This window comes from Seriola dumerili, unplaced genomic scaffold (assembly GCF_002260705.1).
Source record: "Seriola dumerili isolate Sdu_G_001 unplaced genomic scaffold, Sdu_1.0 BDQW01000301.1, whole genome shotgun sequence".
In the NCBI taxonomy this organism is placed as follows: domain Eukaryota; kingdom Metazoa; phylum Chordata; class Actinopteri; order Carangiformes; family Carangidae; genus Seriola; species Seriola dumerili.
Genome location: NW_019174556.1, coordinates 2,606,115 through 2,677,433, shown reverse-complemented (window position 1 = coordinate 2,677,433; position 71,319 = coordinate 2,606,115). Strand labels below are relative to the sequence as shown.

The 71,319-nt window shown below is 38.2% G+C and overlaps 4 protein-coding genes across 6 annotated transcripts; 3 read left to right on the top strand and 1 right to left on the bottom strand.

Moving 5' to 3' along the window:
* The first annotated feature begins 10,674 nt into the window (after positions 1-10,674).
* bdh2 (3-hydroxybutyrate dehydrogenase 2) lies at positions 10,675-18,759 on the top strand. 2 transcript variants are annotated; one of them, XM_022758489.1, is made up of 10 exons: positions 10,675-10,747; positions 13,136-13,223; positions 14,409-14,487; positions 16,230-16,326; positions 16,748-16,856; positions 17,208-17,268; positions 17,446-17,559; positions 17,836-17,894; positions 18,057-18,149; positions 18,336-18,759. In XM_022758489.1, the coding sequence occupies exons 2-10, from the start codon at positions 13,152-13,154 to the stop codon at positions 18,387-18,389; spliced, it is 738 nt and encodes a 245-aa protein (XP_022614210.1). In that variant the 5' UTR covers positions 10,675-10,747; positions 13,136-13,151; the 3' UTR covers positions 18,390-18,759. The 2 variants fall into 2 exon arrangements, with proteins under 2 accessions (XP_022614210.1, XP_022614209.1); XM_022758488.1 differs by having other exon boundaries at positions 10,687-10,747; positions 13,131-13,223.
* Positions 18,760-18,881: 122 nt separating this feature from the next.
* LOC111231409 (sodium/hydrogen exchanger 9B2-like) lies at positions 18,882-31,286 on the top strand. Of its 2 annotated transcripts, none has more exons than XM_022758486.1 (13): positions 18,882-18,964; positions 20,278-20,513; positions 21,483-21,684; positions 22,270-22,440; positions 24,096-24,238; positions 24,617-24,744; positions 26,014-26,189; positions 26,577-26,683; positions 27,074-27,223; positions 27,458-27,566; positions 28,224-28,360; positions 28,620-28,803; positions 29,240-31,286. In XM_022758486.1, exons 2-13 carry the CDS (start codon positions 20,409-20,411, stop codon positions 29,299-29,301), a joined length of 1,674 nt encoding a protein of 557 aa, XP_022614207.1. In that variant the 5' UTR covers positions 18,882-18,964; positions 20,278-20,408; the 3' UTR covers positions 29,302-31,286. The 2 variants fall into 2 exon arrangements, with proteins under 2 accessions (XP_022614207.1, XP_022614206.1); XM_022758485.1 differs by having other exon boundaries at positions 28,620-28,842.
* cisd2 (CDGSH iron sulfur domain 2) lies at positions 29,238-34,690 on the bottom strand. The gene is made up of 3 exons (XM_022758487.1): positions 34,503-34,690; positions 32,067-32,281; positions 29,238-31,921 (listed from the first exon to the last, which is right to left on the bottom strand). Exons 1-3 carry the CDS (start codon positions 34,603-34,605, stop codon positions 31,832-31,834), a joined length of 408 nt encoding a protein of 135 aa, XP_022614208.1. The 5' UTR covers positions 34,606-34,690; the 3' UTR covers positions 29,238-31,831.
* A 1,718-nt stretch (positions 34,691-36,408) lies between these two features.
* On the top strand, positions 36,409-56,895 carry suclg1 (succinate-CoA ligase alpha subunit). The gene is made up of 9 exons (XM_022758520.1): positions 36,409-36,493; positions 38,917-39,017; positions 41,815-41,931; positions 42,180-42,392; positions 42,948-43,005; positions 43,583-43,666; positions 46,395-46,546; positions 51,570-51,758; positions 56,473-56,895. Exons 1-9 carry the CDS (start codon positions 36,460-36,462, stop codon positions 56,497-56,499), a joined length of 975 nt encoding a protein of 324 aa, XP_022614241.1. The 5' UTR covers positions 36,409-36,459; the 3' UTR covers positions 56,500-56,895.
* Positions 56,896-71,319: the final 14,424 nt, after the last annotated feature.

Sequence of the window (71,319 nt, the reverse complement as noted above, 5' to 3'; positions counted from 1 at the left end):
AATGCTTGTTCTATGAGATCCCCATCACAAATATTTTTTCCCCTGAGAGGGCTCGTACTGCAAAACCAAAGGAAAGGGAGGTTTCAAGCGTACCCTCGAGACAATCACTATGTTGGTACTCAAGAACAAAGCCTCTTGTAGAAATTAAGGAAATGTTGTAGTGTGGTATGGGACCTTTTGACATGATTCCCAGGTTGCTAAAATGTTGCTGGCATGGCTTGTTTAAAGCTTAATGCTTCTATCCACAGTTACAGTTCAGCGGTCTTGCAGGAATAATTGTCACTGCTGACATGGAAACAGAGGCCGCATCTGTATTTGACATCAAACTGCCCAGCGCTTCTGAGCACTGAGTGGGGAGCTGGATGGGTGACTGCATTCACTCTATTTATATGTTCTACATCGTTCCCATCTGTCCATTTTATGTCAGATGTTTCCTCCACTGTTTTAAGTTCATCCACAGAAGCATTTAAATAGGAGAGCTGCTGACATGGTATACATGCTGTGTGTTTGCAGTGCTTTGGAGTTTGACAATCTATTTTTAAGCACAGTTCAACTTTAGTGCGAAGCCACACTCAGATTCAGACTCAATATCTCAATAATTACATTAACTGAAATTTCTGGCTCATTACTCCTTTTAATCTTTTTTTGTCTTGGTAAGATTAAATTGCTGAGTCAACATCTACAATGTATTCCAATTGTCTGCTTTTCAATCACAGGTTTATGTAAAGAAAAAAAATGCTCTTGTGCATGATTTCATTTAAACTACATTACGGAGCTCATAGAGCAAATTCAGGCGGGAATGTGAGGTCAGGAAGCAGACACACAAATATTAAGTGGCTGCTGAGCACTCCACTGAGCATCAAGCAACTTTAATACAGTATTATTCTCTGTATGATATGCATAATATTTTTCTCAGCAGTTGGTGAAGACCCAGCCACAGCTAAAGAAAGAGTGAAGATTAGATTTACATTCATCAGGCGGTAGTCTGCTGGATTTATACTGTAAGTAGGGAACTGTTCGCTAACATAATAAACTGGTGACAGTTTGAAATATCAGCTTTGTTTTAAGTTTTGCTGCCTCCTAGTGGTCATTGAACCCATGAATGCAGGTTCCAAACACACTATTACAATATTATCAAAGGATATGCTGAAATATATGCATAGATTTTTTTTTTTTCAATACTTTGTTTATTAGCATTTGTTCATTTCAAATTAACAGAGTAAAAAGAACAAACATACATAAAGACCCTCCCTGGTGCATAGATAGTACTGAACGCTGGGTACTTTATTCTCATTAGCAGGGTTTACCTTTGCCCTGCCTGATTTGAAATGGATTTCTGAAGAGAAAAGAAAGCTGCTTTGAACTGAGGCTTTGTGCTAAGGCCAGTTGTTTTCTGGCATAATAAACTATGCCGATAGCATTTCTGAGTTGCAAACTGTATGCATTTTTCATGAAACTGGTTCTCGTTGGTTTGGTGGCCTTGCAATCAATTCAAAGAAGTGTCAGCTCTAGCATGCCACTCTGTCAGCTTATGTTCCTGGAACCAAAGGGAATAGGAAGTCTGTCAGCTCTGCATCACTATGCAGGAAGATTTCCAAATATGGACTACTGTTCCTCCCTGGGTGCTGCCTTTAATGTGTGATTGTCAAGTTCATTCATTAGCTAGTTAGACATGTAATAATGCAGACTTGCCTATAGCGTTAGTAATACGAGTGTTGGCAGTACAAGGACAGGAGGAGAAGCCTTTCTGTACACAGTGACTGTAATATTTCATATAGAAAATGCAATTCTTTTATCACATCAAAGGATATTTATCAGCAGTGCACAGGACTAAATGGGCTAAGCTGGTTACTCTTTCTAATATGCATTCAGTGTTGCCAATAAATTATCAATATTTCAACATAGACATTTTTATCACTGAGTCAAATATTAAGCTGAGTGATAGGTCTGTTTGGGATCTGAATCAGGTCAAGTCAAGTTTCAGCTTTTTGACTTTTTAAACATGACACTTGTACTTGTACTAGATGAGCGGTGTATGTAGTTAGCCACTGGTATTCTCTTGCTCAGTCAAGGAAAACTATTTTTTAATGCTATGAAGCAATGTTAACTATTTGTCCTTGAGTTAGAGGACAGTTACTAATTATACTGGGTTCTGCTTGGCTGCGGGTGTGAAGGATTTTCAGAGAACGGCACAGCTTTGCTCAGCTCCTCTGACTGGAACATATAGTATATGGATGTGAAATTCTGCTACATGCACCATAGTGCAGAATGGCCGCAACCACAAATGTGTGCCTGTTCTTTGATGATGCTGACAGCACTTACATGGCCAGCCTGGTTTAACATGCAAATAAAATCAACACTAAAATAAAATAATTTTAACATGCTTTTCTGATAAGGTGGATAACGCTCATATTCACTGACAGCGAGTGTTCAGGATATTAGGCATCCTGTCCTCCATCAGACTTTGTTTGTCCACTGAAGGATGAAAGAGCTCCTTGGATTTTCATCCTGCTGTTTGTCCCCAGCTTAAAATAAAGATGAGACAGGACAAGTCAGTTCAACAACAATAAGCAACACCGTTAGAGAAAACCCTTTTCCCGATAAGATTCTCAAGGTTCTGAATACAAAACCTGTGGTTTGCGTTATAAAACATCAAGCACATCCCAAAAACCTCTTGTCAGAGAGGTTTATCAAGAAATCTACATTTCTGGAAAAGGTAACAGATAAATTATAAATACAATATATACTAAGACATTCAGGTGCTGCATGAGGCAACACTTTTTCATTAATTATTTAAAAAAGTTATCTTGTTACTTTTGTGATATAATGTTTTTATGTTACTGCCCCCAAAATTGTTTGCAGCATCCTCCACCTCACGATCACAATCATTTGCTTGTCCTGTGAACGTTCAGTGTTGCCAGGCTGCATTAGTGGTCAATGTACTTTTCATTTTCTTAGTCACATTAAACTTCAGTCTCTCCACCTGAGAAGACTAATACTTGACTGCTGTTTTGTATTGGAAATCAGAGAGGACAAGAATGAAGTCAGAGGAAAATGAAGTTAAGATATTTTTGGATCATAATTCTTCACCATGGCCACCTTCAAGTCATCAGTTCAGTTTTTATTTATATGGCCCCAAACCACAAATCTACAAGAGCACATACTTAGATACCATCTACTGCAGCTTGTTTTCTTCCACATTCATGATATCCACCGATGCCAGGGGTATTAGGTCTGTGGGTGACTTGGTAACAGATGACATTGTGATGTCCTTTGATTTGCTTAGAGAGAAATGCAATCTTCCTCAGAATACTAACATTATTAAGTTGCATCGCAATGGTTCTTCTCTCTGGGCTGTGGAGGGGTGCAACTGTTCTGGGCTACATGACTGTATTTGTTTTGACCTCTCTCTGCTTCCCTCCTTTTAGGTTCCTCCTGATCGCCTGTCCCTTTCCAATCTCTTTGCAGTGTTGGCTTCACTTGTTTGGAGCCCATACAAGCTGGGTGCTCTGTCTCTCTCCCTCGTGGAAGGCTGGTGCCGTTCAGGGTTTGGTTTGTGTTTAGTTAAGGCCTGACATTACAGGAAGTTTAGGTTAGCACCATTTTTCTTCGCACCCAACACCCACACTTCACTACTGATTGACCTACTTTGTTCTGCTCATGTTGAGTTATCCTTAATACATTTCTTGTTGACTTATGTTTCGCATCAGGTCTCTTTGAAAAGTTGACTTTGGAAAGACTATCCTGGATGAGGTGTGGGACAGTGTTTGGCCAACCCCTTCAGGTTGTTTATTTAAAAGACCAGGGAGCTGCTATTTAAGGTTATACACAAGCTTCAGATTACTCCAGTGAAACAATAAAAGGATTTTTTTTTTGACTTGTGTGGAGAATGTTTCCTGTGTTGAGGTTAAGTTGGAAAAGAAGGCACATATGTTATTTTTGTCATGTTCCTTCATTCTTAATTGTTTGACCCTTGGAAATCAATAAAAATAATTCTTAAAACTTTTCGAGTGAGCTATTCTTACGTGTACTTCTGAAACTGCACCCAGAGATTGTGTTTTCACTCTTGCCCTCTATATGACACCCAAAGAAACTTTTGATCCTGATTGTCGGCAAAATGTGCATTATTTTCAGATAAACTGTTCTCAGATAAATACCGTTAGCAGCCTAGTGTCTCATGGCATGAAGATACTGACGTGTTAAAGCTCCTTGTTGCCCCTTAAGAATCTGGGTAAGTCCCTGTTCTGTTCAAAAACAACAGGAAAGTATCAGTGGAAAACACACAACGCCAAACTCTGAGACCACTACATAGAATTTTAATTTTCTGTTTCTGTTGATTTTCTGTTTACTCGATTTCCCTCAGCATCCATTTTGAAGAGACTGGACTATGCTCCAAGGGCAATGATTTTATTTTGGAATCCATTCACTGTGTTCAAAGCTGCACATTTGTTTTGATTTATACAGCTTTATCTCTCCCTTTTTTGAAAATTCAATTAACGTTGTCACAGTGAAATTTGTGTGCCACATATTTATGAGAGAAAAATAAGAATTATATTCAATTGAGAGAAACGTGGCTTAAATGTTTGGCAGCTTACCATTATAACCCTTTATCTTAAGTTAATGCAGTTTTTTATTGCAGTGCAAGATACTGCCTGATCAACAGTGACAAATAAAGCACAGGCTCTTTGTCTGATTTCTCACATTTGGAGCAGCGTATGGTACGACAGAAACATTAATCACAACAGTTTTTCGAAGTGATTACAATCAGTATGATAAATAGACCTCTGAGAAGGAGGCATTGATTTTTTACATAGATGTCTCAGAGGCAGGGGAGAAGTTATGTCAGGGGTAAGTTTGCCAACTCTGTATAGAAGATGAACCGAGGGGAAAAATCGTCCCTGTTATTTTGGAAGTTTTCCACTTACTGTATTTTTAGTGAGGGTGCACACATCCTTCAACAATGGTGCTTTTTGCTTTCACTTCAAATCTAACTTTGTCAAGCTTGAGTGATTCGAACACAAATGTTATTGTTAAAAGACACACAACTCATCATGTGCCAAACCTTCTCCCCTGGAGCTGCCTCGACTGTTTTGGCCTGTTCCCCAAAGCCCTCTAGAAAAAGTTATGGATAGAGATCCTGACAGCCAAATGTCTCACAGAGCAAATTTAACTACAGTTTAAAATTGTGAAAGGGCAATATACATAAATGTGTATAGGTGGTTCTTTGCCAGAAACATATATTCATATCTAAACGCTACCATATATACAGCCACAGTCTTCCTTCCCCCATTGTGGCAGTTGGAGATTAAAAGGAAGAGTTACACGTTTTCAGAAATGCTCATATTTTCCTTTTTACCCAGAGTAGATGAGATGATTGACACCAAAGGAAAAAGCAGACAGAACAGGAAAAAGGCATGAGCGTGTGGGAGCTAGTGCAGCTAGTGGCCTACAATAGCGTCCCACACAAGTCGAATATTGCAACTGGCTATTGTTTGCCAAAAAATATTTACAGCACGGAACTCCCCTTAAAAACACAAATTGTTGTTTTAAAACATTTATTTGTGAATGGATTAAACAAAGAAGCAGTATATATATATAAATACTGTATATATATATATATTTTTTTTTTTTACTGTGGACAGTTCTCTTGCTTCCCTGTGTTTTCAGTCTTTATGCTGTGATAAGATAATCACATCCCAGCTCTAGCGCCACACTTAACACCCTGACAAGAGAGTAGTATTGTTCATTTCATCTAACTTGCATCATGAATGCAAAATAGCGCATTTCCCAAATTGTGAAACAATGCCTTTAAGTACATTACACCTAAAGTACTTCAGCGGTTGTAGACTGTAGCAAGGTTTTATTTATTTGTCCCAACTCACCACTTATAGCATTTAAACCATGTCCAGCGACAAGCCTGCTTCACTGACATCTGGCTCACCCCTGTCCATAATCCCATCTCTCAGTGTTCACAGCACTGAAGCAGATATGAGTATTAGTATGAAAACAGCTTGTCAGATGCCAGTGTGAGGAAAATAGCAAAGAAATGAAGGCCTCAGTAGAACAGATGGGGTTATTTATTAAAGCTGGTGATATATTTCTGCTTTGGAATCAAGTGACATTTGAAGCCGGAAATCTAAATTTCTCACGCTCCAAATGGCCACACACTGCTTGAAATAAGCCTGTGTAAAGGGTAGCTGTGTGACTCTTGGGTGGTAATTTTGATGTAACAGGAGAAATACAAACAATCAATCTTTACTCAGTCTTCTCATATTCCTCCACTGATAGAATCCAACTCTGGCAGATTGGAAATTGTTGATGGGAAAGCTGGAGTTGATGGATCCAGCAAATCTATAGCAATCAATGTCAGTTCTCTGTCCAAGGTTGCTGCCGGATGCCTTTGCAAGACACTGAGCCTCTTACATAACCTGTCCTCTCTGAAACCTTTTAACAGTTGAGGTCATCTAAAATGGAAAGTCTCATGCCTTTATAAGTGAAACAGACAAAAATGAAAATAATAAAAGCTCAAACTCATTATGTCAACATGTGTTTCAGTACGCACAATATAATTCATAGTTCACATGCAAATTATTGCATACATCAAATAGGAAACAACATTGTAGCTTAATTAACCAGATATTTACCATCTTCCAACACAACATGTATATCTTTTGGCATTGAGTTGCCTTTAAGTTAAGCACTATGACGCTCAAGGGTCAACATACTGTATATGAAAATGTGCTGGAAGTAGCTTCAAAGCTGCTTGAATCAATATTTTTACAGTAACAATGGGTCAGAGAATTATTCATCATTTAATAGGCAATTAATTAGGGATGCTAACACATTCACCAACAAGAATATAAGGTGGTTATGTCAGGGGTTGTTTTTCCAGCTTGTTGTGATTCAGCAGGATTAAGCTAATTATTATTACTACAGTACATTACATTTAGACATGTATGTCTAAAAATAGCCCAAAATAATGAATAATTAATCATTTCTTTGGTGTCTCATTGGTATTATTTATGAGGCTTAAGTCAACAATTCTTTTTCAAGATGACAAATAAAATTGGTTTAAGATTAGATTGCATGTCATATTGCCAAAAGACTAATCCCACTTGAGTAAAGAAAGAATCCACCCTGGGATAATGTAAGTGCACAACTCAAAAATATCTGACCAAACGGAACGGTTTGGTCAGACTTCCTCTGCTCATGGCACCCAGCGCCACCTATAGGAAAGGAAAGTAATGGCAGGAAGTCAAACCTTCAGGGGCAAGCATGTCAAGTTGCCTTTCACAGCCAGAAAAGCCCTGGCTGGTAGCTGAAATTTTAACCCCTGAACCACCTGCAGGCAATCATTTTTATAGCTGCTTTTTATACCTTTCTGTCGTACCATTCAAACATTTCAGGTATGTATAATGCTTAAAGTATATAAAACACTCAAACATACTTAAAGATCCTATATCTATTTCCCACGTAGGCTATGAACCTCTCACATCCTCACTTTATGCTCTCAGGAACAAATGGGTCAGGGATACACTAAATTACCTTTGCTCCATTGTTTAGATTAATAAAATGAAGAGCTCTCTTGAGACAAAGACTGTACTTTAAACACTGTGTATATACTGGAATGGCTTTACATTGTCTCATTTGGTTCAAACACATCATGTAAATCTTGCACAGGGGCTTGACAGATTTGTATTAAATGGATATATAGCCTTAAGGAGGAAAGTGCTTTAATTTTACACTCCAACTAAATCAATAAGTCATTAGGGGTTTGTTACAAGTCACTTATAAAGCAGTTCTGTACTAATGCATAGATCTTGAAGGGGTACTTTCGTTTTGCATGTCCATAAGATACACAAAGAATATTCAAAATCAGTATTCAGTCAAGATATCCTGACTCTTAGCCAATAGCATGGTCCTGTCCTACACTAAATTTCCTTTAGTCCGACCATGGCATGAGCATAAAAGTTAATTAAACAAGACAAAAAAAAAAATTGACCTGAAGGATCAGCCTGTGCATATTCTCATTTGACCTGAAGGATCACTTGTTAGGTTTTCCCAGAACTTTCAACTGGATCTCATGGTATTTGTCTGTGGATGGAGTTTGAAGATTGTAAGAGGCAATTTAAGGCCCTGGAAAAAGCTAGTAACTGAACCTTGAGGCTTTTGGCTATCTTCACAGATTCCAAGGTCATCCTTGATGACATCATACATCTGAGTCCAAAAATGTGATTGTCCAGAGGTGATGGCTGCTAACCCCATTTGTTTGATTCCTTATATCTCTTCCTTCTCCAGTGTATAGCAGACTATTAACCTGCCTTTGAGTGTGGCAATTTGGAACAGGTATGGAAACTTTTGCCTTTGGTTTAGTGTTAGGGTTAAATAGTTTGTTTCAAGCATGTTATGTCATAGATGACAAAGCTCCCCCTGATATGTAAAGTTATATTTATGTGAAAAATCAGTGGAGTGCTCAAAATTACATAAACAAAAATGGTACTTTATAAAATATGAATAATGTGTAACACATTAGGATACACCTCAGAATAGACAACACAGCTTTTGGTATAATAATGTACCATATCAATAAGTGACTAGTGTCAGAGACTGCCATGCTGTAATAGGTCAGGCACTCTATCTTTGCATGTTACTGTCTACTGATTGAAGTGTATCCCTCAGGTGTGGAGCATCATAGCACTCAGTCCACTTATGAAGATAATAATGGTGACCTCACTCCCCCTAGGCCTCCTTCAAGAACAAATGCTGGGCTGGTTTAGCCTGTGGCAAAGGTAAAACTGTTCATGCATATTTTATCATTCAACAGCCACGTACAGTCCTTCAACAGGTCCATATATTTCAGTCATGATTTGCTGAATGTTTACCTTTACTGTAAAAAGAAAGTGATGTCAAGAGCTATAGCTACACCCATAAACTTTCACTTATCTCTAGTCATTGTGGCCATGGTCTGGTAGATCTGGTTCCATGCACCTGTTATGTTAAATGATTTTATTTATATGATGATAAATTTGTATTGTAAATAAAAAAAAAAAATCTAAGCTGCTTATTTAAAATAGCACTTTATATAGAAGAGGTGATGGAAGTCAGTAAATATTCTTATGCAGTGTGAATAGGGCTCTTTGATGTCATATTAGCCTAAATATTTGCACTCAGTTGGCAGTTTATTAGATGCACCTCACTAAAACTAATGCAGTCTAGTATGCCTGCAACAAAACCTCAGCAATTAGTATAAGTTAAATCAAGACCTCTCTAAAACAGTTTCAACACAAACTATACATGAATAAGGATTTATTGCAGGAGGACTGTATAATAAACCTTAACCAGCATCCCCCATCATTATACCAAGAAACTAAAGATGGCACAGAACAGTGACAGATGTGTTCAGTTTAGAGCCATGCATCTCACATAATACATAGTATAGACCATAATATACATATATACATAATATGACCACAGAGTAGTGTCTTTGAAGAGCAAAAATACTTAATACTAAAACACTTGATACTTGAAGGACAAAACTGGAAAATAATGGGTAGTGAGACTTAAAAATTGCAGCGGACCTGCTGAATCACCAGGAGCAATGACATTTTGATTTAAATTTATAATGTGGTTCACTTGTGTTGAGAATGAAAAACAGAGAAAGATTTTCACTCTTGACCTTTTAAACAGCAGAGGATAAAAAAAGTCTAATCTCATGGTCCATATAAGTGCTGCTCTGGAGCTTCTGATTATGACACATGATCTTCATCAACAGTTTTTTTCTTTCTTTCTTTTATGCATTCTTGATCTGCTGAGTTCATTTCAAGCTCAACAATGAAGTTCATTTTTTTCCTTGCCTTTATTCATCAATTTCAAGATGGATAAGCACTTGGATGCATTACTGTCTTCAGTTTGTACATTTAAACATGTGTACATACATACATTTATATATATATATATATATATATATATATATATGCCATACATGTTGTGTGTGTACATTTATTGTGTCTATTAATTCACTCTTTTAAATAAAATTTCAGATTTCCAATTAAGTTCATTTTTCTTTTGCTGGACTTTTGTTGTATGATTGTCTGACTTGGATAAAAAGTCAGCATTCTCAAATCACAAATGGTGAATCATTTGTAGTTTACAGTGAGACAATAATTAAGCTTGTTTTTTTATTCTTTCCACAAACCATTAACCCATATGGAAAATAAAATTAGTCCCAAGCAGAACTTTGTCCAGATCTCAAAGGTCAATTCCCGAAGACAGTGCATTTCAAAATTGTTAACAAGACAGTTCACAGTTCAAAAGACTGAAAACACCAAAATGACCTGATACTTTAGTTTTAATAGCAGTCGTTGCAGAAAAGAAAAGAAAAGAAAAGAAAAGAAAAGAAAAGAAAAGAAAAGAAAAGAAAAGAAAAGAAAAGAAAGTATTAAGTGCTGCTGCTTTTAATAGATTGGAAAATGTAGCTAAAAAACTTAATACAACGCCAAATAAATAAACTATCGTGCAGAAGAATTATTTGATGGAATATAATCCAGTCTCTTAACTAAAAAGGGTCTTTTCAGCTAATAACACAGTAGTTAGTAAAATCTGTCACTGCACTCACTTGTTCTCTATTTCATCTTCTCAATATACGATCTGTTGTCACTTCCGGTTCGGGAGCCAATAGGCATATAAGCAAATCACGTGTTGGGCTCTCCTGTACTTCGACTTCCAAAGCGTCGGACCTGAACATAGGGTGAGTTTTCAAAACGAGTCTTTTTTAGTCGGTACTTAACTTTTCTGCCTATGTAGCGAATGTGTGCCAGTTCCGCAGTGTTTACCACGTTACAACGACGAGCTACAACCTGCTAAAACACTGTGGTAACTCAGCCTACTGTTGTTGTTGTCGTTTTCCCATAATCGAGCAACTCAGCATTGCGTGCATGGGGCTATCCCCACAGGCTATCCCCACATATTCCCCACAGGCTAAACACAATTTTCATGCTATTTTATCCAGCCACTGGCCTTTGTAGAACAATGATATTCTAATTCTGGGTTAATGCATGACAAAAACAGGGTACCTGAAGGTGTTAAAAAGTCTTCAAAAGCAATGAAATCAGTTCACAGAGTTCAGGCATTAGGGGGTATTAAAAAGTTCTACATTTCATTTATAAAAGTCTTCAATATTTTCTCTTGCCTGCCATAGTGAATAATGTTTCTGTCTGTGCTGTTGGGAGACATTGTACCCCTATAAACTAAAAGTTGGGTTGTTTTGACAGTCACTTTTTGCAGTGTGTCAGTCCCCATCAGTCACTGTCACTGCTTGTAGCTAGAGGAGCTAAGAAAATCATCATTTCATTTTGGACAAATGTCGATGTTAGCAGTAACTTCATAAATAAATAAGTTGTTACCTGAATATTATGACCTTCATGAAGGTAGAATTTGGTGCAGGACTGCTTTATTAGACTGCACTGGTTTCACCTATGTGTACCTAATCTTTAGTAGTAACTTTAGAAGATTTGTTTAACTCAGACTGCTGAAGCCCCATATTCACTTTGATTGGAAGCATGTTGGGAAGCAAGTAAACCCTGTTAAATTGTTCATGTGGGCACCTTGGCAGAAGGTGGCTTGCAGTCACAGATCAGGCTCTTATCAACAATATATTTGCATGTATACCTGTAAGTATATTTACACGCATGAGATGAAATGAGGTGAGAGTCCACTGGGCTGCAGGCAGTTGGGGACAGTGTTGTTAGAGAGAGTCAGTTAAATAGAAGAATCCTCTTGCTCTGCAGCAGAGAATCTTTTTCCCCATGTTCTCAGAGTCCTTTAAATGCCATTTGGCAAGCAGGCTGTCTTTTACTCAGAGTGGATTCTGTCTAGCCGCTCTACTGTAAAGGCCTGATTGATGGACTACTGCTGAGATGGTTGTTCTTCTGGCAGGTTCCTCCATCTCTGTGGGGGAGTTCTGAAGCTCTGTTAGAGTGAATGCTCATTTCTTGGTCACCTCCCAGACCCATCTTGTCTGGTTACTCAGTTTTGCTGGATAGCCAACTCTAGGAAGACTCTCTCTTCCATTTCAATATTTCTGAAGCTCTGCTCCTGGAAACACTCAGCTTCAGAAATGGTTTTACATTCTTGCCCCGATCTATACCTCACCACAAAACTTCATCACGGAGGTCTACAGAGAATTCCTGCATGAATTACACACACAGACGTGTGCTGTTCTAAACTATGTCCAGTCAGCTCAGTTTGGGGCTGGCTGGTTGCAAGGAGTTTTGTGTGGTTTAAGGTTTATTATGGAAAAGTATTACAGAATATTAGAATAATACATGGATTAGTCTATCCTTGAAGATAAAAGATAAAATGAGTGGTAAAACACATTTCCCCACAGGGCCTTTTACTGTAGGTTATATGTCAATGTGAGTGATATTGTAATAAAATGAACATGAATATTTGTAGCCTTAGACTTTCACTCAACCTTGTGTCTGTCAGTTATTATTAACTACAGTCATTATGGACAGTTGCCTTATGAATTCAGATTCAATAGATCTGTTACTATGTAATCAGCATTAGAGGTTTCATAATACATACTAATGTATGGGTGGTCACTTATGATTTTTCTGTAAAGCTGTATGGCGTCGAATGCAGCAGCCTGCTGTCAAACCATTTTGTGTCTCTGCTCAGAAATGTCTGCTGAGAAACAGCCTGTCAGTTGTTACTTCTTGGCTTAACAGAGATCGTTCTTGGATTGAGCTCATCTTTGTGGATTTTTTTTTTCTTATGGCAATAAAGTTTGACATTCAGAGGGTGGTGCTGTTCTCTTTTTATCTCTAACCACAGTGCCTTTGGGTGCTCATTCACATACAGTGCTGTGTAATATGTGATATGTGTAATATGTCATGAACTGGGTATATGTTTTAGCCCTGATATCTTATTTCCTGCTAAACATTACAACAGCCAATCAGAATTTTTAAAAATAGAATCTCATTTATTTGAATCAATGAATTGTTTGTGAAGGTGTATTTAAACATAATGAAATAATAAATGTTCACCACATTTGCAAAGATCTTTTTCATTCTTAAGAAGGAGCTTTTATCACCAAATCAATCTGTTGTTATTGTTCGTGTTTTGATCAGAGCAGCAGTGGAGGGAGCACTATGGGCCGCCTGGACGGGAAAGTGATTGTGTTGTCAGCCGCTGCGCAGGGCATTGGACGTGCTGCAGCAATAGTAATGAGCTTTGATAAGTACTTCACACTGATATCTTTCACACCAAATCACAGAGGAATATTTAAAAGCTGTTGTTTGCAGACTCAATGCAGTGTATATATTTACTTCATTACATACAGTAGTTCAATCAGTTCATGTGTATGCAAATGAAAGATTATAATGTTGCCGACATTCCATGATATCTTATATCTTCTGTACCAGCCATAGAGAAGCAAACATTTATTCTTGCAAATTACAAATCCACAAAGAAATATACAAACTCTTATTAAAAGAAAAAAAAAAGAATCATAACATTGGTTTATAGAAACAACCGTTTTCACCTTGCATGAAGATTATATATTTTTTGTTGTGTATGTTTCCAATATGCCATCACTCCACATGTTTGTGCTGTAAATAACTGTGCTGTATTAGTGATTCTTGAGATGCAAACACAGGTTCAAGACAATAATCATGCACAATTCTCTGCTGATGTTTTTGGCAAAGAGACAGAGGAGAAAACACTTGAAACACACATGACACATGCTTGTCAAGATTGGGTCATCATCACTTCTATTACCATAAGCGATGTCTTTAAGTGTGTGAAACCGAGCCTTGTGTTACAGTGATTTGTGTTGTGTGTGGTGTGGAGGAATTTTAAATATAGAGAGGTCTATTTACACTGTCTCAGATCATTTGTTACTATGTTCAAATCACATAGTATTAAAGGCTGCATATGGTGTGAAGTGTCTATTGAGCATTTTCTATTTCCAAAAGTTGCCTTTTTTGTTGATGTGGTCTGCTCAATGATACAGCCACTCTATTAGCTATTACATGACATGGAGGTAGAATGGATTGGAATTGAGAGCTGAAGGACTAGGGTTAGATATTGACATTCTGTGTCTATAGTCACTTGGTAATAAGATCTAGGTGTCAGCACTCTGTGCAGAATTATTGCCTTGGGTCAGAGGGAGGGACTTTTTGCATTCAGGCAGCAATTCAGTTTTGAGATGTAGAAAAGATTACCTGCCCCAATGTTCCCAGCCATCAGTTTATCTAATAAAATGGCTTTGATGTATTTTAGAATTTAAAGATATTTGCTTCAATCGTATCTATATTTTCCAAGCGAATACTCAGCTGCAAATGTTACAACATTATAAACAGTCATTGTGGAACGGCTTGTGACTGACTCTGGTTTTCCAACTGTAGGCATTTGCGAAGGAGGGAGCTCAGGTCACAGCCACAGACATCAATGGAGAGAAGCTGAGGGAACTGGACGGTACTCCAGGTAAGATTCATCTCTGTTGGTCTGCAGCTGCCATCTGCTGGACAACCAGTGTGATGCAGCCAAGATGGCTGAGCCAAAAATGTTTTTTCATGTTCTTTCACAACTTCATCATGATGATCATGTACTGACCGGTGTAACTTGGTAGCTATTGACAAGATACATTTGATACATTTCCATAGTTTATCCTGACAATTCTCTTTCTTGGGTAATGATTAGGTCTATAAAAAAGCTATAAAAACCGAAGGATACCACTTTACAATAAGATTACCCTTGTAAAGGATTTATGAATGGTTTATAACTAGTTTAATTAGCTTGTCAACACTTATATATATACACATATACATATACACTTATATAATAATTTATAAGCTGTTACACACATTAGATAAAAAGGGCAACAGTGACCTGGTGCTTGCCAAATAGTGAGCCCACATGTATTTGTACTGTTAAGCCTCATATCTCATTAGTTACTGAGCTGTCTTTGTTTTCTTCAGCAGCCAGCATTTGTACCTGCTGCTTCATCATGCTACATCATGTCTGATGTTTCTTCCTCTCATTTTTACAACCATTTGTTTATCAGTTACAAACATTTTATAGCTGGCAAAAAGGAGCCTTATTGTAAAGTGTAAAACGTTTCACCATCTATTAATGAGTTACTGTAAGGCTCATTTTACCATTTATAAATGGTAAGTTAGTAAGATTAATCAGTATAAAGCATTAACTTGATCTTGCCAAATAGTGAGTCTGCATCAATGTATGAAAACTGTGTTATAACTTGTTTATAATTGTTTGTTTATGATATATGAAGTGTTAACAACTGAATTAATAACCTAATCATAAACCATTAATAAATCCTTTATAAGGGTAGTCTTATTGTAAAGTGGTACCAACCGAAGATAGAAGAAACAGCAAATATCGTATTTGGCTTTTTTATGTTTGATTAATAGATTATCAAAATAGTTGATTTAATTTTCTCAGTCGACTAATCTAATTAATTGACTTGTAGTTTTATCTCTAAAATTGTATCCAAATTGATTCTTCTTTTTTTTTTTAAGTTTCAGTTTAGCAAAAATGGCCTACACATATGACAGCACTAAAGTGACATCTGACACAGTTTAATGCAATGGCTATAAAGTGCTGCTTTTGCTTGCAGTTTGGTTATACAAGTTAATTTCTGCTCACTGACCTCCACAATACATAATTAAAACTATCCTATGTATGTACATTTAGTCAGCGCACCGATCACTATTAAACCATGAAATCAAATGTTTTGGTAGACATACATACACTCACAATATTTTATTTTATGACAATAAAATGGAGGAGCAGCTTTATGGTAGAAAATTGACTCTTCTATTCCCTGCTGGAGCAGGGTTGAATAAATAGGAGGTGATCAACACTCTTCCCTCTCTCAACACCTCCTTTCAGGTGGCTCACAGGCAAAGCACTTCATCTCCAACTGATTTCTGTAGACAAGTTGAGTGGTCGGTAGATAGAGGTTGTACAAGGTAGCAGCTGTGAATGGTGTGAATGTGTGTAGTAGCTCCCCTTGTTTGTCAGTTTTAGGCAACAGACCATTTACTCAAGGCTACCGAATATAAGAAAATAATAGAAATGTTGACTGCTTCATATGAAACGCATATCTTCTGCAGTAAAATGACGTAAACAAATGAATCTCTTATTATGAAAGCAGTGCGGGCGACATCATAATTGACTGAGACCTTTTACCTCATCATCAACAGGAATCAAGACCAAAGTGGTGGATGTGACTAAGAAAGACCAAGTGGAAGCCCTGGCCAAGGAGCATGACCATGTAGATGTGCTGTTCAACGTTGCTGGGTAGGTTTTCATTCCTTTTTCAAGGAGTAATACCTAGCATACAATTTAATTCAAAGCAAAAAGAAAAATCAGTTCTTTCTGTACTGCCAACATGCTGTCTCCACATTAAGCATGTTTATCCATCTCCTGCTTAATTACATTTCCAAAATCCTTATACCATAAGGTTTAACCTCCACCTGACCTTTTAACAATCTCCTTAGCAAAGGTTTCCAAATTGGCACCTTTTAAAGCTCAGTAAAATTATCGGGGGGGGGGGGGCTTAAGCTGCATTTCAACTAGCATATATTTTTTGGGTTCAGTAATTCATTTCTCATGTGCCCTTCTATGTTTTGATTCTGACTGTCAGATGAGGTATTATGAGCCACATGTTAGGGCGTATTTTACCATTTTAGCTCTTTGTCATGTGTTGTATTATATACAGGTTTGTGCACCATGGCTCCATCTTGGACTGTGAAGAGGCCGACTGGGACTTCACAATGAATGTGAACGTCCGGAGCATGTATCTGATGTGCAAGGCTTTCCTGCCCAAGGTGACCTTTGGCCCCTTTACCTAATACTTAACACAGTTTATCCTGTTGTTGAGAGAATGAAATAGGTGCCGTTGTAAATGGAGTGACATATGCTTTTACTTTGTTCCCATCCTTTGTTCGCTGGGATTAGCTGTATTACTCCAAGCCTGTGACATGATGGGAGGTGACTGCCCAATCACTAATCCAGCTTTAGCTGCAAACTAACCAAACTGTCTCGAAGGGGAACTTTAGCTTGGATCATAGTCCTGGTTATGTAAAAATGTAAACCTAAGATTATTACATCATTTTAATTTTCATTTCACCAATTATAACATGTTTGTTTTCTAACTCTGATTTATTTTGTCGTTCTAGATGTTGGCAAAGAAGTCTGGAAACATTATTAACATGGCTTCTGTTGCATCAAGCATAAAAGGTTAACGATATTCCACAGAACTTTTCACTGTACATGTTTATAGAACAAATATTATGCCCAGCTAAAGGAGCATTAACTCATACATTGAAGTATGACCATGTACATTGTAATCCTCTTATCATAGATAATTGCTTTGCGTGTGTCTCTGTGTGATTGACATGTGTTTCTTTGACACAGGTGTTGTGAACCGGTGTGTCTATAGTACGTCCAAGGCTGCAGTGATTGGGTTCACCAAATCTATAGCGGCTGATTACATTGACCAAGGCATTCGCTGTAATTGTGTTTGTCCTGGTGAGTTTCAAAAAAACTGTGTCCTTTTATTTAAGTATTACTCAAGGTTACTAACATTTTAAGATACCAATGTCCTGTTGAGATCCTTGAGAGCAAATTAAATTGATGGTTTTAGAAAAACTGAAGGGCTTGTCATGTTTGAGGAAAGTGTATTTCAAAGATTTATAAGCCTTGAGTTTGTCTCTGCTGAGCAATTCTAAATAACAACTGTATAAAAAAGGGAGTATTAAAGCCTATTATACTAATTTATTTATATATTATTTTATATTTTCTCAGGGACTGTTGACACTCCATCACTGAGGGGTAGGATCCAGGCCCAACCTGACCCAGAACAGGTACTGTCTGCTCTGATGTACTCATTTTCTCCATTCTAATCTGACAGTAATGCCTGCATGAGTCATGTAACAGGTACATCTTATCTTGGTTTCCACTAGAAGAAATCCTGATGGCTGAGTATTGAAGATAATGAATGCTATAACTGTAACCCCTCTCTGCAGGCGTATAAGGATTTCATGGCAAGACAGAAAACTGGCAGAATGTGTACAGCTGAGGAGGTGGCGCACCTGTGTGTCTACCTGGCCTCAGATGAGGTGAGTGCTCGCAGAGTTAGCGCAAAAATGCAATGTATATATGTGGTATATTGACAGTAAATGAGAGTATGCACAGTATGCAAGCATAACCCCAATGTAACCTTTTAATACTCCAAAGATGTTACTTACATCATTATTTACAGTAGTGAAATAATCAACCTGATGTATGTCTTGTGTCCTCCACAGTCAGCCTATGTGACAGGGACAGAGCAAATCATCGATGGAGGATGGAGACTCTGAGAAACCTGTGGCAAGCTCATCATGTGGAGACAGCAAATCCCTGAACCGAAATAAAGTGTGCACTAGTTGATGATGGGTTTTTTTTTTAAAATTAATTTTGCACATTATATTTGAAGATTTTGAAGGAAGATTTTGCCATTGTCCAACTTTAATCTATGCTGCAAATGTGTCCATGTAGTGCCAAAATACTGACATTGGCAATTGTTGACATTGTGATGAATTTACTATATCACAGATACAGTATAACATACAGTACATATAATAAACATCTATTTGTAATACTTTTTAATTCAAAGCAATCTGGGTGAATCTCAATGTGATTAATTAATAATGAAATGTGTCTACACATTTATTAAAACGTTCAGCAATACACTTGAGTGATTTTTCCATTTAAGATAACCCCCCCCCCCCCCCCCCCCCCCTCCTTTTACCCAGCGCTCCTGTGCTCAGTACATACATGTTTGGCCATCACTAATCCGCCTCATTCCTACTTCCCAGCTGGTCTATCTGCTACAGCACTGCCAGAAACGCTGCCGCCTATAGTTCCCAAGAGATGACTGTGTGTACGATATGAGGTGAGCTGGGTTTTTTTTTTTTTTTTTTTTTAAATAATGTTACATGTATGTGGGAATGCCGTCAGAGGGGTCAGGAGTAACGGTCACTGAATCTAGCTAGCTACTGCGCTTTTAAATGGGAGTGGAGAGTTCACTGACAGCTGTTAGTAGAAGCACACAGGCAACTACTCAGCTACTGGTGATGGATCCAATATCGGACAACACTCAACACTTGCTAACTTTGAAGACATACCAGAAATGTGTCCGAGGAGGAAGTTAAATTGAACGTCACTGTATTTCCAGACGGCAGGCTTAACTATACCGTTGACGTTAACCTTGGTGTAACGTTAGCTTACATTACAGGGACTTCCCTCAACAATCAGGTCAACATAAAGATATTACTGCATCGTGTGCAAAGCCGACGCCATCTCACATTTGAGTAGGTTTGTGAAAGGATTGCTAGTTAAAGAACAGTCCAACTACATCGAAGAAATACGTTGTTACGAGCGTGAGTTAGTTGGCGGTAACGTTGTCCGATAATGGATCGACTGGCATGGTTTATCATGAGGGACGGATTTGCTCCTTATACAGCTAATTACTGTTACGCTAGCTATGGTTTCAGGTGTCCACTGTTCCTGCACGTGTGGGTATGGAGCCTCACTAGTGAACTGAACTAAAACGCCAAGTCAGCCCGTCCTCTAACACGAACTTTATTTAGCTGGTGAGCTGAATGGCTACCGAAGGATAGGTTAGTTGTCTGTAGTTGCTAGTTAACTCTTACCTACTGGAGCTAACGCTAGCTAGATGTGCCATATGGTCGACCTATAAGCATCGATTAGTGTGGTCTGTTCACAAGTGGATTAACGAGCGTCTGTCACTAGAGGCAACTGTCAAAACATTGTAGTAGCGTTAGGTTAGTGCACATTATTTTTCCAGCGTTTGTGTGGAATACAACTTGAACCAAAACTTAAAAAAATATATATATGAGCAGATAATGTGCTTTTCCAGTATAACACACATTAGGCAGCGTGTACTGTCACCCACATATATTCTCATTTAGGTATTAGTCATCTGGCTTGGACTAATTTTCTCTACATCATCAATACCCTATGCCCAGAGCCAGTGCAGTTTTTGTAAAATTCAATGAAAACCATGTCTTTTAAACATGGACATCTTAATGTAAAACCTGTAAGTTTGGGGAGATAGATCAGTGTGTGAGATTAAACTTACTTCATGTCATGCCAATGTCCACACCTGTACCAACATAGCTGTTCTCCATGATTAAGTAAACAATAATTTGTTTTCATACTGATAAAACCATGCTGTATGAATAGGAGCCAGAGGTTAGAACTGGACATACAGAAGCAGAAGTGAAGGAACTGCCCATCAATGGCCAACCCCACCCCTCAGCTTGATGTACTGTGACAGAGAAGTGAGTAGACCAGAAATACTGTAGCTAATTGCCATGGAGGACACTCAGCCCAAACCTGCTACCCCAGAGCCGAGCCTTGCACCCAGTCCTGCTCCTAGTCCAGCACCCAGTCCTGTGCCTGCGGCAAACCATGTTGAGGTAAGGTATTTTTCTAATGATAATCTCTTACACTACTTACTCTGGTGCAAACTTGTTGTATTCAGTTTTTACTGCCTCAACAAAACTGAAAGGTGTGCTTTTAAGCCTGATAATTGGTTTTTGGTAGATTGTCAAATTACTTTATAGGTTTTTTAATATTCACTAAATAAGAAATTTTAAGCCACATATAAATGATGTCGTGTTATGTGGTTCTAGTTCTTTGTCATCCATATTAGTCTGCTTTTTGTTGTTTTAATGCTTCAATTTTTAATGCTCCCCTCTAACCTTGTTAAATGAATTGTCTGCCTTAAATCATTTGTCCGTCATTTGTGAGAATGAATTGAAATGCAACCAGAGGCAAAGTCAAAACTTTGTGCCAATGTACCCAAGTGAGCAATATGACAAAGAGGGTGTTCTTGGAGTCACAGTTATCAGCTTCTTGGGCAAGTTCATATCTTCATTCTCTTATTTGCCAAGAAACAGTGGCTTGTAATCTGCTGGTATGACGTACCTGTGTGTCAACAATACTGACAGAGGTTTCGCAATTAGTATGCCACAGGAACATCCACCAGTTTTTTCAGTTTATCTTTTCCATAAGCACTGCATTCATATTTGTGTCAGTGTGACACCTTAGATTTGACGCTCTGTGTAAGATGCTTCATTTGTTTTGACTAGTTTGACTGCCCACTTGTGTAAGATCCAGATAATAAATGCACTGTGGAGAATTTTGGTGACAATAATAATTTAAGTAATTTGAAAGCTATTTTTGTTTTTTTCTCTTCACATTTTTTCAACAAGTGAAAAGAATACAGTTGGACAACACTCACCTCATATTTTTAAAACGTTGCTGGCAATTATTTAAAAAGCAGTTGAAGCTGTAAGCCAAAATACCTTTTTATCATGCATTGTCTTTACAGACATGGTGTTTATCACTGGCCTGTCCTTCATGTCCTGATTCTTCTTCTCTAGCACTTAAGTGTGAACCAGATCCAGGTGGTGGTACGGCGCTGCTCCAGTCCAAATGTTACAGAGGAGACGACCTATTTCATTCCTCGAAACCCTGTGGTGGATGCCGGCACAAACACAGACCCACCAGTGGTCTGCTGCCCCTTGCTCCGCAGATTTTGCCCTTGTCCACCAAGAGGCCTCCTGGCCTCTCTCATTACCAAAGGTAATAAAGCAGTGGAGGTCACCATGGCCTTTTTCCTAATATTTCTCCCAAGATTAGGAAAAACTGCAGATGACATAACTTTCCTGTATGCTCTGAAATCTAATAAATGCAACCATGTTGTAAATAAATAATTACAAGTATACGGTACAATTATAATTAATAAATATACACACATTAGTATTTATAGTATTTTACATTATTAATAGTATTAACATATTAATTCATTAATTCATCCATACATACATATATACAAATGGTAATATAGTAAGGTGTTGGACCGAGTGCTAACCCTGATTACTACTGTAGATTTATGTTCACAACAGCCTGTTAGAATGGATGGGTAGTCCATCAACGCTGAACTCTCAGTACCTTTATCTGTTCAGGGAACAGCATTGTTTTCCTATAAATGGCATCTGAGGAAGTTTTTGAGGTATACAATTGTAACACAAAAAAATGTCTGTAATAATTAATTTATCCCTCGCTCTCTTACTCCCCCACTTCTTTCTTCTTGTAATGTGTATAAGGGAATGATCATATCATTGTTGGCATTAACATACTAATGTCATTCTCCTCTGTCCCTTCCAGTCCTTTTGGCAGCTGTGCTCTTTGGAGTGGTTTGGTCTATCACAGAGGACGAATGTCTTCCAGGGGGAAACCTGTTTGGCATCATAATACTCTTCATCTGTGCACTTGTCGGTGGCAAATTGGTGGCTCTCATCCGTCTGCCTAAACTTCCACCATTCCCGCCACTCCTCGGTAAGACAGAGAATTCAGTGGTCATGTTTAATGCACTGGTGGGTTTATACAGGCGTTTATTTCATGTTAAGTTACACAGATTCCCTCACCAGGGTGATACTTAGTAACACAAGAGGGAAGGGAAATGCCTGCCAAGATTCTGTTCAGAACAGTTAGACAGATTAGAGTAATGGGTGCACTGTGGTGTCATGACGTTACCCATAGTGGTCCCAATCTCTTAGTCCAGATACCTACCTGTGTAACAGCCCTACCCTGAGTATTCAATATGTACAGTACAAAGAATTGTATTTGTTATAATTCAATAAAGTCAGTGTTAGAGCAACTTTTTAAATAACTACTTCTTAAAGAAGACTCAGACCTGACTGTAAGTTTCATGCATCACAGTGGAAGCACTTGAAATAATCTAAAACAAAGCTCAAATGTATTTGAGAAGCTGTTGATTGACATGAGTTGGCCAAACAAATATTAATGTTCACCTTTGTCATTGATGGAAAAACAAAACAAAAGGGAGTTCTGATTAACTCTACAATCATATGACTCACTTGCTCCATTCTTAGTCAAGTCCAAGGTAACTGCTGGTTTGTCTGTTTTGTTATTCTCTATTTTGCTTCTATTTTTCGTATTGTTAGCCAATACAATTATCATCTTGTTAAAATGTTTATCAGTGATCCTTGTATTTATTCAGAGATGTTAGGAGAAAAGCACAGTTTGATGTCGTCACTAATTAAGAAATTCAAGCGATGTGAGCCTTGATTAGATTCTAATTGAATAAGCCTGGTTTACCCAAGGTGAGGTACTGCCATTATTTTACATCAGCAATGCTGGCTTGTAATAAGTGAGAGCATTGATCAGAAAATAATATAAATTTCTTCTTTCCTAGCAATGGTTTAAATATAATTTATTGTGAATTCCTGGTGTCATGAATTGGGAAATGGATAAAGTCTCTAACTGCGCCCCTAACAAGATAAAAATCAAGGAAACTGGAGCCACTCCCCATTTACAATTGACATCAAAAGGTAGAGTGAAGTGCAACTTGGAGTTTATTTCTCTCTAAACTTCACTTTCCTGTTTTTCTTTTCTTTTTGGGCAAGTCCTCAAAAGAGTAGCCTAGTTTACAAGTTCAGTGTCTATTCATGTATATTGAAATATCTTTTGGCATCAACTGCCAAGAGGGTTGCTGTCATCGAAGAGTCACTCGTCTGACCTGACCGCAGTCATTAACAGTTTTAGATATCTGCTATGTACAGTATGTGTTCTTTCTCTTATTATAGTTCATAACTGTTTGACATGCACATCGGTGATGATAAATCCCTTAAATTTTGCATCATTTCACTATTCTTAATATCGTGTTCATTCTTAATAATGTAATATTCCCTCTTAAGTTGAATGTTTTTAGCAGAACAAATTAACAGTTGAATCATGAGGTTTTAGAGTAGGTTTGGATATTGCTGAAACTTGAATTGTTAGTGTTATAACGCAGTTTCCACAGTCCACACTGAGCCTCATAGTCTCAGGTGTCCAGCTTGAGCATCCAAAGTTCAAAAAGCAACAGGTGGGCTTTGCTCTCGTTCTGTAGCTGAGAGACCGTGCTAAAGAATAAACAGTATTTCATACTAGAAAGGATAATCTTTCCCCTCACACCGTGTGTTTTGTAGGTATGCTTCTGATGGGCTTCATGCTGAAGAACACCCCACAAATAAAGAAGGGGGTGAAGATTGACTTCAAGTGGTCTGCATCACTTAGGAACATCGCTCTGGCTGTCATTCTGGCCAGAGCCGGTCTCGGGTTGGATCCCACGGCACGTCTCATACTCCCCTCCTGGAGCTTAGTACCTGCACACAGAAATGTTTAGACATATAATAACTATGTTTTAGTCTTATCCCTGTGCATCGCCAATACTGAAAAATATTCCTGTCACTTCTACTGTTTAATTATTGACCCTACAAATTTTCCAAAGTAATGACAAGTCCTGAATAGAAATTCCCAGTTTCTTCAGATTGTTTAACTTATCTGACCAGCATTAAAAAAAAATCCAATGTTATAAAATGAGTAAAACCGAGTAAATCTTAGCCTTGGTGAACTAATCATTTAGAACTGCAACATCACATCACTGTATATCTGTACAGAATTAGATTAATTACATACTCATGAAATATGCATGTGTCTGTGCTGTCAGGCTCTGAAGAAACTTAAGTCTGTGTGTCTACGTGTGGCAGTTGGGCCCTGTGTGATAGAGGCTTGCACCACAGCTCTGGTCTCGCACTTCCTCATGGACTTGCCCTGGGTGTGGGGCTTCATCCTTGGGTAAATATAACACTGCTCACTTTCCTTTCTGTCCCCACTCTCCATTCTCTACTCAATTAGGAGAGACAGGCAGACACATACAGATTTGAGGAACCGTTTCCATTGTTTTGTGAATGTGTAGAAATAACGTATATTTAATATTTAAATTTCAACATTATTTTTTGACAGTAACAGCAAGAGGCCAGGAGATTCAGTTTTGCATGCAGCAAATCCAGGGAACCCTCAGGTGCTCTTGAAAATGAAAAAACAGAACAAAGGCATTCTTCAGGTATTGTAGGCAGAGCAAAGGTACAAGTAATATTAAAAGCCTTTATTTAATCTGGCATACAGATCTAGTTTGACCTCACAGGGTCTCTCTTTCTCTGTAATAGTTCTTATATCTTCCTAATAGAAAAAAATGATTTATGTGATTTTTAATTTACAACTGATTAGTATTTGCTCCATACTTCCATTATCTGCTGTGTGAGCAGCGTTTTCTTCTAGTAGATGATCGTGGAGTGAGCATGTTAAAAATTTAGAAATAAGATATGGAAGGTTGACTAACACTGTACAACTCACTGCACCTACAAGAAGCATGTTTCCATGGAGCAGAGAATGGAAACACACTGCTCCCTGAGCGTCACTAGATCACATTACACTCCCTAATCTACACACAGTTTATTGCTGAGTGATGTCTTTCAGGGTTGATGATACAACAAATTCATCTACTCTGAAAAAAGATGTGTATATGGTTGATGGACTTTTTTTTTGTCTGTGAGGCTTTGTGTTTCTTCCTTGTTCAGCATCCATGTGCCATCAAAGGTACTTGTCATATGGGGTTTTATTCACTGATGACCCGTTCCCCCTTGCCTGTTGCTTTGCTTATCAGTGGTTGGAGGGTTGAAAGGGGCCAAAACAAATATTTTTGTTCTGTGCAACTCAAATGTCCATTTTTGAGGCCAGCTTCATTTTAGAAACGAGAAAGATTACAGTGATTATAAAACATTGTAGTCATTTTTAGTAACTTTTTTCCTTTTGAGATTCATAGCAGAATTTTAATAATAAGACCATTTAGAGTTCAAAATCAAGTTTATATTTACAGCCCAGTATCTCATCTCAGATACAGTGTAAAGTATAAATACCTGTTTCACTCTGCTTCATTGTCTCCTTTTCTGTATCTCTCCAAGTGTATTCAATGGCTTTTCGGTTTTTCCAAAGGCATTTCGGTATTTGTTACATCTTTGTTGGAGTAAGTAAATTCATAAACACTCAATCTCCTCCACGTTGTAGCTTTGTGCTGGGCGCTGTGTCTCCAGCAGTGGTTGTTCCCTCCATGCTGCTGCTGCAGAAGGAGGGTTACGGCGTGGAGCAGGGCATCCCCACCTTGCTGATGGCTGCTGGCAGCTTTGATGACATTCTTGCCATCACTGGTTTCACCACATGCTTGGGCATGGCCTTTGCCACAGGTAACCTGCGTATGTATGTGTTTGCGTGTGTGGAGAAGTGAAGGGAAAAGAAAAAGTGCTGAATATATTGTTCTGTTTTTACAACACTACCTTATCTCCAGGGGAGTGGCATCCAGCGCAGTGTGTAGGTCAACACTGAGAACAAAATAAGTAACTTTCAGCCGTAGTTTGTCAGGAGCTCAGCAGAGGGTGTAAGTGAGCTCTTGTTGAAACATTTTTTGTGCCGGACCACAGTGCAGTTGTACCATAATGTAAAGTCTCTGTAGGGCTGCATTCAACTGCATGTAAAACCCTAACTAAGACCGTAAATCTTCACATATCTTTAAGACGATCAATTCAGTTAATTGTGTTGTATCAACTGTATATTTTCTCTGCTGATCCTTCTAGGCTCCACTTGGTACAACCTCCTTAGAGGGGTACTGGAAGTGGCTGGTGGGATGGTTGCTGGTATTCTTCTTGGCTTCCTCATCCAATACTTTCCTAGTGGTGACCAGGTAGGCAGCATTACCATGACATCAGCCAGTTTTACCACTGCTTAGTCATCCTTGCAGCACAGCCTGGGAAACCACAGCTGGTGTATGAAACAACCTCAGAAGAAGCGACAAAGTCAGCGAAGTGTTCTATATCTGATTAAAAAGTCTGTGGGAAAGTATACAGGGTCAAGAGTTTCCTTACGTGACAGATACGGCTGTATCATCTTAGCTCCAGAGATGTATTTTTATAACTTGTCACACTCAAGACATAGAAAAAAATCCTTGATTATTAATCAGTGTGAGATGAAGATTATATAGATGACAGAGTATATTGTGTGTGAATTTTGTATTAACAGATTTCATTATACTGAAATATTCTGTATGTAATCAGTGACTGTCTTTTTCTCCTAGAAACACTTAGTGATTAAGCGTTCCTTCTTGGTGCTGGGTCTCTCCATCTTTGCTGTGTTCGGCAGCAGTGTGGCTAGATTTCCTGGCTCTGGAGGCCTCTGCACCCTGGTGTTGGCATTTCTGGCCGGGCTTGGCTGGGGGACAGAAAAGGTAATAACACATGCATACAATATCTGTCGCACATACATTTTTTCATGCCTTGATCACAGTTGTCCATCTCTGAAAATGAATTTTGAGGTAGGCGGAAAAGTACATTGCATGATCAATTGTTAGAGTGTACCGCTCCCAACCTGTTGTTCTTCATCAGTACATTTATTCATCTGTACACTGCTGCATGTCAAAGACAACTGTACTAAACATGTTTGTGGGTTCTTTTTTCTTAAGGCACGTGTGGAGGAAGTGGTAGGGTGGGCGTGGGACGTGTTTCAGCCTTTGCTCTTTGGACTCATAGGAGCAGAAATTCAAATCTCTGAGCTGGAGGGACGCACAGTTGGTGAGACGACCACACACGCACACTTCAAAATAGCACAGTGGGATGGCTGCTGTGACTGTCAGGGATTCAAATGTGACTGTATGGATGTAAATGTATTTGCATAGCCAAAAAAGAAGCCTAGGGAGAGTTTTAATCTCTCTATCTGTAAATACTAAAACCTGAGTCTAATACTGTACTTCCATAGTTTCAGCGTGGGAGTTACTTATGAAACAGATCTTGGATTCCTTAAAGAAAAAACCTTATTCCTGCCAGAACAACACAACAATTTTATTATCATCACTACCCAGAATTCACTGACACAATTTCACAGCATCATCTTCTCTAGGAATATATTTGTAATGCTGATATACTGTATGTATTTGGAATGGTGTACAGAATATTTGTGCTTTGGGAGGAACTCTATGTGTCAAGGACAAGAACGTGCTTAAACTCTCTCTTTGGCTCATTAAAAAGGAGCAGATGTGGTGAACATTATTAAAACCTCAACGTAACTATTCAGACTTTTTGTCCTTTTGAGAAATGTGTTGATCCTGCTGCAGTCACTTTCCCAGATTGCACTATACTGTGCTCATGTTGCACCCACACTTCTAGTGATACGAAGTAGCAAAAAATCAGTTGGGGAATCTCTGTATGACTCTTGTCTGTTTGTCTGTCTAGGTCTGGGTATAGCATCCCTGCTCATTGCCCTCCTGGTTCGAATCCTGTTCACCTTTGTGTGTGTGTTGTGTGCGGGCTTTAACATGAGGGAGAAAGTGTTCATAGCCCTGGCGTGGATGCCCAAAGCCACAGTGCAGGTTTGTCAGTACTGAAATATTTGTCTGGAATTATATTTTGTGCTCAGGGTCTGAATTAAAGGAGTGTCTCTTTTCCAGTTTTTGTTGCACACATCAGCAGATGTTTTCCTCTGTGAACATCTGAATTAGAAGTACATACACTGAAATATTAAGTGTATGTTAAGTTTCAAGTGTTCCCTCATGGTGATGGTAAATGTTTGGTTTTTTTTTTTGTGAGTGAGCAGAGAGGAAACACTGCTATTGTCTTATTCCCCTTCAGGCAGCTATAGGCTCCACAGCTTTAGACATGGCCAGAACAAAGGAAGACAAGCCGCTGCAGAAGTACGGCATGGATGTGCTGACAGTAGCCGTGCTGGCCATCCTTCTCACAGCCCCTGTAGGAGCTCTTATTATAGGGCTCTCTGGACCTCTCCTGTTACAGAGACCGAAGAACTCAGCCTGTGGTGAGCGAGTCAAACCCAATTTATCAGCTTTTTTCTTAGGTAGGTAAAGTCCTACATTCAACAATTCAACTCAGCTCAACAACCCCGTCCAGTCTCGCTTCGTAGTTGTGTCCGAGTAGAAAATATCCTTTCACTGCAAAGCTTTTGCCTACCTCACCTTTGTGCTAGCTCTGTCCACTCAGACAAGGATTTGCATAGCTTTAGGTTGGCTATTTACTCTTGTCATTCAAGCCTTCGTATCTTTTACATCCACACAACAGTGGCATTGTTGCTGTTAGTGTAAGAATATTAGATTAACCACAGCGTAGAAATGCTGCTTATGAAATCAGACTTGTCTTTAGCACATTTTGTTTGTACTTCCTGTATGCATGTCTTTACGCTTTTACTGAAGCTTTTCTGTTAAATTGTCCTCCCTTGTCTCTTTCCCATCATGCAGGCACTGCAGCGGGAGGTGAAGATGATAGTGAAACTCCCATCACCTATGAAAGTACTCTCTGACACCACCTGTCTTCATCCAGCAAGCGAGGACATTTAATGAGACTTTCGGTGTGCATTCACACCTCGGATATTTGAGCTTTCTTTTAGCCACCGAGTGGCTCTCTTTGTCTCTCCATCTGCTGGTCAGCTCCTCATGCTTTGCCATGCTGCAGGAACACATGAATCATACTGTATTTATAGGCTCTGGTGGTTTCCAGGTCTCAGGCTGCAAACAAATGACCCACATCCAAGCATCTGCACTGTCATGCTGTATGTACAGTATACAACGGGTGGTTTTGGTTCTGATCCCAAATGAACGTTTATATATGCATCTATATATAATATAATATATATATCAGTGCGGGTGAGTATGGTTTACATTTTTGTTAAGGTGGCTATTGTTCCCACCTGTCATATTCATTGAATCCTATATTTGGCCATTTCCCATTTTTTATGACATCTCTTTAAACTATTCACTGTATCTGAACTTGAAAAGGTGATAATGCTGTATTTTATTATAAGCCATTTCCTTTGGAGGAGTACGTAATTGAATGTACTGACAGTAGCAGTTTTTTTTTTTTTTTTTGTATTAAATTAGACTACACATTTAACACACATTTAAGTTTTTAGTTGTTTTGCACTCAGTACATTTTTGCAGCTATGTGTTTTGTGTATTTTGCGTATTTTTTATTACAATATGTATTAGCTGTTTGTCTTGATAATGAGAAACAACTATTAGCAATTATTTGAAATTTTACAGCATTGAGTAATAGTTTTTCACCAGATATTGTTAAAACAATAAAAAAGAATACCAAGAATTGTCCACCTCTTGAATTTTATTGTGGCTATATGTAAAGTACATTTCTTCAAGTTGGTGAACCTTAATTCATCTGAGCAAGTTTAGGATTCAGTTAGTTTTTTTTTTACCTGGAAAACTCAGTGCATGCACCCACCAGTACTGATGAACTCACCAAATGGCTTCCTACAGACATCATACATTTGAAGTGTTGAATTGATTTCTTGACCACAATAGTTGAACTGACAATATTCCCATCGGTCTGTAAATAAATATGACTAAAATACTCATAACGCCTGTCCTCCAAATGTCAGGTGAAAACATGACCACCCTGGCAGAGGTAATTATTACTTGTGTTTGTTTTAGTAGGTATTGCTGTATTGTTAAATTCTTTTCACAATTTACTTAGTGACTGACTCACTTAAAGTTTATGAAATACTTAAACGAGAAAAACTAAGAGAATAACATAAAACATAATAACGAGTAAAAGTTATCCTGGAAAAAATAAGTGACAGACACATTTAGAAAGGAGTGTACTCTGTTTCCCCTTTCATTCATTTACACTTTTTTGTAGTAGGAACGGAAGTGAAGTGTTCCCCAGCTGTAACAGTGAAAGAAGGGAATGAAGCAGCGGTTGTGTTTTTGCCAAAACTGTTGAGTTAAACACCCTGACTTACCCTTTGCAAATTTTACATTTCAAATGCAGAATGAATGAATTCCAGCCGTTATCTTACAAAGGTTCATCAACACACAGTCACTCATCATGAAAATATAGATCAGACAATACAAACCATTAATGTATAAAATATTTCTGATGAATTGAAAAGGAAATGCTCCAGCAGGAAGTCAACTATATACAGCCATTCTGACAATACAGAGGCAAAAAAAATAACGGTACACAGCAAAAATATTGCTGCATAAGTTACATTGTCAAACCTCAGTAGGGTAGTGAGGTTAAAACTGTATATAACTGGATATTACTCAACTGCGCTATGATTCAAAATGTTTGAAGGCAACAGAGTTCAATAGAAAATGTAAAACTCAAAATGTTTAAAGGCTATGAAAAAAAATATACTGAAGAATACTAAGTAGCCTCCCATACACACAATAACTTATAAGAGAGTATTTCACATCCTGACAGTACGTTAATATTTGGCACACAGAAAATCTGAAGCAAGAGAAAGAGAGCTAAAAAAAAAAAAAAGACTGGCTGTTAAATAACGAAAGAATCGTCCAAACTGAAAACATACAGTGCAAAATGATGATGACAGGTTGGACAAGTATTAAGTATTTCATTTAAACAACCATTTAACTAGGAATTAATGTTTCCCCTGAAGGGTTCAAATTACTGAAAGTCAACATAACTGAGATTATGTTTCAAGTTTTCCGCTCAAAGTGGTCCCAATGCTTTGTCATTGATTCCAACTAGATTGAGACATGACCATAGTTGAATTTACAGTCATATAGAAAGGCTGTTCTGATAACCAACGAAAATGACCATAAAAAAACAAAAAGAAACCCGTCCTAACTGCACAATGCCATCAAAGAACCTGATATACAGTTTTCTCACAGTGAGACTGTGGAAATGTGTATTTTTATGTGTTAGGACCATTTCAAATAAAGACTCAAGTTCATTTTTCTGACCAACATAAACATGACACCAAGATCGAAAAAAAAATAAACAAAACTACAGACTGTTAAGAAATGAAAACTAAAGACTGGGGAGGTGAGAAGATAACTCCCATTAGCGGTTGATTATAGTATCTTCTTTTTGAGTATGAGCGGTCCCACGTTGTCTCCAGTCAGCTCATTGTGCTTTAAGTGTGACTTGTCACAAACAGGAAACTAAAACAGGAAGTAACTTAATATTAGCTGATCAGCAAGACACAGAAACATACATACATACATACATACATACATACATACATACCTTAACTCTTAAAAAAACATGAATGAATAGAAAAAGTCAGGAAATAACCTGTCAACTTACAGTTTTGGAGCGCCAGCAGCGACAGTAACACACATTTGCACTGTTCAGGTCCTCGATGTCTATCTCATTGACAACTTTGGGGTTCTCTTTCTGGATCTTCAGGTTGATCAGGCTGTCTCTCTGCTTCTTCTTCTTAGGCAGAAATGGGCGAATGGTCAGATAGCCCAGCAAAGCCAGGATACCCAGGAGTGGCAACAACCGGAGCCACTCAGACACTAAAGACATTCACATTAGCAAAAATACAAGCATTACTATGAGCACAGGCACATGTTCACTCCTGAAAACTTTGTTTCCTGCAGGCTGGAAAATAAAGTTGGGGATGGGGATGTGTGGGGCTTCATGTGCACATTGGAAACTTTTAAATCTTACACTTCAATTCAGAGCTGACACAACTGAGCAGCCGTTTTGATTTTTGAAAATAATAAAAAGATAATTTTGATCGCATCTGGGAAACAACCACAACACTGACAGTTCACCTCTTATCCTCATTTCTATTATACTGAGTGCCATCTCACACCAACAGCTACTAGAGCCCACTGAACTACACTGAGCTGAGGGAAGTGCTTTGGGAAAACCCATCATACAGGCCACCATACATGGAAAAGACAGACAAGTGAAGCACAGTGAGGATTAACCACAGTTATATAATTTTACAATTAGCTACGAGTTAGACCCCAGCTCCTGGAACTTTTGATAATACTCTTATGGCAATTAAAATACTTTCAATAAAAGGATTTTGATGCCTAATGGGACATTGCTAATCCTTAATCTCTTTAAGGAATTATATTCAGTGTATTTTACATGTAGGAGCACTTACTAAATCTGAACTAACTAAATAAGTCTAATGTCTAACTTAAGACAAAAAACAGAAATGGGATTTATCTTCAGGCAACATCTGGAAACATCGAACATCAAACTGAAGCTCTGAATGCTAGGACTTTAGCAAATCCTAATTAATTAGTACTACAATCACATTACTCTTTTATGGCCTTCTAAGAGAAGTACTACTCAGATGTTTCTAACACGTCATTTGTCACAAAAATATTTAACCAATGCATAGCTAGCTCTGCTTTTTGACTTTTTTGAGCTATTTTTAGGCTAAATTCGACACTTTCCAACGGTCTGTGTTGGCTGAAAGGTCAAGCTGAAGTGGTTGATCAGCTTCAGGATAGACTTTCACTGCAGTATCCACTCACACTCCTTTATTTAAACATTTTTATTTTGTTTACTATTTCAGTGACGTGCTGACTCCTGCTGTTGAACATTTCCAAACACATTAATGCATTAGCTTTTGCCTTTTGTGTTAATAGGTGCACAAAGCCATGTTTGGAAATGGTGTGGGACAGTAAAGGTTTATATGGAGACATGGGTCCACAAGATTTGTGAAACTTATAGGTATGCACTGATCCAACTTTTTATTTCCTAATACCTATGCTGACACCTAATCTGCAGAAAGGGTGGATCCAGTACCAGTGCTCTTTGTCCCAAATTTAAACTCTCACTGCATGAAACTCATCTGAATCATTTTAATGTCAGGTATCAAATGGCAGCAGCCTGCCATGACTGAATGAATGTAATTGATAGCAGAAACCCTGACTAGCTCTGATCATGAAATTGTATTTAATGTGGATTGGTCACATCATAGCTGCTACCCTACCCCATCCCCTACTCTAATCAGTAAGAAAACCCCAATATCTCACATTTGAGAGGGTGGAACCATTAATTTCTGGCATGTCTTGTTTGAATCATTTATGAATGTATGTAGATGAGCTGATAAAATAATCAACTTCTCTTTTACAGCGCTGTTTTAACTAACAGCTTAATTATCTGGAAATTTCCTGTTTTGTAGGAATGATGAGATCATGGGTCCAAGAATGGGGTCACATGCCTGAAAAGGTTGTCAAACAAGGATCTTGACGCAGACTGTGTTTTGAGACGACATGTACTGAACCCTCTACTCCAGGATTGTCATGCCTGTGCATCACTTGATGGTAACACAGACTGAGGTGGGTACATTTTGTACAAGAGTCACACAATCGTTAGATTTCCAATTGTTGGGATTAGCAGGACATGCTGCAACTTTTACGATGCAGACACTTAATGGTCATAACTGTGTCCACATTTAACACAGAGGCAAACTTATCTCTGCAGTGTTGCATTTTAACAGGTACTACTTTAAGGTCATTGTTGTTGCTAAACAGAACTACAAAATAAAACGAAACGAACGAAATTTACGAAGGGTTTAGCAGAAACTAAGCAGCAGTTGAGGACATAGCACAGGTTTGGTTAGACACTCAAACACACACTTAGAGCGCGTGTGTTTTCGCTTGCAGGCTAGCTAAGCTGCAGAGCTCTGTGCTGAAAAGTGTCCCCGATGAGTTCAGAAGTCATCTTTACAGGACAGTCAGAAATGCAACACAGCTGCTGCTAACTTACCTGTTAACCTTGCAAATCCACCGATCGTCTCCGGTAGCGGAAGCCTCTTGAGGTAGGCTGGAAGCTGGACTTTTATTATCTTTGAAATACTTTCTAAAACCATCTTGATTTGCTCAAATGGGCAGGTTTGCCTTGAATAGTTCCTGGGGTTCGTTTATGTCATTGCGTTCATTTCTGAGCGCATATTGTCACCGGTACGTACACCCCTCCCATGAAACTTGAAAACGACCGGAAAAAAGCGTAGACGGTTTCGTGAATACACGTAATATCGACCTATGACGGTAGATAGTGTAACCAATCAGCGTTGGAGGAGTTGGTGGCTCCTGATTGGATAACTTGAATTCGGCGTGACGGAGCCACGGAGTATGGATGGAGGTGGTTTCTACTTAAAGTGATCCCAGTAAAATTGTGTTTTTAAAGACGTATATAAAGTAACAAAGGAGAAAAAACACAATAATAAAATATTTTATCTTGTGATTAAAGCAGTTTGTGACATTGTGTGTTAATAGAAAAAATATACTTGCATGTATTTAATATTAAATGACACACGTGCGGTATGTATGCGTAATGTTATAAGCTATAAACTACTACAAACTTTGATCCTGTAATGATTAACTGTTGGGAATACATGTTCCTCATGATTAAATACATACTAATTAAAGTTACCACTCTCTAATCATTTGATCCCTATTCCATATTCCACAGTCATTGTGTCACCTCACTGGATTTTTCATCACTGGATACATTACATTTTTTTCATAACTTAACAACCCTGCTTATCACACTGTACAACATTTTCATCATGATGGAAGAATAAAAACTCACAAAACAGAAATACTCAAGGAAAGTTCCAGTACTCAAAAACTATTTACAGTAATTACAGTAAGTGAATAAATGCACTTAGCCATATCAAGCACGGACTCTTTATGATAATTGTAATTATACACACAACATACACGGTTAATTAAATTCCTGGCAAACTGTGGAGAATCCTGTTCTGTTAGCTCACCATGGTCACATTTTTATATACAGTTTATGGTCACATGTCATAACTTACAAGAGGAAGTGCCATAAAAAGTGACAGTGACTCTTCATTTAATGCCAGCCACAAAGCTGCTCAAAAACTAAAGAGCTAAACGTTCCCACAGATTAATGTGTCATATAAGATTTGGTTGTATGTATATGTAAATAAATAAATAAATAAATTATCCTTTTCCTGAAAATATGTGGTTCCTGGCTGTCCTAAAAAAATAATGTTCACTGAACTGGATTTGGGGCAGTTTGAGAAAAATCACCATTATGACATTAGGAGTAGTCAGACTTTTAATTAAGTAATTAAGCAAAGATTCCTTGACCTGATCACCCATGGCTGCATGTGAGAATTAATGGAAATGGAAAATTAAAATTTAGAATATACAGTTAAAACTCAGGAGAAGGTTTTAAGAGGACCTTTTTCCACAATTCTTTCCAAGGTCAAGAATGAATTTGAATAAATCTGAACATTATTATTATTATTATTATTATTATTATTATTATTATCATTATTATTATTAGTGTTGTTGTTGTTGTTGTTGTTGTTGGTGGTGTTGGTGTTGGTGTTAGCTAGGGGTATTCAGGGTGACATTTACTGAAATAATCCTGCTGTGCCCTCTAGTGCTGACAAAGCTTTCTTTCAAGTACTCTGTAGAGAACTTCAATACCCAGAAGTCCGTGTGAATTTATGCAGCCCACTATATTGCCTGGACTAATTTCAATGCCGATATTTGTCTTATGTACTAAATTCACAGGTCATAAAAACCAATATTCAGACAACTTTAAGTAAATCTCAAATACCCGGAGTTCGTTATGAAACAAATATATTTTAAAGCTGATTCAAAAATCCACGGGGATATTCATAGTCAGCTAAAGTACGTCTGTCAGGTCTTCAGCCTCCGGTGTCATTGGTGAATGACCGAAGATGTCTCACAGCAGGTTGTTTGCCAGGCTGCTTTGTAAGTATTTTTAACAAATCATAGTTTTAATCACCTGGAATATCCCACAGTTTAGTTTCTGTAACAGAAGTATATTCGTAGGGTCTGTGTTGTACATTAGCTGAGCTTTGCAGGGTCTCACTGTGTTGCACTGGCTAGCAAAGCTCCCCTGGGTTGGCTGTCAGTTAGCTTCAGGGCAACTTAGCCACATTAGCCTGCCGACCGAATATACTGGTAAAGCTCATTGACAGTTAGCCAGCAAGCTAACTAGCTAGCTTTGCGCTAACGTCCAACCGAAATCTAACTTTAACCCCCAGGCCAGGGCAAGTGTTGATCTTTGACCTTGCATGTCCTCGCCACAAAATGTACCGTGTCCACTCACTCTGCCCCCGATGTTTTGTCAATGTGCTTCTTGTTCAATTTTCACTCAGCAGTGACTGGAGGCAGCCAAAGTAGCGGTTGAGGCACTGTGTCTCCAGCCTGTATGCTCACAGCTCGCTGCATTACAGAGATTTGACATCTAAGCTTTTTTTTTTTTTTTAGATAGTGCTTTGACAAGAATACAGTTGGTGTAATTGGTTTATATTAAGACTCAACGTTTGTTTAGTAACAGTAATTTTTTAGGACACTGAGCTTAAGTGAACTTTACACAGTGTCATTGATAAGTTGTTACTGAGGCACAGGAAGAAGACCAAAGTTCAGTCATTCAGGGTGAATAATGTTCATGTATGTCAGCCTTGTGTTGCACTCCTGTCAGACTGCACACAATGTGAAACCAAAGTATGTCATTTAGTCAAATCGTTGCATAAAGTTGAGTCCTCTGAAAGAAGTTATTTTAGCTTTAACACCATACAGATGGTCACATAGTCATCAAACTCTTTCTTCTATGCACTTTGTTTTTAATAACTGTATGTAGCTTTTATTTAATACCTTTTTCTTGCAGGGATGAGCTCATTCACATTTAATAAAGGGCAAATCTATTTGATTAATTTAATTGGCTTAAAGTTGTTGTGCACTTGTGAATCAGACTAGTGAACTGAATAGTAGCATTCAGTGTCCCCTTTGCTTTATGTGTTTAAGGAGCAAACAGCCCCATGTGACATTTGAAAAGCTAGAACCAGCAAATGTTTGGCCTTTTTGCTTAATACATTAATCAAACAATGAATTGATCATTAAAATTTTCATTTTCCACTTTCCTGTCTGTTGATTCAAGGATCAAGTATCTATCTATCGGAATTTACTTTGTAGTTTAAATTCTGTCCCCAATATGATGCATGCACACATGTTCAAGTCACCGAAACAGTGCTGCAAAGAGAGGTGGCTTTGGTTTAAAACCTATGAAACCACATTAAAGGCTCAGATTAAACATCCGTCTAACCAGTTACTTTGTCTGTAGTATCTCATTGTGATGTTGTGAATGGTGCAGCAGCATGTTGCTAGTTGTATCTGTAATGTAAAGTTGTTATATAACACTCACTTTCACAGTAGAGTTAAAACTTGATAGAGCCTCCTCAATTGCACTTTGACCAGAATGTGTCTCGCTACTTGCTGTGTCTAAGACTGGGATTTGAAGACAGCTGTGTGACAATTCTGACAGTCTGCCATGAAGTCATTTGATACAATGTTTTAAACACTGATTACTGCAGTTCTGAAGAATGTTGAAGGGCACCATTGCACTCTAGTGAAGCAGTAATATTCCACTTCAAAAAATATTGTTTTAAATACAGTACATGCTGTTACCCAGCGATTTGCCAGTAGTGCCCTTTTTTGACATTGATAGCATTATCGTACTCAGGAATCTTGGCGAGACCTTTGCAGTGAATGATAGCACAACACTTCCAATCAGTGTAATTAGACATAATGTGTTCTCATGTCATATTTTCTTCAGCAGTTGACACTATAACAACTCCAATAAGCTGTAATAAGCAACCATCTCTAATTAAAAATTATGCGCAGCAAGAAAACCTAAGAGTGTTTGTGGTCACAGGTGCAGTAAAACTCAGCTGTCAAGTCTGAGAAAAATAAAAATTGTCACTCAGCAACAATAAATGATAGTTGCAGAAGCAAAGAAACCTTTTCCAAAACACTGCAAGGTCTACAGTAAAGGATAATTTCTTGGAAGAAAAGTGAATAGACCACTCATATTTTAACCTTACTCTATTCAATGTGAAAAGAAAGTTTCGCTTTTGTTGAAAATATAAGAGAAACTGTTTTTTGTTGAGTTTTTCCTCTTCAAAGCATATTCAATTTATATTAAAGAAAGCTTAATGTGTATTTTGCACATCTTAATGAATGGATAAAGGCTTTATATGCATGTAACAGGACAGGTATTGTCCTGCTTTTCTTTACACAAGTGGATAGGAAGATTTGATTGTTTAAGGTTTTGATGATTATTATTGATCTGTGTATTGTCACCTAAAATCAGTCTGTCTTTCTCCAATCAGTGCAGCAGAGTGGAGTCAGGCACTGTTATACAGGATCAAGAAAGAACCTCTACATCAGCAAGACTACCAAGGTCATCTGCCAAGGTTTCACAGGGAAGCAGGTTTGTACTGACAACTTATTACCATTAACATATTTTTTAATTATTGCTTCACATTGGATTAGGTAACTTTAACGTGAAATCTCACAAACACACACAATTCCTCTTTTTTTGTGTCACATTCTTTCTGTATGAAGAACAAAAGGTCCCGGAGGGCAGTTCATTGTCCTATAATTCAAAGATTTTCTCAGATTCTCAGATTTCAGATTCATGATCTGTGTAAATGCTAAAAACTTGACCTTGGATCAGTTGATAGAGTTGTGATTTACTGCAGTTCACTGTTGTGAGAGTTTTTTGTTTTTGTTGTTGTTGTTTTTTTGCTTTTAAAGGTCTCTAAATCAGATTTGTTCTTGTTTTATTTCAGTAGATTTTTTTGGGTGGAAAAAATAAACTTTCATTTTTACTTAAACTTCAGTTTTTTCCACATGACTACCCTTAGTCATTGTTTCAGTCAATAATAATAACTTTGTGTGACACTTTGTTGATCCTTCCAGTTATTTTTCAAAAGTATGAAAAAGTGCAGGTGATTCACTTTGAACCACTTCCAGTCAAGGAGAATAAAAATCTTGGCAAGTGTGTTCAACAAGCCAGAAACACGGACTTTACAGATTTATGTCCCTCCCTCTGTCCTTGTGCACATTCCATTTTTCATCTTCCATTTTCTCTTCAACATAATAAAAGGTTGTTAAATATAGTTCCAGCGAACACTCTGGGTAATTAGAAAAGGATGAGGAATGAAGCAAGTGCTATTGAGTGCACATTTTCATGTCTTTCTGGCTTGATAAGCAAACCATTTTTCAAATTTATTGTCCCAACATTTGCGATAATAATGACTGGCAAAAACAGCAAAGTTAGCAGGGTGAAGGAGTACATTACATTTGGGGAAAAATGCTGATTCATAGCTTCTAATTCCTCTTAATAGGCTAGTTATAATTTTTACATTAAGGTCATTTATTTGCACTTGTAGTTATGACCCTTGGCTACTTTATCTACATTGTTTCAGCATCTATTCAGCAATAATTAACTGACTACAGACTGATAGGGCCTATGCAGCTGAAAATCAGTTCATACCACCTTCAAACACTCATTCTGGGAAAGTACAATTGAGATAATGATTTCACCCTCCAAAATACATTCTCCTCTCTTTACTGTTATAACCGCTTTATGTTGTTTATTATCATTTCAAATGGGCCCTGGATGGGATATTTGTACCGATCACAGAACAGTATGAACTACAAGTATGAACTACAAGTACTAACACTTGGCTGATATTCCAAACACAATTATCATGTCTTTATGCATACTGTATGTGTTCTTCACATTTAGTTTCAATCCTTTGTTTTGTTTGGAAAGTTGGAAAAGTTTGGAAAATCAGCTTATTTCATGTTGTCTCACAGAATCACATATAAATTTTGTGTAGGCTTGTCCCAGCTCTTCATAGAAGCTTTATGTTGTTCAAACTGGGTGATATATTCAAACTTTAAACTGCATTTTGTCTGACATATTTGATATCTATGGGTTTTAACAAAGTCTGGCTGTAAAGCATGAGTTTGTACTGATTTACCCCCCACCCCAGCCCCGGTGGATTTGTGAGATGTAAAGGGGTAACAGTACAATTCACAATACAGGTTGACATATAGATAGATATATTGGTATCTTTCTATATGTTGTCCAACAAGTAGCAAGAAACTGTCAGACAGAGATGCCAGAATATGTTTCAGGTAATTTAGAAAATGTGTCTCCATTACACTGTTCGTCCCCAGAGGGCACTGACGAATTTATTCTTCAAATGTAAAAGCTTTCCACTCAGTACCTAGATTGCTCACAACTCTTAATTGTCTTAGCAAAAATGTTTATGTTATGAAATAAAGTTACAGTTGGCTCATATATCTTATACATGACAGCGTATCACTGATGTATCACATTTATTGGTATCAGCCGCAAAAGTCAATTATTGATGAGGTTATAGTGTTGTGTGGTAAAGAATAATCTGTTTGGAATAAAGTAAAACTACATCTTTATATCTATCCTGCACCATTATTAGCATGGATACATCATGCATTCATAGTGTCTGTGTGCTTAATCACTTCCATTGGTGCTAACTGCCACCGCCCCAGATATATTAAGGTCCTTCCTTCTCCAAAAGTACAACACAAACTCACCAGATGTGTGTTAGAAACCAAAGCTCCAAAAACATGGGCACTGTGTTAGCATGGGGACTGTCTGAGGTTTAAATATGTTTCCCCTGACAAATTAAGAAAAGCATCTGAAATGCAAAATTAATTAACAAATTAGATGTGTTTCTGATTGGGTTGATGCAAATGAATCGACTTCATGACTGTCAGGAATAAAATCCTCCGACTGTGGCAACCATTACAGGTTCCCTATAGCCTGCATGGAGGCGACAGTATGTCAGATATTTTTTTGTAAAGTATCTTTCTTTGGAGATATTTTTCAGTCACTGTTGGAGAATATCCAAAGCCGCTTTTGATTTGTTTTTTCAAATGTTCTGCAAGGAGATTAAACTAAGCTTACATCATTATTTATCTGTCAAGAGCATTTCGAGTCCCTCTCATTGAATATATTTACCCGTTGCTACATCCCTAGAAGAACCCAGCCTCACTTCTGTACCCATCCCTTTACTCAGAGACACAGGTGATTAATCCTGGATGGCAGCATATTTCCTCCTTCCTCTCTGTCTGTAATGATATCTCAAGGTTGACACTGCAGAAGTGGCTGTACCTTACTTCATTACACACTCGTACACACACTGACTTCATCTTTCCCTCTTCCCTTGTAGGGAACGTTTCACAGTCAGCAGTCTCTTGACTATGGCTCCCAGTTAGTTGGAGGTGTTTCCCCTGGCAAGGGTGGTAAGACGCACCTTGGCCTGCCAGTCTTCAACTCAGTCAAGGAGGTATGTATGGCTCCTTATCCCTCTGTGTTTGTGTCTGTTGTGTAAATATGTAAATATATTAAAAGATAAAAACTGAACTATGTGGTATGGAGCTGACAGATTTGCAGCAAATATCCTGTAAAAGACTGCAAAGCTTTTTACAGATGTTTTTTTAAAGAAACATTAGGTGGCAGTATTTCATAAGTTTAAAATTTCCTTTTTTTTTTTTTTTCAACACATCAACAATACCTTTTTATTCCTTACCTCAGGCAAAGGAGGGCACAGGGGCAGATGCCACTGTGATTTATGTACCTCCTCCATTTGCGGCAGCAGCCATCATCGAGGCCATTGACGCAGAGATACCCCTGGTGGTGTGCATCACTGAGGGCATCCCCCAGCAGGACATGGTGAGAGTCAAACATAAGCTCCTGCGCCAGGGCACCACCCGCCTCATAGGCCCCAACTGCCCAGGAGTCATCAATGTAAGCTCACACACTCTCTCTCTCTCTCTCTCGCTCTCTCTCTCTCTCACACACACACAAAGACACACACACATTGATGCACATTTTGTTTTTGTTTTTTGTTGTTGTTGTCTTGGCTGAGAGGGCCGAAAGCACAAGCTCCCTCTCAAGGGTCCAGGAGTAATTCAAATTTAATACATTAATATTCTGCTCAGTCAAACTAAAACCTTAAAGGAACATGATTTTCTTATACTGTTGCTTTTGTTTGTTTGTTTCTGTGTTGGTGGTCGCATTAATGTTATTGTTTGGATTGAATAATACTTTCTGGATTTTAGTGTATAGCAAAATTTGCATTTGGACCAAGAACAATTAAAGAAGTTATCCTTACTATACTATACTAAATTGTTCTTTTGCAAAGAGAAATATTTTGTTCAGTAAAGAAAAACAAGTTAAACAGGAGACTGAGTTTGAAGGTGAGGAGCTAGTGTTCACAGGAATAGTGAAGTTAAAAAAACAGAATCGTATGTTTGAATGTCACAATAAATGGTCTTTGATTTAAAATGTATTCATTTGCAGCCAGGAGAATGCAAGATTGGGATCATGCCAGGCCACATTCACAAGAAAGGAAGAATTGGTGAGATTTTCTAATTTGTCTGTGAAATCGCACACTATATATTCTTTGTAAGCATTTAATTTATACAGAACAATATAAGTTGCTTTTTAAACGCTAAAAGTGATATAAGAATATTTGCTGAATGACAGCTTACAGGTTCCTTAAATGCTGACTGAGGTCCAACAAAGAAAGTGTGATGGAAAAGAAAGGGGGGAAAAAAAAACGTTAATCATACTAAAATCTTCCCAAATCATTTTCTTACAGCACCGTACTTAAATCCTAGATGTAGCTTCTGCTGTTGACAGCTTGATAAGCAGTGTGTGCTGCTGCTGGCCAGTGAACCTTTACAGGAAGTCTGTTTGTATAGTAAATCGACTGCCATCATTCTCAAAGCATACGTAGAACAGCTGTTACAGAACTCTGTTATGATGGTGATCTTTTTTCTTTTTGCTGTAACATTAACAACAATTCAGGTTGGACAGAAAAAGACAGCTGGATCTTATATCATTTTATCACCCTTGATTGCAGCAGTGATTTAGTACGGTTATTACCAAAAAAATAAAAACATCAAAAAATGTTTTCTCAATCTGTCTTTCAGGCATTGTGTCTAGATCCGGTACCCTGACATATGAGGCCGTGCACCAAACTACACAAGTGGGCCTGGGACAATCTCTCTGTGTTGGTAAGATAGCAGTGATCTGTGGCATATTGAATTTAAATTTAGCACACAGTGACACAGCTTTTAGTGTTATATCCAGACATTATTAACACAAGCAATCAGCTTGAAATAAAATAACCAAGTTTGCAAGAAACTTTGTATGACTTCGTGGGTTGTAGGAAAAAAAATTAGGAGATTTAGAAGACCTAGGACCTGAGTTACAAGACATAAAAAGAGACGCTGTACCAAAAGATGGGTGCTGTAATGTCTCTATACGTTTTATCTTTAATGATTTCTCCAGAGACACAAACTTGTATAAGCATCTTCCTTGACTTCCTGGGAATTGTAGGGCGATCTACCTCATTCACCTTTCACTAAAACTCATTAGATGCTGATGCTGATGCATTTCATTTTATGTCAAAAAAGCCACTTACCAACTATCTGATCATTGCTTTGAATATCCCTCTCAGATCGGAACATTGAAGTTGTTGCTTTCTTTTTAAGGGCTCTATTGAGATTGAACAGGCACATTGAGGGGCAGATGGAAGTAGAAACTTTTTAAAATGTCTTTGTCCTCAAAATCTTGAGAAAAGTGAGTTTCGTCTCTGATTCGTGGTCAAGCTAATTTTTGGTCTCTTCACAAACCAAAGGGGGGGAAATTTGTGATTCTACATCGCGTAGTTGAAACTAGACGGTTTCAAAACTGAACGACCTTGCTACCAATAAAGTATTACGTATATGATCATCCTCAATAGATGCATCTTGCTGCCTCTTGTTTTCCAAATCATGATCCTTTTTGATGCAATTGAATGTGAATGTCACAAAGCAGCTTATTTATTTGGTGTCAATGATTCTGCAAACAAAGCCTTAACATTATGACACACTGGGAAATAGAGGTTATTTTTTAATGTTTTAAAAGCTGTTAGATTCATTCCAGGTTTTGCTGTATGATTTCCAGGTAATAGTCATTTCTGCAGCTCCCAAGTACAGATGTGGAACTTACCATTACTGCCTGTTATTACCTTGTTTTTCTTCCCCACGAGTTCTCACAGTCGTATTTCTGTAATTTACTGTCTCTGACTGTGGATTAGTAATACATCCAGCTTCATAGCACAGCTTGCAGCTGAGATATTATATGGTACAGTCTTTGTTGCTGCCTTCAAAAACAAATTTAACTAAATTATATATTCATCAATCTTATACCAGCTTGTTGTCATTCTCACCTAACTGTACCATTATACTTAACTCTCTTAGGTCTTGGCTACACAGCAAATATAAGATTAACTCTTTTTTAGAAGAGAAAATTATTTTCGCTGACTTATTTGCCACCAGAGAATCTGTATTAAAGAGCTGGTTGGACACCCGAATTAACTGAAAAACAACCTGGCTTCATTATTATTAAGACATTTTAATTACGAGTGTCCTCTAGCCAGACTTCATGCAGCCAGCGCCGCAACAGTATTAAATATTGTAGAGTTCATTAAGGGGGTTTATTAGTGGTTCTGCTAGCAACTTCTTAAATCTGAGAATGACCTAGGGGCTACAGCAAATTATACTTAGTACAATATTTAATATCACTGTCATCATTGTGGCTAGTAATGTGGTTCTCTTTTATTATTATTCATGTAATCTTTTTTTCTTTGTGTTGGCCAGGTTTTTTAATGGTTTGAATATAAATTTAGGTGACATTTTGTCTGTGAAGATTTGTCTTGCAAAGGTTTTGCCCAAGCTTTTATAGATCCTGGTGTAATTTTCTGTGGAAATTATTCTAAAAAAATATTATTGGGCTCTTCTGTTTTGGAAAAGCTTCATAAGTCATGGTCCTTGGGTATGAAAGGAAAGGCATCATTAAACTACCATGCAGAGATAAAAGTGGTTTGGCACAGTTATCCCATTAAACAAACTTTTGAAGAGACTTTGAAGTAAAATTGAAAAATGGTGTTCATTTAACCTCAGTCCGATTTAACTTCTAACAAAATGTGGATCATCTACAGTGATTTGGGAAAGTATTCCAACTCCTTCACTTTTTCACACAATACACTGATTAAATTTAAAGTGGCTACAATCAGCATTTTTATCTCAACAATAAATAACGTGATTACTTGTATGTGAACCCCACAGAAAATTATCACCTTACTCTGTAGTTCCCCTCACCCCTTTCTTTCAGCTAATTGTTTTGGTTGTGCAGGCCACAACTGTCCTGCCCCGATTCACTTTCCCAACTCTCATAGAGTCATTTCCAGATGTAGTTGTTAAACAGCAAAACCTGTTCGCCACCAAGCTGCAGACATACACCATCACAGACCGGATGGTAAACATAGTGGAGCATTTAGCAGCTGAAGAGCCTGACATTTCCCTCAGGAGTTGGTGAAGACCAAAACAGACATAAAAGGACAGTAAATGTAGGATTTGCATTTGGCAGGACACCAGAAACTGGTGATGACTTCCAATAGATCCTAATGTTGGGTAAAAGGGAATAAAAAATTAGATATGAGATACACTACAATCATTCTCAAACCAAATAAGTTTGGAAACATTTCATATGCTCATGGAACAATTGATGAGCCCAGTGAACACCTGTGAACAGTCTCAGTGCTGATCATCAGACCATATTGACATTCAACCTGCTTTTTATTCTGTTCTCAGGCTGAACAGCCATGTGCCATACTTAAATATTCACATTTATCTTTCCTTTCCTTTATCCTTTGAGAGTCTTAAGTATACAACAAGGGTTTGCTTTGTCTCCTGCAAGGTATTGGCGGCGATCCATTCAATGGAACAAACTTCATAGACTGTCTGGAGGTGTTCCTGCAGGATCCCAAGACAGAGGGCATCATCCTTATTGGAGAAATCGGGGGCAATGCAGAGGAGAATGCAGCAGAGTACCTCAAACAGCACAACTCTGTAAGGAAATAACACACTGGACACCCATTATTTCACTTCACTCTCCTTGTAATATCCTCTGCTACAGCGCATCACCTCAGCAGATATATCTGTTCGTATAAAAAATTTATCCTTTTCTGAATTAGCTCTTAGTCATGCCCTTTCAAATCTATGAGTTGCAGTGAACACTGGAATCCATCGTACAACGAGAACAAGGTGGAACTGTGAAAGTGCCCTTTCTTTTTGATCACAGCCTCAGGCTTTCCCTCTGTGCTTTTGGCGCCTGTGTGATTTGTGTGATAAAGAGTGATAGATGGGACTCAGGTATGATTCACAGGGCATGTTCTAGAAATGTGCAGTGTTTATGAGCAGTGAACCTGTTTGTGATGGCCGCATGTTATAAAGAGCAGTGTGGTGATGATTGGCTTAAGGAGCCAAGTGGCTGAGAACTTGTAACTGACATTTTTAACTTCACCAGGCCTGTACTTGGTATTTTGCTCCTTGCCGATGACTTTTAATCTGTTAATTTTTCAGTGTGTATGTGTTTGTTTCTGTATATGTGTGCGTGTGCTTATAGTGCTCCTGAGCTGAGAAATGGATTTGATTTGCCCTCGGCTGCTTTAATGCATGCAAATCTCCCGCTAGCGTCTCAAGAGAATAACTTCTCTCACTCGACAAATAAAGTACAAACACCGCCACCACACACCACCACCACTCACCCACCCAATCACCCAGAGTGTTGACAGCGAGGGGCAGTTCAAATGAAACGCATGCATGAAAAAGCCCAGCAGAGCGTGGGAGTAAGCTGCAGATCTTCTGTTGAAAGTCAATTGTGTAGAACATCGTACATAAAATAGCATGCTTGGACCAAATTTTTAATAGAGAAAGCTCAAAAGAGGACAGGAGACATTGTTTTCACTTCGTAGAAAACTTAACTTTTCTTGATTTGAATACATTTGAATTCAAGTCTCCAATACACTAACCTAGGGCAGCTCCCACATGTGAATATTGTATTAACGTGAAGCACAGTGTCACTGGAAATGAGCAGCAGGTGAGCATAATGAAATCTCCCCAAAAAAAAAAATGAACTCAAATTGATGACAGATTCTTTCTGTACTCTGACGATCAAGAAGATTTAGCTAACTCATGAGTTTCTCCATGAGTTATTCAGAGAATTGAACTGTTGTAAAGATAAACCTTACAGATAAACCGATATGTTACCTGTGATATGAATTTCTAGCCGTGAGCTGACAGAAGAAATCAGTCTGCATGTTGTACAGTCATGTATTATAAAACACTTTACTCTGGGCTGTTATGAAAACAAATTCTCACCTTGTAGTGCTTTATTGATAACAACTGCTTAAGAACAGTTGCTTAAGAATTGTTTACGAATCTTTTAAATCTTTAAAGCCCCTAAAAACTTGTCTTTAAATCCTAAATGTTTCTCTAGGACATTAGATATTCATGAATGAAGAGATGCAATGATTAGTCACCTAATTGATAAGTCGATCAACACAAAATGAACTCAACTGCAGTCGTTTAATACATCTTTTTAAGCAAAAATGGCAAAATATTTGCAGCCTCTAGCTTCTCTCGCGTTTGATGCTTTTCTTTGTCAACTGGTGGTAAAATGGATATCTTTATTTTTTCAGTGTTGGTCAGACAAAACTAGGGTTAGTCTGTTGGAAATTTTAACTGGCATTTTTCACTATTTACTGTCATTTTATAGACAAAATGATTAATCAAAAAAATAATAGGCAGATTATCAATAATGAAAATAATCGTTAGTTGTAGCCTTCAACTATACAACAATCAAAGTTTTGGGGAAACAACATTCTTAGTCATTATTTAATCAGAGTTTAATTCTCAAAAAGTGAGATAATCGGCTTCATCACGACTGTGTGGGTGTGGTGTGACCAGATTTGATTGACGGTGGCCTGGCAACATAAGCAAGCAACTCGCCAACTAACTGGTTCTAGACCTGTGAATTTCCACCCACACCTCAGATTTGTTAAGTGATTTAAATAGGTCTGGTGTTCTGCCCACTGAAGACTATTTGTGTCAGTAGAAGGGTATAACCAACCAATCAGAGTTTAGTGGGTGGGATTAAAATTGTGACACCTTCTCCCTTCATAGCTAGCTGCCTACTTGGCTACATCCACGAAACGTGTCTACAAACACAGTGGCAGCATGAGATTACAGCAGCTGCACAGGTGGTTGTTAGTTAGTTGTTGATTTAAAGAAATAACTTTAAAATCAACCTCTTTCTTTAATATTTGTTTTTAAAAAAGGGCAGCTTCCATGTTGACTGAAAAATATATCCGGTGGGCTGGATAAGTCCGTGCTAAATTTCAAGCATCATAGCAAAGGGTCTAAATACTTATGTCCATGTGATTTTTCCGTTTTTTGTCATTATGACTTATTGAGTGTAGATGTATGAGGGGAAAAAATGTTTTAATTTTATTTTAACATAAGGCTGCAACATAACAAAATGTGACAAGATTGAAGCGGTCTAAACACCCCCTTAATGCACTGTAATAAACTGCCAACTGAGTGTATGTGACATCACCTTTTTCCAACTTAAAAACAGTGAGAGGAACACAGACGCAACAGTAAAGACATTAATATCTCATGTGAAATAAACAAGACTGTTCAAACCTCGGCACAAAATTGTGTTGAAGTAGGACCACATCACTCATTGTAAGAAGTTAATTTAGAAAATAGTTTTTTTTAAGATGCTTGACGCTTCACATTAACTTGACAAATTCTGCCACACTGGACACATTTAGTATCGAATGCTCAGTGAAATTAAAGGTCCAATGTCATGATTGATTTGTGTCATGCAACATTAAATATATTGAACTCCTATTTGAGAAAGACACATTATACCAGAAAGGTGAGGAAGTATTGATTTGAGTATCCATCAATGTTACAGCTGAGTTACTGCAGACCGTTTATCTACTGACACCTTAATTCTGTAAAATTCAAGAAAACAAGCTTATATTTCCCACCAGCTTCTGCTGTCAGATTTTATGATGCAGGACATATTTCAGGGTTCAGTCTTCATCAGTGTCTGCGAGGCTTGCCAACATAATATGGTGTTAAGAAGTCACCTGTATCAAAGGTATGCCTATCATTACCAGAGCTTCACAAGCTTTCTGCAGTCAGAAATAGGTATTACACAGAAAAACCATATTATAATTTGCTTCATGCATATCAAGTAGGTCGGAGTATTTGGCACCTAAGCTACCGTGGAGGTTTACTGATTTTTTTTTTTTTTTTTTTTTTTTTTTTTTTTTTTTTCTATTTCAGCCTCTTGACTTTTAGCCCAGCCTGTCTCCACTGAGCTTAGCTAAACCCCTTGTAATTCTGTAGAAACAACACTGGAAACTAATGCAGGCTGTAGTTTGGAGGAAGCCTGAGGTAAAAAAAAAAAAAAAGTGTCAGTTGGCTCCATGTGTACGCGCACATGCCAGTTTTATTCATGCCTACCTGTCATATTTATAGGGGTGTGTAATTGTCTCACTTTGGCTTTTTAAGCTCGTGAATACAATTCCTCACCTTGGAGCAGGCTGTTTTGTGTTTATAGAACAAAGCCCTCAACCAGTCGCTCTAGCAGAGGTGGGGGAACTACCCTATTTGTCTCATAATTAAGGTAATATATCTGAACTGCTAACAGTAGAAGACAAAAGACGGGTAGAGCGAATAGTGGTATGACTCCCCTCCCTGTATGCATTGTTAGTACTTAGTATCCAGGGAGGCAGGGATTAATAGAGTAATTAAACCCCCTTTCGTTTGAGGTAGATTTAAGACTTGATTCACATGAGGGTGGTTTGTTTATTCTGAACGTGATTTGACTTCTGAATACTGAGTCGGGTTTGGTGCTAATTTGTTTTGTGCTTACATTTTTCAACGCACAGAACAGATGCTTGTCACATATTTAGAGCACTTTAAAGAGATATTCCTTCTCTCTCTCCATTTCCCTGTTAACTGTGTAAGTGTTAATGTCTCATTAGCAGTGCACTTCTAGCCAAGGTCCTCAACATTTCCCTGGCTGATATATGTCCTGCTAGTCTTAATTATCAAAAGTCATCTCCAGTTTATATTAGTGGCTGCCATCTTGTTCCTGCCAGTGTCAGGGTTGAATTCGGAGCTGAAATGGCAGGAGGAGTGGGTGTCTTTGAAGGACCTCGCTGTGTTGCTTTGGCTGTTGAGCATGCCACTCTCTGAAAGCAGTCTGCCAGATGAGCCACAGCCTTCTGTTGAAAACCCAGGACTCTCTCTGTGTGTGTGTGTGTGTGTGTGTGTGTGTGTGTGTGTGGTGTGGTACGATCGTCGTGTGTGGTGGTGTGTGTGTGTGTGTGTGTGTTGTGTGTGTGTGTGTGTGTGTGTGTGTGTGTGTGTGTGCGTGCGCACAAAGCCGTCCTCTACAATTATATTGTTATTCCTAACTATGAAATATTAGCTGCTGTACGCACACACACACACACACTGTCCGTCCCTCTCTCTGGTAATGATGTTATTGCTGAAGATGAAATATTAGCTCTCTTCACCTTGGAAATGATCTTAACTGTTGAACGTAACATCCATCAATGAGCAAGCAGCATAGACAGGCACTGAGCTAATCAGTGCCTGCATGACTAATTACCATCTCAGAAATGAGATGATATGAAATGGCAGGAGCCTGAGCCTCTATCTGGTCATACACCAGCCCATGCAATTAAATGGCCTGATTGACCCTTTGTTTTAATAATGCAGGCTGAGACTGAGATGGCTGGTTAGACAAGCCTGTTATCATGGGGGCACTGTAATAGGAGGACATGGAGTGTTTCATTTCTAATGAATGAATAAAATGCAGGTACAGAAAATGTATTCTCTCTATTTTTGTACATTCACCTCCTTTGTTTTGACTCCTTCCTCCTCCTTGTAACAACTTTGTTGTTTTGCTAACTCTACTCAAATCCTCAAACTTTCCCTTGAGCCTATCCTCCTTTTCCATTATTTTTCACCCATATTTTTCTGTCTCTCCCTCTTCTATGTCCAGGGTGCTAATTCAAAGCCTGTGGTGTCTTTCATCGCGGGGCTAACTGCTCCTCCCGGCCGTAGGATGGGCCACGCCGGCGCCATTATCGCCGGTGGAAAGGGAGGAGCCAAAGAGAAGATAGCAGCCCTCCAGTCAGCTGGAGTTGTAGTCAGCATGTCCCCAGCCCAGCTGGGCAGTACTATGTTCAAGGTGAGTCCTTTCTTCCAGCCAGACATTATCATGGACAAGGACAATAATAATAATTATGATAATGTGATAGTGTTTTGATGGGGTGTGCAAGAGGACAGGACTACATATTGAAGTTTACAGTATAGTTGTAGCGTATAATCTTTAAAAGCTTTACCTAAAAAATTTATAGCAATATTCAGTACTTCAGTTCAAAAAATGCTCATAAATGACATTTTGCAGACAGGTATTATTCCAGTCTCATTCAGAATTAAGTACTTGTTTTTAGGTCTTTGCCATTTTACAGTCATGATGTAATAAAGCACTCGGTTTACCTTGCTTAACTCCTCGGTACAGTGCAGACGTTGCTACGTTACATGAATAAGTTTCAGCGCTCTCTTCTTTTTACGCCCTGGAGGAAATGAATCTTCAGTTTTGTTTTGTTTTTGTCATCTTTAAAGATGACTTTTAGCTAAAGTTATGGTGAAATTCCCTTTCAGACAGCACCAATAATGTGTCACCTGACCTGAATACTGTGCACTGATTCACTGATTGAATATATCGGGTCATGTTCAGGAACAGCACTGGCGTTTCCATCAGCCCAACTCTAATCTGAATAAAATGGTTGCAAACATTTAGATCTATGGCTGAATGGAAAAAAAAAAAAAAAACATTGACATGTAGATAGGCCAGCAAAGTCATGCATTTCCCTGAGGGACTTTTGTTTTGAATTGTCACTAGACATAAACTTTAAAAATGCTCAACCACAAGCTAACTCTCTCAAAATAATATTTCAACTCATTCTAAACCATAATCCAGAATATATTAGATTCATAAATCGTTCTTACTCTGTCTTTTCTTGACCCTGGCTTCAGTCTTCAGTTTTTGTTGTGTTGCTGTCCAATTCAAATGTAACATAATGTTGGCTTGAGATAATTAGAAATAGAACTTGATAACAAACAAATAGCCAAATATACAATTCTTTGCTTCTTTTATATATTAAAAAAAAATTATTTACTTATGCTTTAAGAATAGTAGACAAATAAACAATTACTAAGGTCATGTTTCAGTTATACAGATGAATAAGCAAGCTAATAAAAGCTGAAAGCCAACTTACCTAATGAGGAGGTAATATAATCACATTGTAATAACACTGTAATAATATTTGTCTTTTGGCCCCACAACAAATTATCTTGTGATGCTGGTCACTGGTAGCACCATCGTTCATCATGGAACAGTTACAAATATGAGAAGGTTTACTGGGAACAGGAATTACATTTTTTTTTTCTGGGAGTAGCAAGGTCGAGATTGAACTTTTACTGTATGCCGTAAAGGAAGGCAGAAGAGAAGGGCAGAAATTAATAAATGCGTGTTGACAGTGGCTGAGTTGGCGCCACTGCCTCTTTATTTCAATTTATCTCTAGGGAAGCACTGTTAACAAGATGTATAAAAAGTGAAAGCATGTATTACACCCATTCATCATCTTATACTTTCATTACCACTGCTGGCACTACTGCACGCGAATATAGATTTACACGTGTTTTTTTTTTTTTTTTTTTTTTTTTTTCCCCCCAAAGTTCAATTCATAATCATTGTGTGTAATGATGAAAAACGTGCTACGCGGTTGCTCATTTTGCTGCACATTGTGTTCATACATCTCTGTTAATCTCATTGACCGCTGTAATAGAAGTAATAACACGTAAGAGAAGCAAGTAGACATAATGCTTTGGGTGTGGGAAACAATGACGACCCCAGTCGCAGCTGTTCAGGTCGTGGAGAGCATCTCTGCTGCTCCTGACCTCCATGAGCCTCGACATGAGTGTTGAAAAACATGAATTTGCAAAAGTGGATACATGCGTCATCATGTTAAATTAGAGCTTCATGAATTATGCATATTGCTGCAGCAGATGTTTTTATGCTAAAAACATGATAAGCTGAACAGAATTACTTGTCTAGATTTATATTCTGTCAAGTTTTTGCATCTAATGTGTATTTGGAATCAAAAAAGATGTATGCTGCATTTTGACATGTTATCAGTAAAATGAAATGGCAGTAGTAATGCTCTCACTTCCAAGTGGTACATGATCAAATGGAACAAACACAGCTGAAGACGCTTTTGTCCTCAGTTACATAAGCCCATCCTGACACATTATTCATCATAATAATAATTATAGATACACACTATCAATTCTGTGGTAGCATAAACAGGATGCAGCATGTTGGTATCATTACCACTGTCTGTTAAAATGATAACGTTTTCATTTCTAGCCATTTGACAATTTGCTGGAAGTAAAATATAGCAAGCCAAATGATGTTTAGTCTTTTCTTTATCCAAACTAAGTGCTGTCTAAAGCACATCTAGAAGACAGGTACATAGAATAATGAAAGCATGAATTAATAGTTCAATACTGAGTTTATTAGGAATATGTTTCAGTCATCCCTAGAGAACAGATAATGTATAATAAGCTGTTTTTTTTATCAACAGGAGTTTAAACAAGTTCAGATAACCAGTTCATATCTGACATCTAACACGAAAATATCTTCGTAACAGTAATACATTTAAAGTTTGCTTGTAAATATATTTTCATTTCCTATCCTTATCTATTTATTACTAATTCTGTTTTTAGATTTATATTTAATATGAATCTTGACTTGTTTCTTCTTAATCGCAGTTTACGGATGTTTTTGTTTCAATTATTGACGTTGTAGTGGTCTCCAATGTTGATTAGCTATTGCATCTTGTGGCTTTATTATAAAGATATTGCTGTATTTATATAGTGAATATGGTACTTGATGAAGGCCCATGACTGAATCATTGTATTTATAATAAGACATTGTGAAAGATTTTCAAACTATTGTTTTCTGTTTTAGCTTCACAAAATAGTTATTAGTTATTAGTTAGTTATTCTTATTTGCCTTTATAATATTAAATATTCATGACTGATCAAGTAACAGTCTAGACAGGACTTTAACTATAAGCAAATAACTCACCAACAGTCATCTTATTCTGGTTCTAATATTGCTGAACCATGGACGTCCATGGCATTATCTTTTTCCAGTTAAGCCTTACCCTCTTCAAACCAGGAAGAAAAACAAGGATACACAGATTAAATTACAGAAATATCTTAATAAAATAACCCCAACAGTGATCATGTACGTCCTCGGTATCATATCCATTGAGAAAATATGAGTTCTGGGCCTTTTTCAATTTAAAAACTGTAGGTTGAAGCAAAATTAAATATGCACTGCTTGCAGTGATATCCAAAGGAAGTTTCAGTGCCACTGGTGCAAAGACAAGATATCTGAAAACATATGTTTATCTGAGAAGGACCTAATTCATATGCAAGAAGGAATAATTATGACCTTTTACTTGTTTACAAAATATCTGGAACACATAATCACAGCAACAGATAGCATTATCCTATCCTACTCGATATTCATGCATGCACATGTTTACAGATATGTGTAGACAAACTGAGGCATTTAATCTCCAGTTTCTGTTGCTTCAATAAATTCCAAACTCCAAAAAGTTGACGGCAGCTCACAGACCATATTTACGACGCTTGCACTCCTCATACATCTGGCCTCAGGTGTGTCAAAGCTGTTGTCATTGCTAGCTTGTAAATGCCTTGCTGTTCGCTCACGTCATGTTTTCCTCTGCTTTCCTCACTTTGAATCCAGATGTATTTTCAATCGTCCCTTTTGACTGGCAACCTTTACTTTTCTCATTTTACTCCCCCGCTTCCTCTTGAGTTGTCTTGTCAAGTGTCTGAGTCTGTCTCACACAAAGTCTTTCTTTTCTCGCTCTTTCTCTGACACAAACCACTCTAGTTTTACCTTGGTGCGATCATTCCTGTATTGTACTCTTGAGTTACTGTCTGCTGCTGTGAACCAACAGCCACCTCCCTCCTCCCTTTTTTCACGCCACTCTTTCCTTCCCATTAGTCTTTCTTTGTCCTCACACTTCCTATGGCTTTGTCCCTAATTACTGATCCCTTTGCCACTCCCTCCTTTAACCCACCTCATCTGTAAAGCAAAAATCTAATAAACTAGCCACAACTCTCCAATCCACCCAACTGTCAAAATGTCTCCTCGTTTATCTCGTCCTTCCCAGAGAGTCAGGCTTAGGGAGGAGAATATTTTCTCCTCAAGGTGGCAGTAAACCTTCAGGTATCCACAAGCCAAAGGGGAATGAGCCAACATGTGCATGAGTACTTGTGTGTTCTGTAGACCTGATAAATGACATTTGCATTAAGTTACTTTCCCCCCAGTGGAATGGAAAATTCTCAGGGAACGACATATTCTATCATCCCACAATTTGTGTGATATTTCCCAAATTGAATATGTAAATAGCTACATCCTTTTTAATGGCCAACATAATGCTTCCTCATTTATAGTCACATGGTTGGACTGTGCTGATAAACAGAAACTATAACCACACATAAATCAGATTTCTGCAGATGTGTAGCGCGTATCAATCACAGGAAGTGAGCTGTTTTAATGTTGACAACTGGAACTTACTGACACTTACGCGCTGCATGATTTGCACTCTCCGGGAAAAACAACAGGCTCTCCAAAGCTTGCGCCGCCTCTGTTTCCCCCCTCAACAGCTGATCTAAAACACAGGATCAAAACAGAGCTGTGTGAATTTTACATGAATAAATCATTCACTTCTGTCTAGCTCACTTCATATCACCTTGTTTCTTTTCTTCTTCCTCTCTGTTGTCCATCTCTGTAGGAGTTCGAGAAGAGGAAGATGTTGTAAATTGTGCGAGAAGGCACCAAACCTTTTACCCCCTGCTCCAAAATTGAGATGAACAGCCTGATTCTGGAGGTGGATATGCCCTACAGGATCTGTAAACCCTGATTATTTCAACTACAACGCGCACATACAGTGTTTATATTGTAATTTCTGCCATGAACTTGTACCTTGCACATAATGAAAGAATAAAACATAGTGTCTTAATGGTATCCTAAAGAACTCATTGTACACAATGTGAAAGCTTTATAGATGTTTTTTCTTCCCCCACATAATGCCGACAGCTGAAGTATGCCATGGTAACCTTGGTGATCTGTCGTTCTGTTATACTCCTTCTGTAAGACATATTCCATCACGCATTTCACTGGCTGTCTACCTGAATAAGAAATATTTCTCATATCATTTCCTTGCCGTGTTGTGTCTATAATTTCTTCATGTGGCACTTTTGAGAAACTGGTGTGGTCTCATTATAGAGCAAGCTCCTCTTTCCCCACATTTCTACCTTTTTGAAGTAACATAAGGAGCATAAATCTCTACATGTATAAGAGAACAGACGGGGATACAAAAGATATCAAATGGGCATGATGTTTACAAGCTTTCCACCACAACCTGTTCCAGATACATATTATATGCACAGAATCAATTACCGGGTGAGGGATCAAGATGAAAGCGCTTTTAAGCTATACATCTTGAAGTTAAAGTTTTCTGAAAACTCCCTTTTCTCTGTTGTGTAGACTGACATGTAAAATCATAGTATTTAGTTTTAGTCAGGTCTCTATACTGTGAATACTGATACTGATACTATTATTAAGGAAGAGCAGAAACAATTAATATGCAATTGGTAGATTTATTTAATCTTTAATTTATTTATTGGAAAGAAATCTGAGTAGCCATTAGGTCATTTTAACACCTGGGGACACCAGCATTCAAAATGGCTGAAGTTTGCAGAGATCCTACTGAAATTAATTCAACTTTGGTGACCTTTGACATGCAAATTTGTGCAGTTGAGCACTAACAAGCTGTCTTGTTACTGCTGATCTTTGGGGGAAAGCGAAAAGCCAGAGTCCAAAATGGAGGAAGCTATTGTCGCTTATTAGCTGTGTTGCACCATTCTATTTTATTTAACCTCGTATGAACTGATCCACAAAAGTGGTATGATAATATACAAATATGGTTATATAAGCGTTTATAGAATGAAATGATGCACAATTCTGAGAGCAAAACGCCAGGGAGAAGTAAACAGCTCAGTACAGAAAATCTAGGAAGATGTTGCTAGTCTGTTCGCAGCTTTCTTGAAAGCTGGTAGTTCTGGGATGCCAGAGTATTGTTTTCCCACAGGTTATAATCCCTTATATATATACCCTAAGGGGCAAAACACAACGGTTCCTGTTTGGGATCAGACAGAACCCAAGTGAATTAAGAGTTTTTTCATTGGATGTGTTCCGGTGGGTTGGTGCTAGATTGGATCGAATGGCGGGATGCTCTAAACCAGGGCTGGTTCGTGGCATAGGGGACATTAGGGTTCCCTAGGGCGCAGAATGTCGGGGGTGTCATAAGAATTCTGACAACATAATTTTGTAAATCATGGTTACAGTAAAAACATTATCAACAAAAACAGCCTTTAAATTACATTTATAAACATACTGCTCCCCCTGAGCTGTCAGTCACAAGTTGACAACATGATGACCTCACGAGTTTTTAATCTGTCTTGCACTGCTCTTGTACTGTCTGAACTCTGCACTGAAGGTGGAGGATCATGGGTAACGTTTGATCCTCAATTGTGTGCATCACGCAGCCCAAGTCCAGGATATTCACTGACTGACTGATGGCAATTGCTAGATTGGATCAGCCAGAGGGACGCTTCAGTTATTATTAGCTCAAACTGCTTCATAATGAAATGGTCCAAGCCTTCAAGTGAACACAGACGAAAAGACGAGGAGAAAAAGCCCAATACAGAGGTATGTTATGTTGTGTTAACATTGAAATGCCATTTTCAATGACCTTTCATTTGTAGCTAGCTAGCTAATTTTGTATAAAGCTAATGCTAGATAATGATGCGAGGATAGCTGCTAGACTCAGATACAAATTGAAGGATATGAATCTAAAAGGAAAATCAGTAGTGGAAGAAGTATTCAGATCCTTTACTTAAGTAAAAGTACCAATACAACAATGTAAAAATACTTACATCACTAATCTTTGACTGTTTGACTAACATGTTTTAATTGTGTGACAAATCCTTTTTTAATAACAATTATTTTCATTTTTCGGTAGTTGTAGGAAAAAATACAGCCTGTTGCAGATTCCAGTAGTTAAGATTTATTTCCTTCGTCGTCTTTTGTGGCAAAACAAGTGATTTGATTATGTTAACTCACAATGAAAAATTGTGATGGGTCATTTTTGAGATTTTATAGACCAGTCAATTAATATAGTCAATAATGACAAATAACAATGGAAATTTGTGGAATGAAAGCTCCATGACAAAAAACGATAGGTTAAACTAACTAGCCTTATTACTGTACACAAAGTGAAAGTAGACCGAGTGGAGGAAAATGAAAGAGGAAAATAAGGTTACTGTTGGTTCTGCCCCCCACAGAATCTTTTTAAATTAACACGCTAGGAACAAAAGAGTGTAATGAAGCATATAATGCCCTACACTGGACATCTCTACAGCCAATTCTTATCTGCTCCACAGCAGTCAGCCAAGGCAGATTATTCTGTGTACACATTGTTAACAATTACTTTTTAATCTGCATTAGCGAATTAACATAATGGCTGACAGTGGAACTGAAAGCTTATTTGTTTAGAGGCTCAGAAGTTCTTTCTTGAACTGAAGTTGCCAAGCTGTTTTCTGCTTTGGTTAGTTTCATGCAAGATGTAAAAAAAACGCCAAAGTTTGCCTTCTGGTGTCATTTAATGGCTGGTTTAATGACTGTTTGTTTATTTGTTTGTTTGTTTGTTTGTTTGTTTGTTTGTTTGTTTGTTTGTTTGGTTGGTTGGTTGGTTGGTTTCATACAGCTTCATTGTAATTTGCTGATTCAAAATGAAAGTTTGACTGTGTCACCATGCTGAAAATGATCAAATAAAAAACAGTTCTCATTGTTGATTTGCATGATGGCAACACAATCAAACATGGAGGAGAGAACAGAACAGGGTTGACAGGAAAATGACTTGTGAGCGTGCTGTTGATGTACACTATTGATCCACAATGCAATGAACAAAAGACATGGAGGTTGTACTTACACCTTACATGCAAATTGTGGAATAGGGAAATGGCTTCAGGAACCCATGACAAAACAAAAATACAGTATTAAAACTTTGTGAAGTTTTATGATGGTTATTAATTCATACCATATATTCTTATTATGTACTATGAATTTGCTGCGTTCATATTGTATGAGATGGATGGAAAATAGAGACGACAAAAAATACATTGACGTTGTTGGACAACTCAAGATGCCAATCTGATAGCAGAGAGAATGTGACAGAAAAATCAATGATGAATCAGATATATTTAATTTTGTTATCACTGTAATGACATTAAAGTCACAAAACTGTTAGTGGGATTGTTTAGAATTTGTTTTTTCGGTGGTTCTTGATTAACCAAGCGGCCATAGGAAGGATGGCATCAATGTTGGTAATTTGTAGGGTAAGGTTGGATCAAGCTTTACCACTTTAAAAAGATAAGTGTACTTCAGTGGAAACCTATCACCAAACACTTTAGTAGTAAAAAAGGATAGAGTTCTTGCTTTTGATGAAATACTTCTGAGTGTTTGGAATTAAATTGGTCTAGAGCTCAAGTGTACTCCACTACTTCACTACTGGCCACTCCTCTCCACTATTCCACTTTACTCCAAGACAACATTTTTCTTATTAAAGTCTTAGTAAGTTCACCTTTTGTTATCCTTGGAAGTTGCTTTTTGGAACAAAATTCACAGAACCAATTTCAGCTTTCTACTTGACAAACAAATTAGTAATGATGACAGGTGTATTCAATTTTGATGTCATCCTTTTATCCAGAGGAGATAGCAATTTATTCTCCCAGAACAGAGAGTTAGCTGTATTCATAAAACCATGAATGGCTAACTCAGACCCACCCACAGACCTACAGCAAAGGCCTCATTACCAAGAGAGCGTAGACCTCTGCCGAGTCAGTCGCATGAATTGAAGAAACGAGAATATTCCTCGGAGCAGACGGTAGTCCTAATGAACTCAACAGGGTACCCTGCAAGTGCCCTCGCACATACAGCAACACCTTATTACTAATGTATGTGAGGCGAAGTTGAACAGTGCCAAAGTGCCCAGCATGTAAATCAGTCATTTAATTAAACAATTGTTAATGAAACAGACAAGATAAATCTTGTGTTTAGAGGTAAGAGCTCTTTTTTTTTCTAAATTTCCACACTGGCTTCAGGGATGAGTAGAAGCTGACACGGTGCATACAGCGGGTCATTAATGTTGCCATTGAAATGTAACAATAGCACGGGCTGATACCTGCCAATTAGGATAATTATGTTTCTGTACCAAAAAGTTGTGTGATCTGGAAGCTGTTCAGGTATAGGTTAGATTTGTTGCTCCTGTTTGTAATTACCTGGTTTGTTGGCAGCATCCCTCAATGAAGTGCTCATCCATTCAGAGTCACATATTGCTCTTTTTACCCTGAAAGTGCTGGTGATGATTGTCAGATTGTTTTATTGATATCATTGATCCTACCTGATGCTGCAAAGTCTGGCTGGCACAATTTCCATTAAAGCATTTGAGAGCAGCAGTAAGGACGAGAAATAAAACCAAGGGGCTTGACAGTAGCAATTTGCATGAGGCAGTATTGTTTTAATAGAACCACTGACTTGAGATTGCTTTGGGAATTGAGGGCAAGAATGAGGACAGAGGAGCGGATGTAAAGGGATCTTGGAACAGAGCCCCATTCTTTTTTCAAGTCAGCTGTGGATTGGCTTTTTCTTCAGACAGAGGAAAGGTTTTATTTGTCTGGCTTATGATGATACAAAGGCACAAGACAATGTTTCATACAGAGAGTAAGCTGCTCCCTTTTCATAATTTATGTTTTGATGAAATCATTCATATTATTGGCATCTGTTCGATGAGACTGGCCTTGTTTTTAGTTTTATAATAATTTTAAAAAGGTGTCCATGGGTTTCGAAGCTGTTACCAAATTTGTATTAATGGTTAATAAATCAGTGCCTAATATGTTATAAATCTGCTATAAGCCAATTCTTAAAGGAATAGCTGGACAATTTTAGAAACATTATCATGCAAAGATTTGGTGAAAAGATCAATACAATTGTCAGAGCTGTACTCTTAAATATAAGGCTACAGCCAGCAGCTAGTTAGCTTAGCTTAGCACAAGGACTGGAAACAGGAAGAAACTTGCTTTCGTCTTCAGGGTAAAAAAAATCTCCTCTAACATCAGCTAACTTACTGTTACTGATACTATGAATGTGTTCAGCAAATGTTACTATCGCTAGTTGCCTTACAGCCAGTATTGCTGTGGAGCATGTCACGGTAATGCTAGCTTGAGCTTATGGTTGTAGCTGGATTGTTTTGGGTGTTTTTTTTGTTGGCGGTTGTGTCTTAAGGGGAACTTCTTATTGTTTATTGGCTGCTTGCACTGGGCTTCTTGACACCTTGCTGACTGAAGTGAAGGGAGGACTGAAGGTGTGGCTGATGAAACATTTGTTTTGGTCTGAGATGCTGGTGGTCTAGTGTGATGTCTAGTGGCAGTGACGATCATCTACAGAACTTTTAACAGTAAGAAAATCTGCTAATCTTTTTCATCATGACTGCAGTGGTGTGATCTGATCGGATTTGACTGAGGGTGAACAAACAATCCACCAACTGTCAACAGATTCAGATGTTGCTAAATCCTGATTGGTGCACACAAGTACATGACATCACATTTTAACAACTCAGCCCTGCCAACCTTAAACCAGTGAGAAGTGGGAATGCCTATTTATGTCTTATGCAAAGTACTTTGGATTTCCTTGTTGCTGAAAGTGCTATAGGAATAAACTTCAAAATTGGTTAGTTATGGTTCTTTGTAAAGAGCATCTTATTAGAAAATGATGCCGTGCTTGTACCTTGCAGTAGAGAAAAGGTGTGGATTTGGAAAAAGTAGGAATGAGTTTACACGTGTCCCCGTTGGTGGCCGAATAATGACTGTAATGGTGAGCTCACATGCTGGGTTATCATGTCCAACCAGTCGATGCTGTGGCTCCTCATCAGGATTCCTCCCAGTGGGAATGGCAGCAGTGTGGGCTAATCCCAAGGAGAGATGGGTTTTGATGTGCAGGGGTACATTTTGTGATACGAACACAGGTGGCCTTTACTTGGGTTGTCAGCCACAAATGGTGTTTGCAAAAATAGGAACAGGACTGACAAGAATATGAAATCTAAAAGGCAGTATTAGGCCTTGACAGGACCATTACAATTCTTATCATGTGTGCCTCAGTATCATTTCATGAACCATCTGCCCCCAACATTACCCTGTTCCATCATCTTTATTAATGCCAACATTTATTCATTTTTTTTCCAACTCGCTGAAAAACACACAAGCATAAGACACAGGCCTCCTCATACTCATGCTTTAATGCATTTAGCTGGGGTTACAGAGGGGTGTATAATGAATATAAGCACCTCTGATCCTGTCATGTTTATTAAAGTTTCAGTTTAGGCATTGGTTTGTCTGCAGCCGCAGGATGAATGTATTTCTACACGTCATGATTAATAGTTCCGGGCAATGCCTGAGGATGTGAGATGCTGTAGAACATGAAGCACCATATAAAGTGCAATAATCCCTCAACTTTAAAGAGATAAACAAAATAGCTTTACCCTCAAAAGGATCTGTAGAACTTCTGTGCAAACGCTTTTCGACTGTGTCACGGTTTTATTGATCCCCTTGTTGCTGTTTTGTGGACATTTATAGTCAAGCTCGGCCCTTTCACCTGCTGTCCTCTTCAAAGCCCCTCTGGGCCTTCATAAACACAGTCCCACTGATGATAAAGATATCGTAACTTCTATTTCACCAAAAGGATGACTGAAGAGGATGATTACCGGCAAGAGCTGCCACAAACCGAGAATGTCTCTGATTGATGTATTGATCGCAGCCGTGGAGTCCCTCAGAGCACAAGGGTAAGTTTACTTGTGCTATTGATAAGAGGAAGATTGAAGAACATCGCATTTTGCCGCAGAACGGCTTCCTAACAGCTCAGAGTCTCATCAGAGAGTCAGTGATCTCCTCCCGTAGCTCATTCAGTCCCTTATAGCAGACTGCTGTAGAGTACCTCCTCGCTGCTGCCTATCCATCATACCTGGAGTGTACACAACAGATCCAGTAATGTTACACTTAACACAATTTAAGCTTTTCTCTATGTTGTGGCTTTATTAAATTTAAGGGCAGTGTAGGTACGGTAGGGAGTCTCTATGGGCACGTTGATAGGTAGACAAAAGTCCAAAGAGGAAACAGCTCCTGTATAACAACACTTTTGAAAAAGGCTGAGGGAGAATCTCCTGCGATTTAAAGGTCACAGGTTTGATGCCTGCAAAAGAAGAAAATGGGAGCATTTTCACTGGCCTTAAATCCAATAGGGAGTCTTATAATATCCCAGCCTACTGGTGAGGTATACCTGAGCAATAACTGACGCAGCAGTCTGGTAAAATACAGTCTGCTCATGAGTGTTGTGTGTGTATCTCAGGGTATCGCAAAAAAACATTATACAGTAGTTTGTTGCTCCTAAACTTCACACACATAATCAAAAACATTCTCACTTATGTGCAGCAACTAACTTGATCTTGAATCTAGTTTTCAAAGAGTATTAAAACATTGGGTTAATTTACTTTCTTTCAAAGAGTTAAATGGATGAATTAATATAGGAAGGTAGAGGGGTGTGTTATGATGGGGCATGTGATAGACCATAGGTGAACATTGCACGCCAATTCCCCCGCTTGGTGATGGCCGCGATGCTTCTGAGCTTTACAGGTGCTGCTGGGTGTATTTTTGAACATTAAAGCCAGGATAGCTGGTTAACCCTGCAGTTAGGACTGGTAGGGGCCGTATCAGAAAGTAAGGTTAACATTAGTTTTGGATCACCACAACAATGGCGGAAAGATTTGTAAAGAAACTCATCACTCACAGTTTGTTACATACCAACGATGATGTTGCAGCTGCTATTTTTCTCTGCCTTGATCTCAGCATCGACACTTTTGTAACCTCCTCGAGTGTCGCCAGGGTTTCTGTTTACATTTTTTGTGTTGGTAAAGAGCAGTGACCTAATTCTCAGAAAGAAACTGAATAAGCACAGTTCCCAAAATGTTAAACAATTTCTTTTAGACCTTCATTATTTCAGCTCAAATTGTGCTTTCATCATAAAAATTCCTAAATTGATTATTATTATTAATTACCACACTGAAAACTTGGGCTATGTAATATTCCAGGAATGTATCCTGATAATGAAACTGAATTAACTTTAATTGATAAAGGAATATTTGTCACTCCAAAGACATTTTCATTTGACTCTATAGGCTGTGATGTGTGGTTGCCAAGGGCAGTTAACAGTTTTGACTCATGAAATAACATTTACAGCTGTATCAATGTCAGCAGTTCACAGTTTCTAAAAACCAGGGAAACAGCCTTGAATGGGCACATTTGAATCTGAAAGGTAGGTGCTGTGTCAAAGGTGTGGAACCAGAGATGGCTCAGAAAGTTATTGTTGCCCTAGTGACCCGTCCATTATAACAACAGATCAGCAGTGTCACACTTGATTCTTGTTGTATAAATGTACTTGCTGCAGCTGCATAAAACAAGTAAATTGATTTAAGCCTATGCACCAGCTAAATCTCTTTGAATTCCTCCATAACCCCACACTTCTTTATATTATGGTGCTAGTGGCCTCAGCACTGGAATCAAACACTAGACAACAGTCACATTGCTTTTTATTTGCAAGAGTTCTCATTTCAGAACAGACAAGTCACCACCTTCTCATTTAACTTCTGTTTTTATTGCTCTTAATCTTTGTCTGTATATTCTGACTGGTTTTGTAAGGTGTAGCCTTTAACTCACAGCTCACTGTGCCGAAAAGTGGCATACCATTAAAATACACAGCTTTGGATTTTCTCTTTTTTACTTATTTTTCTTGGGAAAGTCAGCTGAGCATGCTTACTCTTTTCCAGATATGCCCTGCTTAACATTCACGGTACAGTTGCACACATTCACGCCTGGGAGCTGCTCAGCACTGCTGCAGTCTTCAACTGTTGACCACTGAGTGGCTCCAGTGGAGCAGCTAAGGTTAAGTGTCTTACTCAAGGGCACTGGGACGAAAGTAGTGACAAGCCCTTTAAGGCCTGACATGACCCTCGCCTTTTACTTTGCTTTTTTTGTTGTTGTTTATTTTGATGTAGCTTTTTGTAAAATAAATATACATAAATATTTGAGGGGAGGAGGTTTAACATTCTCCACCCTGAAAAAAAAGAAAAGCAAAATGAATATTAATATAATTTTAAATTCTTGTAGAAGATAGATTTGCTGTTCTTGATTTTCTTGACCCTTGAAAGCCACCACAGTCTTTCTCAAGCATGTCTGTTTATTCATCTTTTTTTCTTTGCTCTGCATATCTGCCATGTTGGTACTGTCCCTGAGGTTTTGAGCCAATTTTTTTTCACAGCAACTGCAATAATCATCTCTATGGTAACTCATTGAGAATGCTTTGCTGCAGTGGAAGCAGAGAGGACAACATGCGAGGGGGGGAGTGAGACAAGCTCTGAGCTTTTTCATTTCATTTTCAGCTGTTTTCCAGCCATCAGTTATTCGTCCATGTTTTAAGTCCATCACTCACACTCACTTAAGAATCCCCAGATCACATCAAAAATGGAATTGGTTGAATGCAATTTTTCTGCCAAACCTGCTCTATAAATTAAAAAAAAGAAAAAAAAATCAAGTTGTGCCGTCAAAAATAATTCATTCTAATAACATTTCTGAAAGGAGAAGCAGTGCTGCTTGTCTTCCAAACCAGCCTGTGTTTATCAATAGCAATTACAGGGAAAATACATGTCCTGGTTTGACTTAGATGTGCCGTCATGTTTTTGGACAGTGAATCTCATAAATATCTCACCTTCACCATCAATCAGCAAGCTAGTTGTAGTCAGTTTTACATTCAGGTCTGTTGTTGAGATATAGGGCTGTAAGCGGTTGTGCTGGAGTCACAGATGAATAATCTATGTGTCCACTAAATTCTGCTTTCATCCAGCTGGGAAATGAATACCAAACTAGCAGTGCTCAGTGAGGTGTGGGACTCAAATCCCTGGCTCTTTACTTTTATCTTTTGGTGCAAATATTTGTCTCATGAATTTCTCTGCCAACTGTTCCCAGAGATATTATATCCCCAAGATAGAGCACAGGTTCTCCTCGACATTTATTTAAATCTTTATTATCAGTTCAACCTCTCCTTAAAGCTCTTAGCTCAGGGAGTATTGCATTCATACGTTTGCTGTTGGAATATGTACATAGGGCTTCTGTGCCTCCTCTTGGTGTGAAATATATTGGTCTGCAAGGAGCCTGAGCAGAGGGCTGCCTGTGTTATGTGTTGGTTGAACCTCTGAATGTATCACTCTGCTAAGATTAATTAGTGCTGCAGGTCTGACTTAAAGGTCGCAGCTTGGGGATCAGTCAAGAGGGCCAGAGCTGCCTTAGGACATCTCTAGATAAATTAAATGAAAATGTAAGGATTGAGTAGAATAATGTGAAGCAGCCGGGTGCCTGCAACGCGTGTGTTAAAGTGGCTATAGGGTTAGACATTGTCTGGACAGGACTGGGGAATCTTTTCTCTGTGTTATTATATCACATATATGGAAGCCCGTTTATGCCAGACTTTGGGGATTTGGGGAAATTGACACTCATAGTTGCATAAATCAGGGATTACACAGGGATTATGTTAGAAAAAAATAATGTGTCTGTTCTTTTATGGCAGGACGGCAACAGCGAGGCCAGCATGAAACCACAAATGCCTGTGACTGACTGAGTGACTGACTGAATGAATAATGTTCACCAAGCAATGGAGTTTCCCCATTGGCTGTTTGGCTTTTAAGCGCAAGCAGTGTTGCCAATTACGCGCCTTTACCGACTTTTCTGACCCCTTTCACAACTTTTTTTCTAAAAAAATTGCATTCTGTCTGACACTAGGCAGAATGAGACGCAGTGATGTCATGAATATTCAAATTTGCATATTACATCATCCCGCAACAGTTAGCGACTTTTAGAGCAGGCTGTAGCTACTTTCCATTGAAAGTGGTTGTTCACAGCGGATCCACGACAGTTTTCAACTACATTCTCAATTTCACACATTAAACATATGCGGTCAAGCCAAATACTTTGTTTTGACCTCTTGTTTACTTGTAATAATGCGCTACACCACTAGGGCTGACTAACTTTACTCTTTGATACAAAAACAATGCTGCTCATTTATTTATTTCATTATGAAAATTGTAATTGTATGTACATGTACTGTATATGTAGCCACTATGTGTAGTTATATTTAAAACCCGCACAGGTATTTTCATTAATCCTAGCTGATTGGACCTCTTCATGTTGAAGGTGGGTGGAGCTAAGCTCAGTCTTACGTGAGGTCTCTGGACTCCAAGCACCAATTGGAATGATAAAGGTGTAATTTGTCCCACCCTGGCATGTGCAATAAAGTGCAAAAAGAGAGTGAGGGGGAGGTCAATCAAACACAGTCTTCACACTGCCACACAGTCCTGAAAAAAGCTCTGATCATCCAAAATAAATGATCATCTTTGTAGGTATAGGGCCTTTAAGATCCTTTTGCAGGTGTGTTGTTTTAAAATGAGTCAGCTGAAGACAGTATTTTCAACCAGCCTAGAGAGTTAGCAATGATTTATAACTGGCTACAGTTGATCAACTCTGCTACAGTTGTCATTTTCATCAGCGAAATTGATGGTAACTGACTGAAAAGGACCTACTTGGTCTATCTCTGTCTTTAATCAAGGACCCACTGTTTCAAATATTACCAAGATTTTCAATGGTAAATCTTCCCCAGTTATCAATGTGAACTAAATAGGAATTGTGCTGGAACAGAAAGCTTGACAGGAGTAGTGACGGTAACCAAGAAAGTCAGGGCTTTGAGAATAATCCATTTTGCTATTTTGATTTTATGAGAATTATCTCATAATTATAACTTAGTAAGTTACCATGAGTAATTTTGCTTTTTTATCATCATAACTTGTCATATATTTTTTCCTTTTCTTGGTAGAAATGACCTTCTGAACATATCTTTTGATATTCATGGTGATATAAATCACTATCATTATTATCTTTTCTGCAACACTGAGGGACCTAAACATGTTTTTTTCCGATTCTGCTCTGCCCATCACCTGGCACTTATAATATCATACTGACGTCGGAGAAAATGCTTAGCTGCTCCCAAGTCCCAAAGTGGATTATTATCTCTGCACCTCTTAACACTGACATCAAAAGATGATTCCTATTCCCTGAGGTAAATCTCTTGGTCTCCAAGCCTTCTTTTTTGTGTATTTTCTCACTCTTTGCTGAACAATGACGCCAAACTTCTCTCCTGTGTAACAAGAGTTTTGACCCCGCGTGACACACCAGGTGTTGAATTTTTCTGGATACTCCCCCTCTGAAATGTTGCATTTGCACCACAAAAAGAAATGTGAGCATCATTTCCAGGCGTGTTTAACAAAATGGGCTAATTAGGATGGCTGGCTACCGCTCATACTGTGTTTTAATTTGCTTCTCACCATGCGGAGGTTCTGTTTCACTTTACAGTTTGTTGACTGCCAATGTGTCGGAACAGCCTTAAATGCTGACATCAGATAGAGACATTAATAAGGATATCACTTCTGTTACCCTGGGTGCAGGCATCTAAATAATGGCATTCAAATTGTACATACTGTGTTCTGCACAACACTCTGCTGGAGACTAAAGCAATTTGAAGGCAATCAGACAGTGACTAGAGAGCAGTACTTTGATAACTACCAGAATTATATAAATGGCTTTGCAATACTGGACTTACACACTACTAATATTTGTTCCAATCACTTTACTATAATATGTTGACAAGTATTAGAACAGCTAGCAGCATTACTGGTTTCCTCTTATTCTCTGTAGAGGACAGTGTAACAAGACAAGAAGAATAATGTTGCAAAGAGCGTTCAAAATGCCCTGGAAGTGACATGGTGCCTCACACATACCAGGAGACACAAACCATTAGCAGAGTGCAAAATGGAATGATGAAGACATATTTTGTGTTGTGGGACTCCAAAATTACAGTTTGGGGGAGCAGGGGAGAAAGAAAAGGAGGTAGTGGAATGGTTTTGGTATGTGGGTGTACAAGCAATGTGCATGAATTGTGAATGAGCAAGTGTCTGAGCTGAACACTTGCATAACAACTTAGCTGAGCGAGAAATCCAGCTTGCTGAAAACTGAAAGGGATGCACCGGGTCTTTTGAAGACATCTTGTCGTCTTGTTCAGATTAAGGGATGAGAACTTCATGGCATGATTATGGTTTACACATTAAGGTTATACATAAATTATTGAATGTTGTCTCTAGTACTATCCTCTTAGGATACTGGAAGGTTTGAAATCTCTTATGTTATATTACTTTTTAGGTTTCACAGATGTTTATGAGGCCAATTAGCCAAACTGATTTAGCAGATTACCTGTTCTGAGCATCAGCCTGGGGAAATGAGAACTGCTGAATGAAGTGCTGAAGTGTCACTTCATACAGACTTTATCATCCCACTAATTAACCATTAAAAAAGGAACTATTGTTATCGTTTCCATCCCTGTGCACTGTTTTGTTGGGAAAAACACAGAAATATGATGTGATCTCTTTATTGTGTATGCTAGTAAAATGAAATCACTCGATACCATTACAACTGCAGTCATTGTGCTATTATGAAGTCATGTTAGAAAAAGAACAATACGCTGCATCTGTCAAATCATTAGTGCGCTTACACTCTACAAGGGCAATAACTGTGATACCAATGTCCTCTAAAGCAGTAGTGTTTTCAGTTTGGTCTGGTGCCTTAGCTAATGCAGCTCTTGACAATATACTACATACATCAGAGAGAGGGTTTGAAAGGCTGACGTCCACAATATCTCAGCACTGAGGGTTTGCATGAGACAGTGTTCCTACAACTAAATTTAGATTAATGGTAGTTCAGCCAGGAAGGAAAGTAGAAACACTTTCTGAGGATGTTTTAATTAGGTGGAGGAACTCAATGTTCTTACATGGATAATTCAGTGACCCACTAAAGCTGGAAAATTCATAGAAGACAGATTCTAAAAAGAATGGTCAAAATTGAAGCAGCAGAGGCTGAGACATCCTGACTTTTAGTCCCTAGCATGGGCCAAGCTCCAAATACAATGAATACTACACTTCCCGTAATGCCACTTGATATGCAGCTCTTTCATTAGACCCTCCATGCCTGATGAATGCCCACATCTTTTAAGTTTCCTGTAGCTTTGTGTTATGAATTCGTAGTCTCTGAGCCCAAACCCATGAAACACTAAAGACACATTTATGATCATTTTTTTCAGACTTCAAAAAGCTCCTCCAGAGCCACAGAAGATATTACACAACAGGCTGAGTAGTACTCCTTGTGACGAATAAGCTGAGTAACCTTCATTTGTAAAATTCATAGAGTGCCCCTTTAATTGTGAGTAAAAGCAACCCACTTATGTCTACTCCCCTTACCTTCAGCTTAGCCTTGTCTTGGTATGCACTGTTGAGTGTTTGTTAATATTCTGGTGGATATTTTGCATAGATGCTGGGAATGTA

What these genes read in the sequence shown, in the direction of transcription:
- bdh2 (XM_022758489.1), top strand. Translation starts at nt 13,152, where the DNA reads ATGGGCCGCCTGGACGGGAAAGTGATTGTGTTGTCAGCCGCTGCGCAG. An exon ending in GGAACTGGACGGTACTCCAG is followed by an intron (nt 14,488 to 16,229) that starts GTAAGATTCATC and finishes CATCATCAACAG; the next exon opens with GAATCAAGACCAAAGTGGTG. An exon ending in TCTACCTGGCCTCAGATGAG is followed by an intron (nt 18,150 to 18,335) that starts GTGAGTGCTCGC and finishes TGTCCTCCACAG; the next exon opens with TCAGCCTATGTGACAGGGAC.
- LOC111231409 (XM_022758485.1), top strand. Translation starts at nt 20,409, where the DNA reads ATGGAGGACACTCAGCCCAAACCTGCTACCCCAGAGCCGAGCCTTGCA. An exon ending in GTCTCGGGTTGGATCCCACG is followed by an intron (nt 24,239 to 24,616) that starts GCACGTCTCATA and finishes CTGTGCTGTCAG; the next exon opens with GCTCTGAAGAAACTTAAGTC. An exon ending in TTTATCAGCTTTTTTCTTAG is followed by an intron (nt 28,843 to 29,239) that starts GTAGGTAAAGTC and finishes CCCATCATGCAG; the next exon opens with GCACTGCAGCGGGAGGTGAA.
- cisd2 (XM_022758487.1), bottom strand. Translation starts at nt 34,605, where the DNA reads ATGGTTTTAGAAAGTATTTCAAAGATAATAAAAGTCCAGCTTCCAGCC. An exon ending in TGGATTTGCAAGGTTAACAG is followed by an intron (nt 32,282 to 34,502) that starts GTAAGTTAGCAG and finishes GAATGTCTTTAG; the next exon opens with TGTCTGAGTGGCTCCGGTTG. An exon ending in GCTGCTGGCGCTCCAAAACT is followed by an intron (nt 31,922 to 32,066) that starts GTAAGTTGACAG and finishes TTCCTGTTTTAG; the next exon opens with TTTCCTGTTTGTGACAAGTC.
- suclg1 (XM_022758520.1), top strand. Translation starts at nt 36,460, where the DNA reads ATGTCTCACAGCAGGTTGTTTGCCAGGCTGCTTT. An exon ending in ACTGCCCAGGAGTCATCAAT is followed by an intron (nt 42,393 to 42,947) that starts GTAAGCTCACAC and finishes ATTCATTTGCAG; the next exon opens with CCAGGAGAATGCAAGATTGG. An exon ending in GGGACAATCTCTCTGTGTTG is followed by an intron (nt 43,667 to 46,394) that starts GTAAGATAGCAG and finishes GTCTCCTGCAAG; the next exon opens with GTATTGGCGGCGATCCATTC.